The sequence below is a fragment of the Pristis pectinata genome, chromosome 20 (assembly GCF_009764475.1).
Source record: "Pristis pectinata isolate sPriPec2 chromosome 20, sPriPec2.1.pri, whole genome shotgun sequence".
NCBI classification, from domain to species: Eukaryota; Metazoa; Chordata; class Chondrichthyes; order Rhinopristiformes; family Pristidae; genus Pristis; species Pristis pectinata.
Window position 1 is genome coordinate 38,740,868 of NC_067424.1, and position 72,089 is coordinate 38,812,956.

The following is a 72,089-nucleotide window of genomic DNA, read 5'->3' on the forward strand; positions in this document are numbered from 1 at the left end:
TTGGAGTAGGGCTAATTATGAAGGCATAAGGCAGGAACTAAGTAGAGTAAACTTGGACCACCTTTTTGCTGGCAAGTCCACATCAAGCATGTCGAAAGCGTTCAAGGATCAAGCACATAGGGTACAGGATATTCATGTCCTTATCAGGACATGCCTGGCAAAATAAGGGAACCTTGGATGTCCAGAGAAGTGATGAACTTAGTCAAGAAGAAAAAGGACAAGTATGTTGAGCTTCAGAAGTTAGGATCAGAGAGCATGTGAGGAACATAAAGCAGCTAGAAATGAACTCAAAGGAATTAGGGAAGTCAGGAGGGGCCATGAAAAGTCCTTAGGATTAAGCAAGTAGGATTGAGGAGAATCCAAGGGCATTCTATACCCATGTAAGGAATAAGAGGATATCAAGAAAAAGAGTAGGACCACTTAAGAATAAAGGAGTGAATCTTATGTCTGGATGCAGAGGACGTGGGCAAGGTTGTGAATGAGTATTTCTCTTCTGTATTTACCCAGGAAAGGGACATGCAGGATGCAGAAATTGGAACTGAGGGCATAAACATGTCAGGGCATTTAATGAAGCAAGATGGGATCATCAAGCAAGATGGCACTGGAGCATGGCAACTTGTTGCAAGCTGCTTTCTACAGATCTAATTACCCTTACTATAATTGTTCTACACTTAACTTTAAACTCTGTCACTATTACCAATAATAGTCTTTTAAATCTTCTTATAGGGCTGGCAATCTTCCAACCTCCAGGAACAACTACAAAGTGGACCCTATTCCCGGATCCTGAGGGAAATGACCAGCATGGCCCAGGACAGGCCCGTCCACATGGAAGTCTCTGCAGGGCGAGGTGACGTCTGGAGCCCCCCACTGCCAAGACCCGACTCCCGGACCCCACCAGAGCACCCAATGCCGAGACCAGACTTACCGGAGCTCCCGACGCTGTGGCCCGACTCATGGGCCCCAATGGAGCACTCGACGCCGAGAACCAACCTGTGGAAGACGAGTCCCGAGGCCTAACCCGATGAGATCGACTCCTGAGGCCCAACCCGACTTGGGTCAGAGTCCTGATCAGACACGAGGCCAAGGCCCAACCTGACTGGGCACAACACCAGGGCCCCTCTGGATCAGACGCCTGACCCTACGGAGCACCCGGGGCCAAGTCCCAACAGCCCCCGAGACAACTCCACTTACCTGCTGAGGTAGGTCACTCCTCTTCAGGACTCTTAAACCTGTGTGGAAGCAACAACTTGCCTCAAGACAGTAGCATCCACTCCAGGTGCTCCAAGCTTAACTCACAGTCGAGATGGATCCACTCCATGTCTTCCAAATCTGTTCGCTGGCAGTCACTTACCTTCCAGTCCAGGTGAACCTGCTCCAGGTCTTCAAGGTCTGACCCTAAACAATACCTTAACTGGTCATCGCCATGTATCTCCGAAAAGTGGAGAGAGGGCTGGGCTGCAGGTGAGGCTGAAACAATGTGCATCAACACCAGCCTCCCAGACAATCTTGACCCACTGCAGTTCGCCTATCACTGAAACAGGTCTACAGCAGCTGCCATCTTCCTGGCCCTACACTCAGCTATGGAGCATCTGGACAGCAAAGACACCTACATTAGACTATAGTTTATTGACTACAGCTCTGCCTTCAATACAATAATCCCAAGCAAACTTGTCACCAAACTCCAAGACCTAGGACTCAACACCTCCTTCTGTAACTGGATCATTGACTTCTTAACCAACAGACCACAATAACTCCAGCACGATTATTCTCAACACTGGTGCCCCAAAAGGCTGCATCCTCAGCCCTCTACTCCCTATACACTCATGACTGTGGCCAGATTCTACCCTAACTCCACCTACAGGTTTCCAGATGGAACCACTGTTGTAGACCATATCTCAAAGAGCAATAAGTCAGAGTGCAGGAAGGAGATGGAGAGCTTAGTGGAATGGTGTCATGACAACAACCTTTCCCACAATATCAACAAAAGAGCTGGTCATTGACTTCAGGATAGAGGACAGTGTACATGCAGCTGTTTACATCAACAGTGCTTCGGTTGAGAAGGCTGAGCGCTTCAAGATCCTGGGGTAAACATCAACAACCTGTCCTGGTCAAATTACATAGATGCCACAGCCAAGAAAGCTCACCAGCACCTCTACTTCAGGAGGCTAAAGAAATTCAGTTTGTCCCCTTTGACACTCACCAACTTTTATCAATGCACCATAGAAAGCATCCTATCTGGATGCATCACAGCTTGGTACAGCAACTGCTCTGCCCAGGACAACAGGAAACTGCAGAGTTGTGGACACAGCCCAGCCCAGCACATCACAGACACCAGCCTCCCCTCCTTGGACTGTCTTTGCCGCTCACCGACTTCAGGAAGTAGCCAGTATAATCAAAGACCCCACCCACTCAGGTCATTCTCTGTTCTGCCATCAGGTAGAAGACACAGGAGTCTGAGGGCACATAGCACCAGATTTAAGGACAGTTTCTACCCCACTGTGATAAGACTATTGAATAGTTCCCTTATACAATGAGATGTACTCTGACCTCACAGTCTACCTTGCTGTGACCTTGCATCTTATTGCACCGCACCTTCTCTATAGCTGTGACACTTTACTCTGTGCTACCCCAACGCACTCAGTACTAACTCAATATGATTGCACTAATAAATTGACCGGTATGATTGGTATGCAAGACAAGTTTTTCACTGCACTTCGGTACAAGTGACAATAGTAAATCAAAAAAGTAATTCAGTTTCTGCACCCATAGGTGCCTCCCGACCCCTAACAGCTCCTGCACTTTATTTATTTATTTATTTGTTTGTTTGTTTATTTATCACTCACTCACTCACTCACTCCGCAAACTTACACTCGGGCAATTTAACAGCCACACGTGATCCAGCGGGTGTCAGGTGACCGTCACTTGTCACCCAATCCAACCCGAGTCCCACCTCCCGGCTGTGGAACGTTCTGGCTTGCGGTTGGTCAGAAAGAGTGCCAATTTGCTTCATTCAACCAATGGAAAGTGCGGACTCGCCGACGACGCTTCAGATAAATGCGCCGCATCCGTAGTGCGCATGTTCGCTTGTGTTGAGGACGTGGAGGGGACTTGTTTTTTCCATTGGAAGGGGAAGGAGTGTCGTTGGTGGGTGATGTGAGTGTTCGGGGGCCTGGGCCTGGTGACGGGCCTGGGGCTCCCCTGGAAGTTGGGTAGTCGCTTAACGTCCGTCTGTCGTGTGGTGAGTGGCGGTTGGCCAGTGAGGCCTGTGGGTACGGAGCGAGAATGGTGGGTAGGGGTTTAGGCTAAGAGCCGCCCGGTGTCTTTCCTCTGCCAGAGCTCGGCAGGATGTGAAGCAGTTGAGCCCAATGAAGCTATCTGAAATACTATTTACATTAGCTTGCAAACTTGTTTCTATTAGGTAGAAAATTAGACTCTAGCCTTGTAACCGTGTTCCTTTTCATGGAAATTCGGTATACGTTGTAATGGTAAGACTTAAAAGTACATCTTAGGATCTGACGGTTGTCAGCATTTTTACCATGCTTAATGGGATAATTCTATCGCAAAGAGTAGCATGATTATCACCTAAGAACAGCTAATGCAATTTGGACAGGAGGTGAGGAGAGAATTGGAGTATGTTTTTTATGTTATTGCTACTAAGTAAACTTCGTAAAGAATTGCTTAATTTGCAAAAGTTGCTATCTTAAAGTCTGCTGTAGAATCTGGTTATGTGGGGCAAAAAAATCAATCTGTTACGCTTCTTCAGAACTAGTAATAGATTTGAAAATGATCTCGCACAAATTTTGCTTTCAGGCACAATTACTTGTCATAGTTTATTTAATTTCTAGAGAAAATAATGCCATTGGTATGTTTGTGTTCACAATCTGAATATGAATTACGTATAAATTTCTCTCCTCCTCACTGATCATTACAGGTGCACCTCAAGGCTGTATGCTTAGCCCCTTCTCTACTCTCTTTGCTCCAATACCATCTATAAATTTGCTGACAACACAGTTTTAAGCCAAATAACGGGTGGTGATGAGTCAGTGTACAGAAATGGGATAGGAAATCTGATTGAGTGGTTCTGCAATAAGAGCCTCACGCTTAATGTCAACAAAACCAAATAACTAACCCTTGAGTTTAGAAAAGGGAAGTTGGGAGACTGAGTGCCGGTTCTCGTTGCTGATTCATATGTAGGGAAAATAAGCAGCTTCAAATTCCTGGGCATTAAGATCTCGGGTGCCCTCTCCTAGGGCCAGCACGTAGATGCATCAGGAAGGTGGGCCACCTCATCTACTTAGAAGTTTCAGGAGATTTGGCATGTCACCAAATATTCTCTCAAACTTCTGTAGATGCACCACTGAAAGTATGACTGCTTGCGTCGTGGTCTAGTACGCCAATTCCAATGCACAGGAATGCAAGAGGCTGCAGAGAGTAGTGAACACAGCCTGGTACATCACAGGCACAGTTCTCCTCGCTACTGATAGCATCTATAGGAGGCACTACCTCAAGAAGGTGGGATCTATCATTAAGTAGCCCCCACCTTCCAAGTCATGTCCTCTTCTCGCTGCTTTGTCAGGAGTACAGAAGACTGAAGTCCCACACCACTGGGTTCAGGAAAAGCTACTTTTCTACAATCAGGGTTTTGAACTGGCCTGCACAACACTAACCTTGCAATGGAACACTCTGGGCCACCTCTTGCACCACCATGGACTTGTCTCTGATTGTGTCTTGCTTTTGCACTGTATTGTGTTCTCTCTCACTCCCTTATAATATTTGCATAAATTGTATTCTGTGTACCTGTGTGTGTGATGCTGCTGAAAGCAAGTTTTTCATTGCACCTGGATCTCTCCATACTTATGCGCGTGACAATAAACTTGTCTAGACTTGAATTTGAATGACAATCTGGATTGATGATCTTGCTCTTCCTATGAAATAAATTGTGCACCTCATTGGGTATTTTTTCCACAGAATAGTGAATAATAACTTTCTTTGTGGTAAATCAGGCTCACTAAGTGTAATGTTAAATGAAATGAACTTGCTACAATGGTCACATTTCACCACTGTAAAATGCAGTTTAAGACCATAATGTTGCATGTAGAAACGAGTTGCTACAAACGACGCAAGGGGGTACAGATGCGGGAAACTGCAGTGAAAAAAGTAAACTGCTGCAAATGTCATTTATTAACTCATTATTTTTTCAAGAATAAACAAGAAAATATGGAAGCATACTATCTGCTCTTGAAATGATTGGCCAGAACACAAAAATCAGTGTTTTTTTTCCATTTTCTTAATAAAGTAAGTCTGGTCTTAAAACAGGAACATGATACGGAGTCTGAATTGCCACAAACTGAATGAAACTGTGATATTTTACTTTGCTCTGTAAAATAAATCTTTAACACTTTATCTTGCAGGAAACTCTATTTGTGGGTAATGGACTGACTGAGAGAAATCCACAGAAGGAAGTGAAGAAATACTGCAGATTGGATGAGTGGTGCATCAGCAAAGCGTTGTGTGAGCACCAAATACAAAGAACTTTTTGAAAAGCTTCCATTGATTGACAGCAAGAAAGGTGAGATAGTCCTGTTACTACAGATAAAGACCGATCAGGAAGAAAAAAACCACCCTTGCAGCATTAAGCCAGGATAGTGTACAATGAAATTACTGAATCAAGCTGTGTGTGTGTTTGCATTATACTGCTTTTACATACATTTCTGTGCAACTTTTGAAGTGTCATGCCTGGTGGGTGTGAGAGAACTGCTTGAATTTGTCCAACAGAGGCAGCAACTCCAGAATAATGCCAGCAATTCTGTTTTGTCAGTGTTCATAAAGTTAATAGAGCTATTTTAACTCTGATGTAAATTCTTATCTTGATTCTTGGACACAGCTGAGTGGCACAATAATGCATCAGTTGGTACAGACATTGCGCAGCTTCAGTGACCTGGCTGGATGCTGAATTTGGCTGTTGATTGCGTAGAGTTTGCATGTTGTCCCTGTGACGTTAGTGTTTCCCAGTTTCCTTAACGTCCCAAAGGTGTGCTTCAAGGTTATTGGGTACATAAGTTATCTGTAATGCAGCCAGGTGACAGGAGAATGTATGGGAAATTGATTGGCATGTGAGGGAATATAGGTATGGGGAAATGTGAGGGAATAGTATTGATGGGAATGTTGTGAGAGCTGGTATAGACTGAATGGCCTTCTGCATTTTAAAGAATTGTAGGAAATAAGAAATGAGAAATGTCAAAAAAAAAATCAGCAATTTCAGCACCTGATCTGAAGACCGAATCTTTTGTATCAGACTCCTATTCATGTATTTTGCAGAACATGAACTTTGGGCATCATTCTGCATAGAACAGCTGGTGTGCTTTTTCTCTAACCAAACTATATTATGGAGACTGGTCTCTATTCTTTCGTCTACGTGTCAGCTGATATTACTGGTCTGAAATTCTGTGAAATTCACAATAGATAGAGCTTGAACTATGTCTAATTCATTGCTAGGTATTTACAGTACCTTTTTATTTTTGTTCAGCTTGTTATCCTATATTTGCTGCTTATGATGTGCTCTCCCCCCACTATGGGGAAACTAAACATAGACTAGGTGACTGAGAGGCCACTGGAAATTCTCTGGTTCTCCATCCCACTTTTCCTCTAGTCTGTCTTTAGTCTCATACCTGTTTCACTGAAGCAAATTGCAAGCTGGAAAAGCAACACCTTCTGATTTGGCATATTTTATGGTCTTTAGGAATGAATACCGAATTTAACAAAAAGCCATTTCAGTCGTGTACCTCACAGTAAGTAGCATTGTACTTTTATTTCCTTTCCTGTTTTTTGGCAATTCAGATGTAATTTTATCTCCTTTCTACACCACCTTAAAACATGCCTTCTTGTTGTTCACTATCATTCTCTTTCAGCCAGAGGCACAATTGCTCATTCTCTCCTGGTCCCTTCTCTATCACAGATTTTACCTTTGTGTTCTCTCTGCACTTTTGCATCTATGCCCACCCTTTCTCTGCAATTTTTGTTGTCTCACTTCTGACTTTTTTTCCCAGTTCTGATGAAAGGCCATCAAGGTGAAATGTTAAGTGTTTCTTTCTCCACGTGTTAAGACTGATCTGCTGAGTTTGTGGCATTCTGTTTTTATTTCAAATTTCTTGCATCTGCGGCATTTGGTTTTGGAATACATTTGCTGAATACATGAACCAGCAACAAAAGAAACACACTGAGCATGATTCAGTGTTAAAAACTATTTTATTAATCACTACTTATGATAATACATAAAATAAAAGTAAAAATGTTAGTATGTTAGAATTCAAAAATGTTAAACCTCGAACGTTAACCCCAAAACTAAACTCTGTGTGTGTGTGACAAAGTCCCAAACTCCAAGTTCCTGAATGGTTCTTAAAGTTCAGTTCCGCAAGCCATAAGGTGAAACATGAGCAAGGGCTTCTTCAACAACCACCGTTGTCTGAAGATAAGACGTAGATGTAGAAAAACATAGAGAGAGTACATACGAAATCCAAATGTTCCACGATGGAACCCAAACGACACTTCAGTGTTTACTCGGTAGTGACTTCCTCACCCCGAAAAGCATCCGAACCGTGGTCGTCCACACACAAATACCTGTTTCCTTCTACAGGTCAGCAACAAAGTGAACTCCACCGGATTACTTCCAACTTCCATACATGGATTTCAGTGGCAAACACAGTTATTGTTTCTCATCCATCGATAGAGAAAACAAGCAGGCTGGTGTCTCTCTCCCTTCTCTCTCGCTCTCCTTCTTCTTCTTACTTCTTCAACAACGTCATTACGTCCTTTATCTTCTATTGACGTAAGCACGCCCCACACACACATACACACACACTCTCTATCTTAAAGGGACTTTCACTGAGTCCGTAACACCTCCCACCTAAAAAAAATTTTCCCCAAGAAAATTTTAACCGCGCATACAGTTAGTAATGTTAATGATTATCATGCGACACAACTACAGACTATCAGATTAGTACAGACATGTTTCCCATTTAACGTCGGGAAAGACAATCAGCAATCACATTATCCTTGCCTTTAATGTGAGTTATCATGAGATCAAACTCTTGCAAAATTAAACTCCAGTTTAACAGCCTTCTGTTCTTGTTTTTGACTCGGCTCAGAAACACCAGTGGGTTATGATCTGTATACACAGTCAATGGTTTCTCAGCGGTGCAAACATATACACTGAAATGTTGCAAGGCTAAAACAAGCGACAGTAATTCTTTCTCTATGGTGGAATAATTCTTTTGATGCTCATTAAATTTCTTTGAAAAGTAAGCTACCGGATGGTCAATATCATCAAGGTCACCCTTCTGCAACAACACAGCTCCTGCAGCTTCATCACTGGCATCTACTGCTAATGAAAATGGCTTTTCAAAGTCAGGTGTTTTGAGCACAGGATGGTAGCATAAAATGGCTTTCAGCTTCTCAAATGCTTCTTGACAAGAATCTGTCCAAACAAACTTTACTCCCTTCTTCAGAAGATTAGTTAGGGGAAGAGCAATATCAGCAGTTTTTACAAAATTTTCGATAATATCCAACCATTCCCAAAAATCTTCTAACAGTCCTCGTACCTGTGGGAATAGGGAACTCAGATATTGCTTGAACTTCTGCCTGAACAGGAGCTTGCTTGCCTTGACCTACAACATAACCAAGATATGTCACAGTGGCATGGCCAAATTCACTTTTAGCCAAGTTAACTGTAAGGTTAGCCTCAGAAAGTCTTTCAAACAACCTTTCTAACGCAGAGATGTGATCTTCCCAAGTATCATTCCCAGTCACTAAGTCGTCAATGTAGGCATCTGTATGTTTTAACCCATGAATCACTGAATTAATCATTCTTTGAAATGTTGCCGGAGCATTTTTCATTCCAAATGGCAAAACATTGTATTCATACAATCCAGAAGGGGTTACAAAGGCTGAAATCTCTCTTCCTCTATCTGTTAATGGGACACACCAGTACCCTTTTAATAGGTCAATCTTTGTAAGAAATTTTGCCTTTCCCACTCTATCTATGCAATCATCCACCCTAGGAATAGGGTAAGCATCTGACTTTGTTACAGCATTCACTTTCCTGTAATCTGTGCAAAATCTAACAGTTCCATCAGGTTTAGGTACAATAACACAGGGCGAACTCCAATTTGAAGTAGAATGTCTAATAATATCATTTTCCAACATGTACTTTAGTTCCTGATCAACAAGTTTACTTTTTTCCACATTCATTCGATATGGGTGTTGTTTGATTGGTTTTGCATCCCCAACATCATGGGTAATTATCGATGTTCTGTTTGGAACATCTGGGAACAGATTTTTAAATTTTAAAATTAATTCTCTCATCTGTTGTTTTTGTGAAACTTGTAAATGGTCCAACTTCGTTTCAAGGTTCTCCAGGATATTTTGGTTTTTTAGTTTCGATGGAACAATATTTGGTCTAAATTGGCCTTCCTCAACATCCACATCAGGCATTCTAGAAACAACCTTTACACCATCCACCAAGGCCACAACTGAATCCCTCTCATAATAAGGTTTTAGCATGTTTACATGACAGAGTTGTGTTTTTTGCGTCTATCTGGTGTTTTGATTATATATGTTAGATCAGTCACTCGAGATTCAATAACATAGGGTCCAGAAAAACGAGATTGCAAGGGATTATTTTGGCTAGGGAAAAATACCAACACCTTTTGCCCCACTGTGAATGTCCTAGGCCGAGCACATCGATCAAAATATGTCTTCATTCTTATCTGGCTTGTTTTCAAATTCTCTCTCGCTAGCTGGCAGACTCTCTCCAACCGAGTTTTAAATTTTTGGACATAGTCCAACATTCTCAAGTGCCCTTCCTCATTAACCCATTGCTCTCTTAACAACTCCAAAGGTCCTCTCACCCTATGTCCAAATACAAGCTCAAACGGACTAAATCCTATTGACTCCTGGATCGATTCTCTAACGGCAAACAAAAGTAAATGGATACCTTCGTCCCAATCCTTGGTGTTTTCAAAGCAATAAGTCTTCAGCATATTTTTGAGAGTAGAATGAAATCTCTCCAGAGCTCCTTGAGATTCTGGGTGATATGCAGATGATACAATCTGCTTTGCTCCCAGCTCATAGACTATTTGTTGAAAAATTTTTGACATAAAATTACTACCTTGATCAGATTGGATTTCTTTTGGCAAACCAAACAAGGTAAAAAATTTTACAAGAGCCTTTGACACCGTCTTGGCCTTAATATTTCTAAGGGGTATTGCCTCTGGAAATCTAGAAGTGGCACACATGATGGTTAACAGATACTGATTTCCAGTCTCAGACTTTGGTAAGGGGCCAACACAGTCCACAATCACCTTCGAAAAGGGTTCACCAAAAGCAGGAATTGGCTTCAAAGGAGCCACAGGGGGTTTTTGATTTGGTTTACCTACCATCTGACATGTGTGGCAGGTTCGACAAAACATCACCACATCTTTTCTCAAACCAGGCCAATAGAATTGTTTCAAGATCTTCCCTACAGTTTTATTCACCCCAAAATGACCACCCAAAGGCATACTATGGGCCAGGTTTAAAATCTCATCCCTATAAACTTTTGGAACAACAACCTGATGAATAACTTCCCATTCCTCAGTAACAGGAACATGAGGAGGTCTCCACTTCCTCATTAACACTCCATTTTTGACATAGTATCCAGTTGGCACTTTTTCAATCTCCTCACATGAGAGTGCTTTTTCTTTCAATTCTGTCAACTCAGGGTCCTTTGTCTGTTCCACCATAAAATCCTTCCTCGACAAAGACAAATCTTTAAATTCAGGCTCACTATAAGGATGTTGATCCTCCAGTGAAGACAGAAAAAGTCTCAGATAAGGCATCATAATTTTCTTCCTGTTTAGGACTGTCACAAGGAACCACATCAGACTGCACCGGACTGTCTGTCTTGGCTAATTCTCTAGCTCTAGCTCGAGTCACCGCACATGATGGGTAAACATCTGGATCATTCTCAGACTCATCAATCCTTGGTTTGGTTGTTAACCGTACCACAGGAACAATTTCTCCATCTGCAAGGTCATTTCCCAATAACAAAAACTCCTTCCACTGGCAACCTAGGTCTTATCCCTATCTCGACTGGTCCTTCTACGAACTTTGACTTTAAAATCACCCTGTGTAAAGGGACAGACATGGTGTCATCTGTAACGCCTCGTACTAGATTTACTTCACCGGTGTCACTTTCTTCACCAAAATTTAAAACATTGCCCAGCAAGAGAGATTGACTAGCCCCAGTATCTCTAAGAATTTTCACTGGCACCTGGGGTGACTCATCATTCAGTGAAACAAAACCCTCTGATACATAAGAACGGAATTCCTTTCTCACCTCCTCCAACTTTTCCGCTTTTACCTCTTGCAAGGACTGATCTTTAACAGCATCTCCTAAACCTTTTTGATTTTTAATTGCCTGAAAGCAAGCATTGGGCCCAGCTTCCTTCTTTTTCTTCAAAAGGGCACAATTAGATATCACGTGGCCAGGTTTCCTACAAGTAATAACAAGTACGCTCAACAGGTTTCTCCAGCCCTGGCTTCTTTTCATCTTTTCCTTTTTGATTACCTCCCAATTTAATCTCCGGTTTACCTGGATTGTCTTTGTAACTCTTTTGAAAGGTTTTAGGTTGTCCCCATTTTGATTTATGGGTTAAAGCATAATCATCTGCCAACCTAGCAGTTTCTTGTAAAGTTTCCACTGCCTTTTCATTTAAATATGTTGTTAACTCAGCTGGAACACATCTTTTAAAGTCTTCCACCAGTATCAATTCTGTCAATTTATCATAATCCCCATCTACATTTTTAGCCAGGCACCATCGTTCAAAACATATTCTCTTTCCATTGGCAAATTCCATATAAGTCTGATCTGCAGATTTCCTCAAGTCTCTGAATTTTTGTCTATAAGCCTCAGGTACCAATTCATAGGCCTTCAACACAGCTTGTTTTACCTTGGTATAATCAGCTGCATCCTCAGCAGACAAAGCAGAATAAGCTTTTTGAGCTTTACCTTTAATCACACTCTGTACCATAAGAGCCCATCCTTTCCTTGGCCAGTTTGAACTCTCAGCAACCTTTTCAAAATGTTGGAAATACTGATCAACCTGATCTTCCTCAAACGGAGGGACTAATCGAACCTCCCTGCTGGCTGAAAAACCATCATCAGAATCAGATTCCAAACTCCTACGCTTCATTTGTAACTCATGCTGCCTCTGTTTTTCCTTCTCCTCTGCCTCAAACTTTAACCGAACTAGTTCCCGTTCCCGTTCAGCCTCTAACTTCATCTGAGTTAGCTTTTGTTCGGCCTCTAATTTTAACTGGGTTTGATCTCGTTCAGCGTCTAATCTCTTTTGTTCTCGTTCAGCTTCTAATTTATTTTGCTCTCGTTCAGCCTCTATCTTTGCCAGCTGCACCTGTGCCTCAGAAATTGCTATTTCACTGCCAGGAAACTGTTTTAACAATTCCTTCTCAAACACCTTCTTTTCCACATAATGGCCAGCTATCAGTCTCTGAATATCTGCCTTTCTCATAGACTTTACTTCTGTAAGGTTTAGCCTTGTAGCAATCTTTGTCAAATCATCCTTTTTCGCCACCTCCAATCCCTTTTGGGTTGGTGACTCCAAAAATGCCTTAATATCCATTGCTGCTGGTTTCCACACACACAAGCCAATTAAAAAGAATTTATCAGACCTCCCTCAAAAATCTTTGGATTGAATCCCGAACAAATCTTGTCAATCTGGGGAACAATCCCAGACAACACTCGTTAATCTTTGGATTGGATCCCAGACGAATCTCGTTAACCTTGGGAACTATCCCGGACGAACCCCCAATTTTGTCACGAACCAGCAACAAAAGAAACACACTGAGCATGATTCAGTGTTAAAAACTATTTTATTAATCACTACTTATGATAATAGGTAAAATAAAAGTAAAAATGTTAGTATGTTAGAATTCAAAAATGTTAAACCTCGAACGTTAACCCCAAAACTAAACTCTTTGTGTGTGTGTGTGAGACAAAGTCCCAAACTCCAAGTTCCGGAATGGTTCTTAAAGTTCAGTTCCGCAAGCCATAAGGTGAAACATGAGCAAGGGCTTCTTCAACGACCACCGTTGTCTGAAGATAAGATGTAGATGTAGAAAAACATAGAGAGAGTACATACGAAATCCAAATGTTCCACGATGGAACCCAAACGACACTTCAGTGTTTACTCGGTAGTGACTTCCTCACCCCGAAAAGCATCCGAACCGTGGTCGTCCACACACAAATACCTGTTTCCTTCTACAGGTCAGCAACAAAGTGAACTCCACCGGATTACTTCCAACTTCCATACATGGATTTCAGTGGCAAACACAGTTATTGTTTCTCATCCATCGATAGAGAAAACAAGCAGGCTGGTGTCTCTCTCCCTTCTCTCTCTCTCTCCTCCTTCTTCTTCTTACTACTTCAACAACGTCATTACGTCCTTTATCTTCTATTGACGTAAGCACGCCCCACACACATACACACACACACTCTCTATCTTAAAGGGACTTTCACTGAGTCCGTAACAAGAGAAACTTAAGAAATATTAATACTGGAGCCCAATTTCAGTTCGGGTCAAAATTCAGCAGCTTTTTTGTAACTCCGTATTGGAATTATTGTATGTTTCTGGAACAGAAAGTGTTAGTAAGATTTATAATGGCCTGTTCTTGATTAAAATAGCAATGATTTGTTTTATTGATTTCAACAGAAAATTCGCTTCCTGCTATGAGGAATGTTTGCTTTAAGTCAAACCAAACAACTTCTATCTGCTGGTTTCCATTGAAATCACTTGTCAAATATACATAGGATTTTTTTGTTTTACTTTCTATGCAGTTAAAGTAATGTGAATGTTACTTCTAAAGTAGTTTTATTTTCAACATTCTCGCTGTTGCGCTCTTGTTCCTCAGCATTTTAGTTTACCATTTGCTCCTGCCATTAATGTGTGCTCAGGCTGTGACTGCACATTGTCCATTTTACCTAGGGATCTCCAGACTACAGTTATTCTTCACCAGTCTCAGCACAGTTTCATTTTAAGAATGGATGCCAACTAAAAGCAGGCATCTGTACTCAGGGTGGATTGTTTCATAGACCCAGAGATGCTTTCTTCCTTTGTTAGAATTGAGAGTACCAATAAGCAAGTGACCCCTTTTGATTTTGAATCTTTGTTTTGTCAGCGGTACTCTCAACTGGTTAGTCATAGATATTTAATCCTTCTGACTGCTACCCCAGCCCAAATCAGGTGAACAATGTCTTCATGGAATGTCAGCCTTTTCCTCACTTCCACTCAATTGCATCTGGTTCGGGTATTAACTCAAAGGTTGTTACTACTATGCTTCGGCTTTTTAATTTAGACTCTAGCAGTCATATTGTGTCAGCCAGACCTCTTTCTTATCATTAAGTATGTTTTCAGTATCTTTTAGGGGCCACAACAATAAGATATTTCCTGTCCAGTTCAGTCTTCTTCCAGCTCAAGGAGATATCCTTGATCCTGGCACCAAGGTGGCAGCAGTCTTCAGGATGGAATGAAGAACTTTTATTTATCTCCTAAGCTACATTTTCCCCTGTGCACCACTTGTTTCGCTTCTCAAACTGAAATAGACCATGGTACGAGCATGTTGTTGTCATTTGGCTTATCTTTCTGACAGACCCTGCTAGCATCCACACAGGCTGCAAGAACTTAATGCAAAACATGATGATGCTAGAGGAACTCAGCAGGCCACACAGCATCTGTGGAGAAAAGCAGGCAGTCAACATTTCAGATCAGGACCCTTCAGGACTGTATGTAGAAAAAGGGGAAGCCCAATATATAGGAGGGAAAAGCAGAGGGGAGGTGGAGTGGGCATAAGATGGTGATAAGTAGATGCAGGTAAGAGATAGTGAACAGCAGGTGTGGGGGAGGAGGGGAGAGCAGCTTCACTGGGGGGATGGGTCAAAGGTCAGCAGGAAAAAGGGGTAGGAAAAAGAGATGGGGAAGAAAAGAAGTGGGGGTGGGGATTACCTAGTGTGAGAATTTAATATTGATGCCATTAGGCTGCAAGGTTCCAAGATGGAAAATGAGGTGTTGTTCCTCCAGTTTGTGCTTGGAATTCTTCTGGCAGTGGAGGAGGCCGAGGACTGGTATATCTGTGATGGAGTGGGAGGTGGAGTTGAAGTGATTGGCAACGGGCAGATACAGATCACGGTCACGGACAGAGTGCAGGTGTTCTGCGAAACAGTCACCTGGTCTGCGTTTGGTCTTGCCAATGAAGAGGCCATACTTGGAGTACCGAATGGAGTAGATGATATCAAGGGAAGTGCAGGTCAATCTCTGTCTCACCTGAAAGGACTGTTTGGGTTCCTGGATGGTGGTGGTGTAGGGGCAGGTGTTGCACCTATAGCCAGGCCAGTGGAAAGTTCCCAGGGTGGGGGAGTGAACAGGAGTTGTGGAGAGCGCGGTCCCTGCGAAAGGCAGAAAGTGATGGGGAGGGGAAGATGTGCTTGGTGGTGGGGTCCAGTTGGAAGTGGCGGAGAATGAGGTGTTGGATACGTAGGTGGTAGAATGAAATGTGAGGACAAGTGGGACCCTATCCCTGTTGGGTCTGGGAGGACAGTCACCTGAAAGGACAGTTTGGGTCTGTGGATGCAGGTAATGCAGAACACCTGAGATCTGTCCGTAACTGCGGTCTGCATCTCCCCATTGCCAATCACTTCAACTCCCCCTCCCACTCCACCATAGATATGTCAGTCCTTGGCATCCTCCACTGCCAGAAGAATTACAAGTGTAAACAGGAGGAACAGCACCTCGTTTTCTGTCTGGGAACCTTGCAGCCTCGCGGCGTGAACATTGAATTTGCCCACTTTAAGTAATCCCCACATTCCCACCCCCCCCCCCCACCCACCACAACCATGCCTCTTCTTCCCTTTCCTAGCCTCTTGTCTTTTTTCTACCCCCTTTTTATCCTCTTGATCTTTGACCCATTCCCCAGTGGATCTGATCTCTGCTCCTCCCCCACACCTGCCTCTCACTATCACTTACCTGCATCTTCCTATCACCACCTTGTGCCCATTCTGCCTCCACTCTTTTGTCCACCTATCACTACTGCACTTTTCCCTCCTATATGTTGGGCTTCCCCCTTTCTTATCTCCAGTCCTAAAGAAGGGTCCTGACCCAAAACGTTGACTGCCTGCTTTTCTCCGTGGATGCTGTCTGGCCTGCTGTTGTGTTCCTCCAGCATCGTAGTGTTTTTCATCTAGGTTCCAGCATCTGCAGTCCTTTGGTCCTTAACAGGTATTAAGTTCTTGCAAGAGAAACAAAGCTCTCATCAATGTTACCTCCTGCATCCTTGCAACTGCCTTCCTCATCATCCTAACACCCTGCCTTAACCACTGACCTGATCTAAAATAGTTAAAGGTTATACTAGTCTCTTGATCATAGTGTACAAATAATGCATCAGTAGCTTAGATCAGGCTCAACTCGAAGCTAAAGTTCCTCAAGCTGCTGGTGGTGGGGTTGCTGTGGATCCTGGTGGTCTCCCCTATTTGACATGTGCTCTAACCACTAAATGTCATCTGCCCTGCTGTTAATTACTAATTAAGTAAGATAAATAATTATTTTAGTCAGCAGTTTACGTAGTCCAGATAATTTTGTTTTTTTGCTATAGATTTTACTTTAGAGTTGATCACTTTCTGACGGGGCCACAAGAGAAAAGCTAAAATACCTAGTCTTTTAAGTCCATTTAACTTACTACTTGTTTTCTGATGATGCAGAATTGGGTGGTAGTTTTGATTGTGAGGATATCTCGAGAGGCTTGGGATATAAAAAGACTAAGAAAATGAGTGAGGACTGGCTGGTGGAAAAATGAGCTCATATATTCTGGTGGAAAAGTTGAGAATTTCTTTAAATGGTGAGAAAACTGCACAAACAACTACAGATGATCTCACCAAAGCCCTATTCAGCTGTGACTTCCTCCTGTATTTCAGTCCTCTTGCAACGAAGGTCAGCATCTTATCTGCTTGCCCCTAAATGCCTACTGCACCTGAACACTTGCTTTCAGCACCTGGTACACAAGGACACCTAGCTCTCTTTGCAACATCCCTTTTCCCAATCTATCATTATTCAGATAATAATTGTCTTTGTTTCTACAACCAAAGTGGATAACTTCACATAACCATGTTAAGCTGCGTCTGCCAAGCATTTTTGTACTCACTCAACTTGTCTAAATCACAATAAAACCTCTGCATCCTACTCACAGCTCACTTTGCCCTCACCCAGCCCCATGTTTGTCATCAGAAAAGTTGAAAATGTAGCATTGAGATCCCATATCCAAATTATTGATATATATTGTGAATAGCTGGGGCAAACACTGATCCCTGCAACATCTCACTGGTCACTGCCTGCCATCTGGAGAAAGAACTGCTTATTCCTACTCTGTTTCCTGTCTGTTAACCAATTCTAATCTGCTTCAATCTTCATGGTTCTGCTTTTCCTATCAATTTTATGTCTCCTTGTTGGACCTATTACAATTTGTATCTTCCTTTGGAAATCATGATTGAGGCATCTCTACTTATTGAATGGCTGATTTTGTACCAGTTGAGAAGTAATTGTTGAAAATCAAAAGGAAACTAAGTTGTAGGAAATTGGAAACAAAAACAAACTGCTAGAAACATTCAGATAAGGCTACATCTGTGGAAACAGAAACAGTTAACGTTTCATGTTTGAGACCTTTTGTCAGTGTGCTTCCATCATTTTCTGTAGGAATTGTCAAAATAAGGGGTCGGCCTATCAGGGCAGAGATGAGAAGAAATTTATTCACCCAGGCTGGAGTGAATCTTTGGAATTGCCCACCTTAGAGGGTTCACTGAGTGTACTGAAAAGAAATTGATATTTCTGGGGGGGGGATTTTCGAGTTCACGTGGGAAAGTGGTGCTGAGGTGAAAGGTCAGTCATAATTTTATTGAATGGAAGGGCAGGAATTAGGGCTAAATGACCTACCCTTGCTTCTGTTTTAAAAATGTCAGAAACTACCTCTCTTCCCCTGCTTCACCAAATTCCCACACTTATCTGTTTTTAACTTTTGCCCTCTTTTGAAATTGTGCGTGCTGTCCCAGAGCTAGCATCTCTTATAGTGGTTGGGAGGTTAGATTTGATGCCCTGTTTAGTGCAGTGAGTATGTCTTTTTCATCTTAATATCTTTGTCTAATTCTCAGTTCATTATTGCATTTACTACAGAGCATCATAACCTCCTATCAGATGCAACATTCATTCATCACTATGGCTGAAGGTTCAAATGAAGATCAAGATCCAAGATCTGAGATGGATACAGGTATGTTCACACTTATTTTACTTTGAGCCATAATGTCTGTCCTGTCAAATGGTGTAAATGTTATGCACAAGTAATTCCAGATGCAGAAAGAGGAAACAATGAGAACTGGAGGTATTTTAAGTGGAGGTAGATAATTTTTCTGAAAGATAAGGGAATGAGGGCTACAGGAAACTGGTACAGAAGAGGCCAGCGTCAAAGAGATTTGGTAGATTGTAACAGGATATAAACAGGCTGGTGGACAAACGCATGGTAGATGAAGTTTCATGTGGAGGAGTGTGAGGTGATGTATTTTGGTAGGCAATATAGAATAAAGCATGTTGTTCTGAAAGGGGCACAGGAGCAAAGAGTCCTGGGCGTATGTTTGGTCAATGTGGCTGGGGATGTTGAAAATGGTTAATGACATGCACAACTTTGGGTTTTATCAATAAAGGCACAAAGTATAAAAACAGAAATCATGTTGAAATGTTTTATATATTTTTAAAAAAAACTGTGCCAACCACAAATGGAGAATTGTGTTCAATTGTTTCTGTCAGGAGGGAAGTGAGAACATTAGATAGTGGCCAGAAAAGATTTGAGGATGGCTCTTGAGATGTGGGATAATAGTTAGAAGGATACATCAGAGAGGGATTGTCGTCTTAAGAGGTTTGAGTGAAAAATTAATACAAGCAATTAAAGTAATGAGGTATCTTGGCAGAGTGGATTGTGGAAGACTTTGGTAAAGGGTAAAGGTTGCAAACATACTTCAAAAAATCAAAAGGTGGAAGCAAGTTAAGAGTGACATGAAAAGAGTGACATTCTTGTGTTAATCCTACCCTAACCAATTTTTTGGAGTCGGAATCTGGAATGCCTTCACTACAGATGTTCTGGAGGCAGGTTCCATTGTGGCCTTTGGGAAGGAATTGGATAAATGCATGATAAAGAAAATATTGTAAGGTGATGGAGTAAGAGCTGGTGGTAGAACTCATGATTTGCTCTAGTAGAGAGCTTGTGTGGATGTGATGGGCCAGGCTGCCTCAGTCAGTGATATCATTGTTCTACAATTGTATGATAAATATAGAATATGGTGTTCCATGGAGCAGTAAAGGATGCATCACTACTGAAATAGGAAGGGAAGGCATTTTGCAGGCTAGGACCCTGTGAAGGTGACAGGATGAAATCTAGGCCAACCCCATTATTGAGGTGATGTTTTGTGATTAAAAAATATATTTCCTTCAGTTTCTGAATTCTGTAAGTGAAGTTGGTGGTAAGAGGAGGATGGGAATTAAAAAGCAACTGAACTGAAAAATATATGACAATATTACTGAGTTCGGATAATATACAATAAATATATTCCAGGCTATAAAAGAATGTAGCAGAAGATTGTCTACCCTGCCTCTACTTCTTGAATCTGATTTTAATATTTGAAATATCTATTTGGTTTAAAGTGGCCCATGTACTGGAGGAGGAACGACTGGGTGGTGTCATAGTTAGTCTGATGTATGTGCCCTTCACCTGATTGAATCCAGACTAGCTCTCTGGAGAGCCATCTAGTCATTCCCGTTCCTTTCAGAATCAGGTTTATTATCAGTGATGTATGTCATGAAGTTTGTTGTTTTGTGGTAGCACTACAGTTGAAGACATAAAGATGTAAAAATTACTATAAGTCACAAAAATAGTGCAAAAGAGGAATAATGAGGTGGTGTTCACAGGCATAGTCCTGCAAATCTTCACTTGAATCCTTATCAAATCTGCTTTTGAAATTATTGAACGTTTTTGCTTCCATCATCTTTGTGAGTAAACAGTTCCAGATCATTACCACTAACTAAAATATTTTTTTTTTTCCCCCTTGTGTTTTGCCTGTATCTTTCCCATGTCTGCTCGTTCTTATACCAGCATCTAATGGGTTCAGCTTTATTTGACTACCCTATCTAAAACTGTCATGATGTTGTGCACCCCTATCAAAACTCCCCTTGATCTCCTTCTCTCCAAGGAGAATATTCCTAGTTTTTTTTAAATTTCCAATCTGATCTCGTTCTGACTGCAACCACTGTGTCAATGGAAAGCAATTACTCTTTAGTTTATTGCAGCAAGTGTTTTGAAACCTTAATTTCAATTCACATCAACAAACATAAGAGAAAGTATGATAGGGGTGAACAAGAATGGATTAGTTGCACAGGACATGAATTTGACATGATTTAATTTGCTAAGACATGCAAATTAAATCATGTCTTGATAAAATGCAGAACATGCATAGTGTGTGGTTTTTCAGGTGTTTGAAGTGATTCTCAGGAGGCTTCAGCCAGTTGGTAAAAGGAAATGTGGCATCTTGGAAAGACGATTGTTAATGTTTCATTTGCTTCCATTTTATATACAGATCTGAGGTGTGCCTTTGAGGAACTTTTGGCAAATGGCGACGATTATGGACTGTTCAGATTGACGCGGTTCTACCGGGACAAGTTAGAAGAGGCAATTGAAGAAGAGGTGGAATCAATCAGCTGGCAATTAAAAGAGCAGAAGCTTTTCAGTGAACAAGAACATGTGGTAAGTGGCATAGAGATCGAATGAATTTGGGTTGTACCATCTTCACAAAACAAAGTACATCAGGTCTGAGAACCACAAAAATATGCTGAAGAGAAACAGGTGAAAAGAAACTGATGAATTTGAAATAGGAAAAGGTGACCTTTCTCAGCTGCTTTTGTTTTTAACCATAGAACAATACAGGCCCTTCGGCCCACCGTGTTGTGCCGCCCTTCAAACCACACCTAAGACTGTCTAACCCCTTCCTCCCACATATCCCTCTAACTGAAATTTCTCCATATGCTTATCTAACAATCTCTTGAACTTGTCCAACGTATCAGCCTCCCACCACCCCAGGCAGCACATTCCATGCACCAACCACTCTCTGGGTGAAAAACCTCCCTCTGACATCTCCCTTGAACTTCCCACCCAATACCTTAAAGCATTGGTGCCCTGGGAAAGAGGCACTGGCTGTCCACTCTATGTATTCCTCTTAATATCTTGTATACCTCTATCATGTCTCCCCTCATCCTCCTCCTCCTCCAATGAGAACAGCCCTAGCTCCTTTAGTCTCTCCTCATAATCCATACTGTAATCCAGGCACCATCCTGGTAAATCTCTGCACCCTTTCCAACACCTCCACATCCTTCCTATAATGAGGTGACCAGAACTGGACACAGTACTCCAAGTGTGGTCTAACCAGAGTTTTGTAAAGCTGCGTCATCACTTTGCGGCTCTTAAACTTGATCCCCCGATTTATGAAAGCTAACATCTCATAAGCTTTCTTAACTACCCTATCCACCTGCAAGGCAACTTTGTGATCTGTGGATATGAACCTCCAGATCCCTCTGCTCCTCCACACTGCCCAGAATCCTGCCATTTACCTTGTACTCCACCTTCCAAAGTGTACTGCTTCACACTTCTCTGGATTGGACTCCATCTACCACTTGTCAGCCCAGCTCTGCATCCTATCAATATCCCTCTGTAAGCTTCGACAGCCCTCCACACTATCCACAACACCACTGATCTTTGTGTCATCTGCAAACTTGCTAACTCAGCCTTCCACCCCCTCACCTAAGTCATTAATAAATATCACAAAGTAGAGGTCCCAGAACTGATCCCTGCGGGCCACCACTAGTCACAGCCCTCCAATCCGAATGCACTCTGTCCACCACAACCCTCTGCTTTCTACAGGCAAGCCAATTTTGAATCCACGTGGCCAAGCTTCCCTGGATTCCTTGGCCTCTAACCTTCTGCAGAAGCCTACCATGTGGAACCTTGTCAAACGCCTTACTAAAATCCATGTAGACCACATCCACTGCACTACCCTCATCAATCTTCCTGGCCACCATCTCAAAGAACCCTATCAGGCTTGTGAGACAAGATCTTCCCTTCACAAAGCCATGCTGGCTGTCCCTAATCAGTCCATGTTTCTCCAACTGCTCATAGATCCTATCTCTTAGAATCCTTTCCAAAGCTTACCCACCGCAGACGTAAGGCTTACCGGTCTGTAATTCCCTGGACTATTCCTACTACCTTTTTTTGAATAAAGAGACAACATTGCCACCCTCCAATCCTCCGGTACAATCCCCATTGACATCGACGACTCAAAGATCCTAACCAACGGTTCAGCAATCTCCTCCCTCACCTCACGGAGCAGCCTGGGGAATATTCAGTTAGGCCCTGGGGACTTATCTGTCCTAATATTTTCTAACACATCCTCTCTTAATATCTACATACTCTAGAACATTATCCTCACCTACACTGTTCTCAACATCATCAAGACCCCTCTCCTTGGTGAATACTGAAGAGAAGTATTCATTGAGAACCTCACCCACTTCCACAGCTTCCAGGCACATCCTCCCACCTTTGTCTTTAATCAGACCTACCTTTACCCTAGCCATCCTTCTGCTCTTTACATATGAGAAAAAAGCCTTGGGATTCTCCTTAACCCTGCTCGCCAAAACCTTTTCATGTCCCCTTCTTGCTCTCCTCAGCCCTTTAAGTTCCTTCCTTGCTACTCTATATTCCTCAAGAGCCCTGTCTGATCCTTGCTGCTTACACCTTGTGTATGCTGCCCTCTTCTTCCTAACTAGTTGTTCCACCTCTCTCATCACCCACGGTTCCTTCACCCTGCCATTCCTTCTCTGCCTCACCGGGACAAATTTATCCCTAACATCCTGCAAAAGATCCCTGAACATCGACCACATCGCCATAGTACATTTCCCTTCAAAAATGTCATTCCAATTTACACTCCCAAGCTCTCGCCTTATAGCCTCATAATTCGCCTTTCCCCAATTAAATATCTTCCTGTCCTCTTTGCTCCTATCCCTGTCCATGACAATTCTAAAGGTTATGGAGCAATGGTCACTGTCCCCCAAATGCTCACCCACTGATAGATCTGTCACCTGACCCGGTTCATTACCTAAGACTAGATCTAATATGGCATTCCCTCTAGTTGGCCTGTCAACATACTGTGTCAGGAATCCGTCCTGGACACGCTTAACAAACTGCGCCCCATCTAAACCTTTGGCACTAAGTAGGTGCCAATCAATATTTGGATAGTTGAAGTCTCCCATTATAATAACCCTGTTATTTTCGCGTCTCTCCAAAAACTGCCTCCCAATCTGCTCCTCAGTATCCCTACTGCTACCGGGAGGCCTACAGAATACTCCCAGGAGGGTAACTGCCCCTTTCTTATTCCTAACTTCCACCCATATTGACTCTAGAGAGGATCCTTCTACATTATCTACCCTTTCTGCAGCTGTGTACAGTGTCCCTGACCAGTATCGCCACCCCTCCTCCTCTTCTGCCCCCCCCCACCCTACTATCCCTTTTAAAACACTGAAAGCCAGGAATATTCAATATCCATTCCTGCCCCAATGTCAGCCATGTCTCTAATAGCCACAATGTCATAGTCCCATGTACTTATCCAAGCTCTGTTCATCTCCCTTATTCCTGATGCTTCTCACATTCAAGTAAATGCACCTTAGCCCATCCACCTTGCTACTTTTATAGCCTGTACTCTGCTGCTCCTTCCTCAATGCCTCTCTACCTGTCAGATCTGCCTTTTCCCCATCCCCTTCTTCCTCTGACCTACTCCTCTGGTTCCCTTCCCCCTCACAATCTAGTTTAAACCCACCTGAACCACCCTAGCAGACCTGGCCACAAGGATATTGGCCCCCCTCAGGTTCGGGTGTAAACCGTCCTCTCTGTACAGGTCCCACCTTCCCCAGAAGAGATCCCAATCATCTAAAAATCTAAAACCCTCCCTCCCTCCTGCACCAACTTCTCAGCCATGCATTTATCTGCCATCTCCTCCTATTCCTACCTTCACTATCACTTGGCACTGGTAGCAATCCCAAGATCGCTTCCCTTGAGGTCCTGTCTTCAGCCTTCTTCCTAGCTTGCTAAACTCACTTTTCAGGACCTCATCCCTCTTCCCACGTATGTCATTGGTACCAACATGAACCACGACTTCTGGCTGTTCTCCCTCCTGCTCTAGAATCCTGTGGACCCGATCAGTGACATCCTGGACCCTGGCACCTGGGAGGCAACATACCATCCGGGATTCATGCTCACTGCCACAGAACCTCCTATCTGTTTCCCTGACTATCGAGTCCCCTGTCACTACTGCCTTCCTCTTCTCCTCCCTTCCCTTCTGAGCAGCTGGGAATGATTTTACTCCTTCATGTAAAGAATGGCATGAAGGGAAGATCAAATTTGGAAAGAAAGGTTCAAGTAAAGTGCCTGTGAATTTGTTCCAAATTGAGGAACTTGGAGATGACAATAATGTGCATAAAAAATGAGAAGCATTTTTGAGGCAAAAATATGAAAGACTTGCAGATGGAGCACAGAAACACGGCCTTCAGCTCACTGTCCACGTTGTCCATCAACCAACTATGTACACTAATCTAACATTAATCCTATATTTTATTCCTAGCCCCCCTGCCCCATTCTCATCAACACCACTTGCTCCACTCTCACTTGCTACTACACTTGGATACCAGGGACAATTTACAGTGCCCAATTAATCTTCCAACCCCCCATTCCTTTGGGATCTGGGAGGAAACTGGAGCAACTGGAGGAAACTCACGTCATCAGAGAGAACATGCAAATTCCATACAAACAGATCAGGATTGAGCCCAGGTCGCCGGCACAATGAAGCAGCAACTCTGCTGGCTGTGCCATTGCAGGTGGCCCAAAGAAGGAAATTCATCCAAAAATGATAAGAGCTTAAAAATCTGATGCTATTCAACAGTGACTGTTTCAGCAATCTTATTCATGTATAATGGATTGTGACTTCAATTGCACATTTGAGGTTAAATGTGGAAATCAGCAAGTCACTTTCCAAGGTGCTCCTCTGTGACTGAAGTGGTGCCAGATTGGTGTCTTACTGAGATTCTTCACTAAATGGCATTGAGCTATGTTTAATATTTACAAATTAAGCATGGCAGAAGAAAAGTTGATTTAGTTTATTCTATTGTAAGTACATATTTCAGTGTGAACAGTAATTATATGAAGTAGGTAGTGTCACTATTTACATTTGAGGAGTTTCATTCCCTCGCACCTTAACTACTTCTCCCATCCTGCATGCACTATTTCTCAACTGCACCATTTGTAATTAGCTGTTCTCATGTTTATCAGTCTGATGTTTTGATACTGCATCTTAGACAAGATATATAAGATTTATTTATTAGTCACATGTACATCGAAACACAGTGAAATGCATCTTTATGCATTACTGAGAACGTGCTGGGGGCAGCCCACAAATGTCGCCACTCTTCCGGCACCAACATAGCATGCCCACAGCTTCCTAACCTGTACGTCTTTGGAATGTGGGAGGAAACCGGAGCACCCAGAGAAAACCCACACAGACACGGGGAGAACGTACAAACTCCATACAGGCAGCAGTGGGAATTGAACCCAGGTCGCTGGCACTGTAATAGCATAACGCTAACCACTAAAGAACCGTGCTGCCCCCAACATCACAAATACAACATGCAGCTGAAACAATTTGTCCTTCATTTCATGTTCCACTCTCCATCTTGTGGAGGCCAGCAACATCAAACATAATATCAAACAGCATTCCCCTCTCCTGCAGCAACAATCTGCTGGAGGAACTGGGTCAACAGCATCTGTGGGTATAATTCTATATATGTGCATGCTCATTGATACTGTTGTTTTAATCCTTATTGAATTAATTTTAAAATTTTGTTCAGGTGGCTTAAATCTTTCCATTGCATTCACCATTTCCTTTAATTGCCTCCAGCCATATAATCTTCATAATGCTGTAAACATATTTTCTTAATTCTGAAGTGTGTACATTTTGCACCCAGTCCTCAACCTTTTGTTGTAGCTAGGTTGAATTAGACAAATTAGCTTGTGTAGCTGCTCTCAATTTAAGAAAAACTAGACAATTTGCCCTGCCATGGCACTGGATTCAACAAAAATGCACCTGTCAACCCTGAAAAGTCATCCTCACTAAAACCAGGGAATCAGCACAAAAAATGACAGCAGCAGAGGAAGTTAATACGAGACTTGATTGATGTATAGTATATAAAATTGTAAGGAGTGTAGTGCAGAAATTATGCAGGGATCTTTTCCCCTTATCAAAAGTGAATAAAACTAGATTTGGAATAAGGGGTAAGAGATTTAGAGGGGATCTGAGGGGGACCTTTTTTCACCCAGAGACTGGTGAGGACCTGGAATGCACTGCCTAAGAGTGGTGGAAGAAAAGTCATTAACAGCATTGAAAAGCTGCACAGGTAAGCACTTGAATTACGAGGCATTGAAGGTTATAGGTCAAGTGCTGGAAGGTGAAATTAGTAATTGGTGCCCATTGGTCTGTATGGACACGGTGGGCCAAATGGCCTGTTTTCTATGCTGTATGAATCTATGTTCGATGAAACTTGGAAGTCTAATGAATGTTTAGTTTATTTTCCCTTTCAGCTAAATATTTCTCTTGTAGTCTGAAGATTCTTTTAAATGCTTCCCTTTCTATGTAATTGCTTATATTGGTGGTTATTTTATCTTCCCTTCCTCTATTCTCAGCCTCTGACATTAGTGGTGTGAAAGTTACTGGAGGGACATAGCATCTGCCTGCATTTGGAAAGGCAAGGACTGATGAGGGATAGTCAGTATGGCATTGTGTGGGAAGTTAAGTCTCATGAATTTGATTGAGATTTTTGAAGAGCTGACCAAGAGGATTGAGGAGGATAGGGCCAGTAGATGGTGTTTACATGGACTTTAGCAAGGCCTTTAATGAGGTACAATATGGTATGGTGGTCCAGGACGTTAAATCACATCGTAACCAGCATGAGCTAGCCAATTGAATACAAAATTGGCTCGGTGGCAGGAGTCAGAGGGTGGACATGGAGAGCTATTTTTCTTCCAGATATGAGGCCTGTGACCAGCAGTGTCCCTTGGGGGTCAGTGCTGGGCCCACTGTTTATCAGCAGTTTTAATTATTTGGTTGAGAATGTGGTTGGCATGGTTAGTAAGTTTGCAGATGACACAAAGATTAGTGGTATAGTGGACAGTGTGTAAAAAAAAAAAAAAAAAAAAAAAAAAAAAAAAAAAAAAAAAAAAAAGTTATTTAAGATTACAACAGGATCCAGAACAACTGGGAAAGTGGGCCAAGGAATAGCAGATGGAATTTGCCTCGGACAAGTATGAAGAGCTACATTTTGGGAAGTTGAACCAGGTTGAGACTTGCACAGAAAATGGCAGGGCTCTGTTGTGGTGTTGAACAAAGAGAGCTAGGGGTACACATATAATGCCCTGAAAGTAGCAACACAGGTAGACAGTGTTGAAGAAGGTGTTTGATGCACTTCATCAGTCAGGGCATCGAGTGGGAGAGTTGGGACGTCATCTTAGAATTGTACAAGGTGTACGATATAGGAAAGATGTCATTAATCTGGAAGGAGTGCAGAAAAAAAACTCACGAGCATGTTACTGGGACTGGAGGGCTTTGAGTTTAAGGAAAGGCTGGGATTTTTTCCCCTGTGGTCCAGGAGGCTGAGGGTTGACCTTTTGGCTATATAAAATCACGAGAGGTATAGATAGGTTGAATGGTTAGGGGAGTCTAAAACTAGGGCGTAGATTTAAGGTGAGAAGGGAAAAGTTTAAAGGGGTTGTAACTGCTGACTACTTCGCACAGGTTGGTGGGTATGAGGACTGAGCTTCCAGAGGAAGTGGCTGAGGAGGGTACAATCACAGCATTTACATGGGTACATAGACTGGGAAGATTTAGAGGGATATGGACTAAATGCAGGTGAATAGGACTAGCTGAAATAGGCAATGCAGCTAACGTGGATGAGTTGGGCTGAAAGCATTTTTCATTACTATGACTATGAAATCTGCTTTTGCACAGGTTATTAATCTGTGTTTCATTGTATTTATTTCCCCCACTGTCATTGTAAAACATAGATATTCTCCTACTACTTGTTTGCTCTGGTTCATTTTCCACTGAGTAACCCCTGCTTGTCTGTTTCCTCCAAATGTACTGTTGCCTCCAGCCACAGTGTTGGTATGGACAGGTATGTTACTCTATAGACAGGTGAATTTATTATTAAAATATCCTCCCACTCTGGTTAGCCATCTAATTAGTATCCTGTTCTACATGTTTATTTATTCCTTTTCAGTATATCATCCCACCCCTTTTTATTCAGTATGTTCTCTTTAGCTATGCTACCTTGTGTTCTCCTTTTATATTTGGACTACTCATACTTTAATTCTTATCCCTTCTCGCTCTTCTAAAATGTTTGCCACATCCCAATTGGCCCTTTTTCTAAGACGTGGGTAAGATCTGTGTTGGATATATTTTTAAAGTCTTAGAGGGATTAATATAAGTAAAACCAAGGCATGGAGTCAATATCAGTTAATATCTCACTGAATGGCTGAATAGGCTTGAAGCTGATTGTGCTGAGTCAGTATTTCTTATTGGAGAATATTCAGCCTATCTTTGGATAATTTCTTCTTCTGGATACATTGTGGGAGATTCTGCCTCCGAACAGGTCCATTCCCTGTGTTTATCTTTCACTCTGATCCACAATATCTGGCTTGTTTTTATTTACAGAAAGTGGTGGAGAAAGGGAACCAGGTCCACAGTTCCAAACTTCTTCTAACTCTCGTGATGGAAAAAGGCTCATCTGCCCGAAGGGTAATGTGGGAATCATTTCTGAAAACAAACCTTAGATTACCAAAGTTGGAGAAAGTGCTGAAAGAAATACAAGAATTACGTAAGAGAAAATCACATGCTAAATACAAACCTACCACATGTTACCACTGTATTACACAGATCACAATTCATAAAATGTCAATGATTCAAAACAGGTACTGATCCTGAGGATTACATGAAAATTATCCATGGCTTTACTGGGGCTCCCAGTGAACTAAAAGGTAAGTGACAAATTAGATTTTTATTTTTTAATTATTCACTTTTAACAATGTGGGAACCGCAAGCATGGGAACCGCAAGCATGGTAAGTTTTTCTGGTCCATCCTGAAATGCACTTGAAGTGATGGCAGTGAGCCCCTTCTTGTATTGATGCAGTCAAGCTAGTAAATGTATTTGCACAATGCATTTGGGCCTGGAAATCCAGGATCTGGTCATAGCAACAATGATGGAATGGCAATATTTCCAGGTCAGGGGGGTGTGGGACTTTGAGGAGAGTTTGCAGATGGTGCTGCTCCAATATGCCTGATCCTGCCTTGCCTGTGGCACAGATATGGGAGCTGTTGGAGTAGTGTAGGTTGGGTAATTGCAGTGTAGTCAGTTTGTTAGAATTGGTCATAACACTTCATCCACCCTGACCCTCAACACTGGTGCTCTCCAGGGTTGTGTGCTCACTTGCCTGCTCTGCTCCCTATATACCCTTAACTGTGTGGTCAAATATGGTGCCAACTCAGTCTTTAAGTTTACCCAACAATATCACTGTAGTCAATTGGATCAACAGCCATGATGAGACAAGAGTACAGGAGAGAGATCACAAATCTTATATGTCATGGTGTCTGACAACAACCTTGCCCTTAGCGCCAACAAGACCAAAGAGTTGGTTGTTGATCTAAGGAAGTGGAGGGGTGAACACAACTCTATCCTCATCAACAGAGCTACTGTAGGGATGGTCGACAGCTTCAAGTTCCTTGAGATCCATATTACTAGCAACCTCACTTGGTCCCATCTCTCTGATGTGGAGATCAAGAAAGCACATCAGCATATTTACTATTTTAGGGGTCTGAGAAGATTCGGCATGACCACAACAGATACAGTCTAAAAGGTATCTTAATGGGTTATAAGTCAGTCTGGTATGACAACTGCTCTACTCTGTACTGACACAACTTGCAGAGTGATAAACACAGCTCAGTCCATCACAGGCTTCTCCGTTCCTTCCATCCAGTACATCTCCATCATGCATTACTTCAAGAAGGCTAATAGTGTTAAGGATGTCTGCCCCACCCTGCCCATTCCCTTTTTTTTCTCTTCTACTTTCTGGGAGAAGGTGCAGGAGCTTGAAAGCCTGGATGTCCAGACTTAACTATGGGGAAGAAGCTATTCTTATCAAATTCCTGAACAAGTCACCTCTTTCAAGCCCTCTTTCTAGTGGTGTTACCACATTCTAGTACTCTTAATTCTCTCTCTCTCTCAATTATGTTATTGTCACATTATCATTTCTTTTTGCACTACATTCTTTGCACCATTCTGCTGTTTTGCGCTCGTCATTGTATTTATTATTACCATGCATACTGTTTACCACACCAGCTTCATGGTATTGGTTTATCATTGTCACTTGTACCGAGGTACAGTGAAAAACTGGTCTTGCATACCGATCGTACAGGTCAATTCATTACACAGTGCAGTTACATTGAGTTAGTACAGAATGCATTGATGTAGTACAGGTAAAAACAATAACAGTACAGTGTAAAGTGTAACGGCTACAGAGAAAGTGCAGTAAGGTGCAAGGTCACAACAAAGTAGACCGTGAAGTCAGTCCATCTCATTGTATAAGGGAACCGTTCAATAGTCTTATCACAGTGGGGTAGAAGCTGCCCTTAAGTCTGGTGGTCCGTGCCCTCAGGCTCCTGTATCTGCTACCCGATGGAAGAGGAGAGAAGAGAGAATGTCCTGGGTGTGTGGGGTCTTTGATTATGCTGACTGCTTCGCCAAGACAACAAGAGGTAAAGACACAGTCCAAGGAGGGGAGGCTGGTGTCTGTGATGTGCTGGGCTGTGTCCATAACTCTCTGCTGTTTCTTGTGGTCCTGGGCAGAGCAGTTGCTGTACCAAGCCATGATACATCCAGATAGGATGCTTTCTATGGTGCATCGGTAAAAGTTGGTGAGAGTCAAAGGGGACAAACTGAATTTCTTTAGCCTCCTGAGGAAGCAGAGGTGCTGCTGAGGTCTCTTGGCTGTGGCATCTACATGATTTGACCAGGACAGGCTGTTGGTGATGTTCACTCCCAGGAACTTGAAGCTCTGAACCCTCTTGACCTCAGCACCATTGATGTAGACAGGTGCATGTACACCACCCCCTTTCCTGAAGTCATGCAAGCACTGAGTTTCGTTGCACACTCGTGTACATGACAATAAACTAATCTTACATATTGTGCTAGTGGTGAAGGAAATGAATGCTTAGGGTGATGATTGGCTTTGCTGGTCACGTGGGTTGCTGTTCTGACCTGGAGCTTCTTGAGCATGGTCAAAGTTCACTCATCCACGCGAGTAGGGGATCTTGCAACGTGCATTACTGATTTATCTTTTTCAGTCTACATGCTGTCAGGAGGTGAGCTCTAGTCTCTGACCTCTTATAGCCACCTTATTTGTGCAGCTAGTTCAACTGAGCAGAACCCTTCAGTGCTGTGAAATCCTATAGACACCTGCAAGGGACATGAGAAACAGAACTTTCAAGCACACTGTGAAACCTCACATACCTCACAATACACTGTAGCATTGTGGAATACTTTCAGCAGAAGGACTGCTGCAGTCTAAGGTGATGGCTGTTGATCGTCTTTTCAAGGACAGTGAGGGATGGGCAATAAGTGCTTCTCTTGGCACTGACTCCTGCATCCTGAAAACTAACTTTAAAACGAGTCATAACTGTGAACCTAATATATTTGGCTTTGTCTTGCTAACTGAAGATCCTTATTTGATTTTTGTTTTATTCAGTTGCCAGATGTGATCACTGCTATTAGGTGCTCCATCCTTTCGCATACAGAATTGTCTTTGAGTAGATAGTGATATTATGTATGGATGTTCCGTGAAATCCCATGATGAATTGAGGATAGGCAGCAACTCTTAATACAAACAGGGGAGACGAGAGAAGCTGATGCAGGAAATCTGGAGAAATTGCTCAGCAGGTCAGGCAGCAAATAGAGGGAAATGAACAGTTGACGTTTCGAGCTGAGACCCTTCATCAGGACTGGAAAGGGGGCAGAAGCCAGAATAAAGGGATGGGGGGAGTGGGAGGAGCATGAGCTGGCGGGTGATAGATGAATCCAGGTGGGGGGGGGGGGGGAGAAGATAGGTAGGTGGGGTAGGCGTAGGGAGATAGTGGGAATGATGTGAGAAGCTAGGAGACAGGTGGGAGGCAAAGGGCTGAACAAGGTGGAATCAGACTGAGGATAGTAGATCATGGAATAAAGGAAAGGTGGTGGAGAACCAGAGGGAAGAAGGTGTGGGTGATGGGCAGGGGAGGGGACAGAGAAGGAAGGGGTATAGGGGTCAGAGGGATAAGGGAAAACAAAAGGGGTGGGGGGTGTAACGAAAATATTTTAAGATTTGTTCCTTGTTCTTTCCTGATTCAGCAGCAAAGGTATTTGCAAACAAAGGAAGCACTGTACACACGTTAAAGGTTGTAGAAACTACCTTATTAGAATTGTATGAAGACTAAAATAGAAAAGTAGAATACTTAAAATACAGAAGGAAGCAAGATAATACTTAACCAATCAATGAACTGATATATATAATGCCGGAGGGAACCTTGGGTGTCCTACAGCCTTTCAGGCAGCCTTCTGTCTGTGTCTTAGCACCGGTTACGACCCAGCCTAAGGGAAGGTGCCGATTTGTACAAAGAAGCTGCCCGCTTTTATACACCTCAAACATAACTTTTGTACAAAGAAGCTGCCCGCTTTTATACACCTCAAACATAACTTTTATCTCAGTACTTTTCCATTCCTTAGTGGTACCAGCTTGTACCACCTTATCACTCGTGACCTTCGGCCTAAACACTTAACTTGGAAACAGAGACAACAGGTCTGTAAAGAAGAAAACATTCTTCACCAGTATCTGATCTCAAGGATGTACATCTGTACTCCCATAAGTTCTCAAAATGTTCCCACAGTCTGAGCTGACACCATTTTGTGTTGCACACTACTGCACATACTAAGGAGAAATCAGAAATGACTTTTGGTAAATTTAACTCTTTCCTTATGTGGGGGGGGAGGGGGCAGTAGGTGGAGGCGCTGGTGGTGAGAGATGGGGTAGTGGCTACTGGAAGTCAGAAATCAATGTTACTACAAGCCCTCTACATGTACTGTGCTTCCCAGATTCATGCTTTGAGTCAAGAAGCATAATTGACCCATTCAAGCAGAAAATCCATGTGCCCCAACAAGCATTTTCCTCTCCACTGTGTCCATGGAAGTGTATTCTTTCCCGTCCCTTGATTTTAAAGATTTGCTCCTTTATTGCCTTTTCTAAATCTCTGCTTGATCACATTTTTGCTTAAAAAAAATAGTTGATTTTTTTTTTGCCCCCCCCCACGATTTAGATATTGTTACAAAAGCAGAAAATGCTGGAAACACTCATTACATCAGGCAGCGATTGTGGAAGGAGAAATAGTTAAAGTTGTGGGGGTGAAGACCTTGCATCAGAATGGGAAGATAATTATGTCCAGATTTGTGAGGTGGTTTCTTGGAGTTATGTTGGTAATTTGATTAACATTTCAATGCAGGTTTTTCATGTTCATAAAGGTAGGTAAAACCTATTCAGCTTTATTCTCAGTTTAGTAGCTTAAAATGCAATTCTGGTACCATTCTGTACCTGAAGAATGCCAGTAATCTTTAACCATAATCTGGATTTGCAAGGTGTTGCACATTAAACCAGAATCCTGAAATGAGGGGGAAAAACATTAACAATATACTCTATGCATACACTATCTCAAAGAATCAGTTCAAGTTCCTGATGCAAAAAAAGTGAAAGAATATAAGATTTAGTGTAGTGCAGAGAGTTATTGGTGGTGGGGAGGGAATAACAAAGAAATGAAAATTTGAGAAGGCACAAAATGCCTGAATTTGAGGAGAATAGAGGCCATGAGGGTTGTAGGACGATGAAGGAACACAGATACTTTTGAGTCGGGTTCGGAGGGAAAGCTGCTGATGTTGGTGTTCCTATTGCCTTCCCCCTTAGTGATGGGGATTGCAGGCAAGGAAGCTGCTGTTTGCAATTGTCTAAATGAGTAGCTGCAGTTTGTAGATGGTACACATTGCAGAGACTGTGCACTGGTAGAGGGAATGAAGGTTTAGGTTAGTGATGAGATATCAATTAAGCAGAGTGCATTGTCCTAGATGGTCAAGCTGCTTGAGTTTTGTTAGAGATGTAGTCATCCAGGCAAGTGGCAAATATACCATCGTACTCCTGATACTCCTTGTCGGAGTAGTGTCGTGGAGTTGTACAGCACAGAAACGTACTCTTTGGCCTACCACATCCAGGTCAACCTTTTTACCCATCTATACTAATTCCATTATGCCACTTTATGTCAATATCTTTGTCTTGCCTACTTTAAGTGCCTGTCTAAATGTCTCTTAGACCTAGTGACTGTATTTGATTCAATCACCAATGGCGCTGTGTTCAAGGCATCAACTATGCTGTTCTTCAAAAATAAAACAACTTTCCCTTCAAATCCCCTCTAATTCCTCCCTCTCACTTTTGTGGAAAGGCTTTGGTTTGAGTTCAGACATGGACTTTGGAATTATAGGCGAGCTCAAGTTTATGAAAATTCTTGGGGGAGAGGCTGATCAGAAGCTGAGCAGAACATTCAAGCCCGGAAGGAACCAAAGGAATGTGGTTTAATCATCAGGGGGAAGGACAGGAAAAGGATGATATTACGCCGTGGATGTAGATGTTTCTTCTATGGGAAACAGTACTGGGTATACCAAGTCCTATTTGTTGGTTTTTGGTTTTCAGTATGCTAAATACTAATATAACCAAAACAGGCAGTGAATATGGCACTAGTGGGCAATCTGTCCATTCTCAGACAGCCACTCTCCTAATGCACAGAGTACACCAAATAACCTGCCTGAATGTCTGAAACAATGGTGGGAAAGTTACTGGAATCTATCCTCAAGGATGGGGTTACGGAATACCTGAGGTGCAAGGCAAGATAGGTCCTAGCCAACATGGTTTTGTGAAAGGAAGATCGTGCCTGACCAACCTATTGGAGTTTTTTTTGAAGAAATCACAGGTAGGGTAGATAAGGGAGAGGCGGTAGATGTTGTGTATTTAGACTTTCAAAAGGCCTTTGACAAGGTGCCTCATAAGAGACTGATTAATAAGATGAGAGGTCATGGAATTACAGGTAGGATAACAGAATGGGTGGAGCGTTGGCAGGAAGCAAAGGGTGGGAATAAAAGTATCTTGTTCTGGTTGGCTACCGGTTACTAGTGGTGTTCCGCAGGGGTCGGTGTTGGGGCCACTCCTTTTTACCTTGTACATTAACGATTTGGATGATGGAGTAAATGGTTTTGTGGCTAAGTTGCAGATGACACCAAGATAGGTGGAGGAGTAGGGAGTATTGAGGAGACAGGAAGTTTGCAGAGAGACCTAGATAGTTTAGGAGAATGGGCAAGGAAATGGCAGATGAGATTTAATGTTGAGAAATGTGCAGTTGTACACTTTGGAAACACATAAATGGGCAGATTATTATCTAGAAGGAGAGAAAATTCAAAGTACAGAAGTACAAAGGGACTTGGGGTTACTCGTGCAGGATACCTTAAAGGTTAACCACCAGGTCGGATCAGTGGTAAAGAAAGCGAATGCTGTGTTGGCATTCATCTTGAGAGGTATAGTGTATAAAAGTAAGGAAGTGTTGATGAGGCTCTACAGGGCACTAGTGAGGCCTCATTTGGAATACTGCGTGCAGTTTTGGGCCCCATATCTTAGGATGTGCTGATGTTGGAGAGGGTTCAGAGGAGATTTACGAGGATAATTCCTGGAATGAAAGGGCTTACGTATGATGAGCATTTGTTGGCTCTTGGACTGTACTCACTGGAGTACAGAAGAATGAGAGGGGACCTCATAGAAACATTTAAAATGCTGAAAGGAATGGACAGAGTAGATGTGGCTAGGCTGTTTCCCTTGGCGGGTGAGTCCAGGACCAGAAGGCACAATCTTAGAATTAGAGGGTACAGGTTTAAAACAGATGAGAAATTTCTTTAGCCAGAGGGTGGTTAAATTGTGGAATTCCTTGCCAGGTACAGCAGTGGAGGCCAGATCATTGGGGACGTTCAAGGAAGAGATAGATGATATCTAAATAGTTGGGATATCAAGGGATATGGGGATAAGGCTGGAAATTGGAATTAGAATAGTTTTTTTCTTCTTCTTCCTCTTTCTCTCCTCCCCCCCCCCCCCCCCCCCATTTCTCATTTCTCATCTTTTCCCTTTTCCTTGGAGCAGACTCAATGGGCCGAATGGCCTGCTACTGCTCCCTTGTATTGTGATCTTGTGAATAGAACATGGTTACATCTAAATTCACTGACTGTGTCTTTCCCATGACATCGACGGAATTATTTCTTCTTTCTGCAAAGGCTAAGTAATCCAGCTATCAGAAATTGTTTATCTGCCATGTAAACAGGATTATGGAAGGATTCATCATAATAACCAAATAGTTTTAAATATCACTAGCAAGGTACTACCTTCATGGAAATCCCCATGTATTAAAATCAAATGAGGACTTAAAAAGTTGTTTCAATTGTTGGTCATTTTCGAACAAGTTACTTATTAACCGACATTTAATTCCTGCAATCCCATGAAGTTGTCAATTAACTTCTTGCAACCTTCTTAATGAACAGGATTTCTCAGTTAAAGCTAATATTGTGAACTGTTTTGTTCCGATGAAGATATTCAACAAAAACACAAGGAAGCACTCCGGAAGGAAACAGAAGAACTGAAAATGAACATGATTCAGGCCAAGGAGGCAGTGAAGATTTTCCAGCTGGTTGATCGATACGCTAAGCTTACAGTCATTTCAAGCATTCGAGATTGGAAACTTGTAGAGCATGAACTGCTGGCAAGAGGTCAGGAGCACGAGGAGTGGCGAGAGAAGCAGCTCCAGACAGATGTGGATATAATACAGACAGATAAATTGTTCTGTAGCAGTTTTTGCCAGAGTGAACACAGATCTGGGAGTTCAGCTGCTGTGAGTGGAGTTCCAGGGATTGGTAAAACAACAATGGTGCAAAAGATTGTTCATGACTGGGCCACTGACAAAATATATCATCAGTTCCAATTTGTGTTCAGTTTTAAATTCCGTGAGTTGAATGATATTAATTGTAGAGTAAACCTGCGTGAATTGATTCTGATTCACTATCCCTACTTTGGAACCTTGCTGAAGGAAGTCTGGAAAAATCCTGAGCAAATATTATTTATATTTGATGGCTTGGATGAATACAAGTTCAAAATTAATTTTGCAGACAATCGCAGAAACACAGAGCCTAAGCACATGTGCACAGATCCCGAGTGTTGGTGTGAAGTGTCCGACATTGTGTATGCTTTAATACAACGCAAGCTGCTCCCAGGATGTTCGGTGCTGCTGACCAGTCGCCCCACTGCGTTACATTTATTGGAAAGTGCTGAGATTAGTATCTGGGCTGAAATCCTGGGATTTGCTCATGAAGAACGGAGGGAATATTTTAACAGGTTTTTTAAAGATCAGACAGTGGCAGCAGCTGTTTTCAAACACGTGGAAGAGAACCAGATCCTATACACTATGAGCTTTAACCCTTCTTACTGCTGGATACTTGGTCAGACCCTGGGCCCTTTCTTCATAAAAAAAGGCAGAAATCTGCAGCGAATTCCCAAAACCATTACTGAATTGTATTCCTACTATATTTACAATATCCTGAAAAACCACACTTGTAAGCTCGAAGAGCCCCGTGATATTTTGCTGAGGATTGGTGAAATGGCCTTTGCAGGAGTTTCTGAGAAGAACATTATGTTTAGAAATGGAGATTTGATCAAGTACGATCTGAAACCTTCCCATTTCTTATCTGGGTTTGTGATGGAACTTTTGGAGAAAGATGATTCTGTTCAGAATGTGGTGTACGCATTCACGCACCTCACCATCCAAGAATTTGTAGCCGCACTAGCACGATTCTTAACTGCAGATCGTGGGGACATCTGGAAGCTCCTCAAGGAAGCCCACAAGGAGGAAGATGGGCGATATGAGTTGTTTCTCAGATTTGTTGTTGGTCTCTCTTCACGGTCATGTCAGCCCCTGGAAGAGTTTTTGGGGCCATTTCCTGTTGAAACATCCCATGAAGTGATTGATTGGATAAAGCGGGAAGTTGACAAACGGTTTGAAAACACAGGGAGCAGAGCAGCTAAAAGGAGCCTCCTGAACATGTTCCACTATCTGTTTGAGTCTCAAAATCTACCACTGGCTCAGTCCACAGTAGGATCAGTGAAAATGCTTAAACTTGGTGGATTGCAAATGAATCCAATTGACTGTGCTGTCCTGGCTAATGTTGTTGGCTTGTGTGAAACAATAAATGACCTTGATCTGCAGAATTGCTCCATTCAGAGTGATGGACTCTGGTGGCTGAGACCTGGACTGCACAAATGCGTGGTGTTAAGGTAATTTGTTGATTTGTCTCCACCTACAAATTGGGGAATAAAAAACACAATCTCAATGTGCAGTTGCTTCACAATGAAAGGAAACAATTCAGTTGAAAGGGAGAAAAGCAAAATATGGCATGTAACCAGAAGATCGTTGAGTGGTTCCCAAATGATTAGAGTGCTTAAAATTGACCCTTGAGAGGATGTGGCACATCTATATTTTTAACAAATGACAAGAATTGATTTAATTGTAATGTGTTCCTGCAGTGTGTATTGACAAGGTCCCCTTTCACTGCTATGTGCATCTATGCCAGGATACTAACTGCAGTAATCAGTATGCCACAGCATTCCAGTCTGTCCCAGGAAGTAGGAACAAACAACAGCCACTGTATTGGCAATGTGAGGAAGAGAGCAAAATATAAATGTTAAATACCAAGTAACTAGGAGCAAATCACAGCTTTGGAAAGTCATTGAATTCTAGTTTATGCAACCTCCTTGTATCTTGTACCCCCAAGTACAGGCAACAGCCTGGTAAATCTCTTCTGCACTCTTTCTCATTTAATAACATCTTTCCTATAACAGGATGACAAAAACTGTACACAGTACTCCAAGTGCGGCCTCACTAACATCTTGTATAACTGCAACATAACTTCTCAACTCCTATACTCGGTGTCCTGACTGATCACCACCCTATCTACCTGTGATACTGCTTTCATTGAACTGTGTACTTGCTCTCCTGGGTCCTTCTGTTCCATAACACACCCCAGGGCCCTATCTGTACAAGTCCTATCCTGGTTTGATCTCCCAAAATGCAATACCTCACATTATATTAATTGAAAACCATTTTCGAATCCTCGGCCCACATTCCAAGCTGATTAAGATCCCCCCCTGTAATTTTCCATAACCTTCTGCACTGTCTGCAACACAAGCTATTTTGGTATCATTCACAAACTTGCAAACCATGCCCTGTACATTCATGTCCAATAGTTTATATAAATTAAAAACAACAAAGGTCCCAGCACTGACCCCTGTGGCACACGATGAAACACAGCCTCCAGTCCAAGAAACAACCCTCAACCTTCTTAGCACTGAGCCAATTATGAATCCAATTCACTACCTGCCCATGGATGCCATGCGATCTAACCTTCCAGACTAGTCTGCCATGAGAGACCTTGTCAGAGACCTTGTCAAAGACCTTGCTAAAGTCCATAAAGACAACATCCACTGTCCTACCCTCGTCTACCCTCTTGATTAGCTCCTCAAAGAATTCGGATTTTTCAGACACAACTTCCCTTGCACAAAACTGTGCTGACTATCCTGAATCAGACCCCATCCTCTCCAAACGTTGGTAGATCCTGTTCCTCAGAATCCACTCCAGCAATTTATCCACCACTGATGTCAGACTCACCAGCCTGTAGCCTCCACAATTTCTTTAGATTCCCACAAGGTCTGAGAATGTACTCAGTCAGGCCTTGGGGTTTCATCCACATTAATGCACTTCAAGGCCTCCAATAACTCCTCCCTGCTAATCCATACGTGGTCTAAGACAATGCCACTCATTTTCCCCCATTTCCTTAGCTTCCATTTTCTTCACAGTAGAAACTGGAAAAAAAATCATTAAAATATCTCACCCATTTCCTTTGTTTCCGCGCACGGCCATGCTGATCTTTAAGGGGACCTATTCTTTCCTGAGCCGCCCTTTTACTCTTAATATACCCATAGAATCTCTTGGAATTTTGCCTCATCTTGCTTGCCAGATCCTTCTCATATCCTCTTCCTGCCCTCCTAATTTCTGTCTTAAGTGTACTCCTACGCTTGTCACCAAGAGATTCACTAGCTCCCAATTGCTTATGAGCAGTGTATGTCTTCCTGTTTTTCTTAACCAGGGCCTCAATATCTCTTTGTCAACCAGGGTTCCAGAAACCTGCCAGCCTTGCCCTTCAGCCTAACAGGAACATGCAGGCCCTAAACTCTTGACTTCACACTTTTAAAGACCTCCACTTGGCTGGCGCTCCTTACCCTGCAAAGAATCTTGCCCGATCAACCACTGCAAGATCGTGCTGAATGGCTGCAAAATTTGCTCTGCCCCAGTTCAGGACCTTAACTTGTGAACCGGTCTAATCCTTCTCCAGAACTATTTTAAAACTGATAGAATTATGGTCACTGAACCCAAAGTGCTTGTCAACAGCCTCTTCTGCCACTTGCTCTACACATTCACCAGGAGGAGGTCCAGTGTTGCAAAGTCTCTAGTAGTTCCATCTATATATTGATATAGGAGGCTATCTTGGACACATTTCACAAATTCTGCTCTATCCAAGCCTTTTACACTAGCGTTGCCCCAGTCAATTTCAGGAAAGTTAAAATCTCCTACTCATACTACCCTATTATGTTTACAACTAGCTGCAATCTCTCTACATATCTGCTCCTCCAATTACTGCTGACGTTGGTGAGCCTATAATTACCATTAGAATTACCATCCCCTTGTTTCTAAGTTCTAACCGTGTGGCCTCACTGGATGATCCCCCAAGAACATCCTCTAATGATTGTTAATATGGCCTCTTTCATCAAGAGGTAACTCCCCCTCCTCTCTTACCTGGACCTGTGTCACACCTGTAGCATCTGTAGCCCAGAACATTGAGCTTCCAGTCCTGCCCTTCCCTCAGCCATGTTTCTGTTATGGCCATGATAGTCCAGTTCCCAGAGCCAATCCGTGCCCTTGACTTCATTCATCTTACCTGTCAAGCCTCTTGCATTGAAATAAATGCAGTTTAAACACATGGTCTTTCCTGTCCCTTTACTGTGCTCCTGTCTATCCTGATGCCTACATTTGTTCTCATTGGTGACAGGTATTATCCCCTGATTTCTCATCACTGACTCCATTCCTCAGGGCCCTACTCCCCTGCCACTGTAGTGTAAACCCTCCTGAATAGCACCAGCAAATCTCCCAGCCAGGATATTGGTTCCCCCTCCAGTTCAGGTGCAACCTGTCTCTCTTGTACAGGTCACCCCAACCCCAGAAGTGATCCCAATGACCCAAGAACTTGAATCACTGCCCCCTACACCAGCTCCTCAACTGAGTTATCTTTCTATTTCTACCCTCGCTAGCATGTGGCACTGGGAGTAGTCCAGAGATTACTACCCTTGAGGTCCTTTGGATAAAGTGGGGCAGCTAACCCATAAATTTGTTGCAGTGGGCTGTTCTTGGGCACAAAATTCTAGAAATTCCCCTTGCACTGTTGGATCTGTTTGATGGAAATAAGGTAAAAGGCTGCACGCTCCCACAGACCAGCAGTTTGGGCATTGAAAACTTGTGGTGAGGCAGAATGAACTCTTTACAAAGATCCAAAGCAGATGTAACAGCGACATTTAGCACCTTTTCACAATGTGCCACTCGTATAATTTGCCCTGAAATATTATACAATTAAATGTGCATGGTGAAAATTGCAGATATAATCATCCTCTCATCTAATTCATGCAAAGTCCTCTATTTCCTCCAGAAAATCCAAGTTTTAAGAAGCAAATGAACAAGAGGGTTTTCCCAGACATAATTAGTCATTGAGCTCCGGGAAGATAAATCCAATCATCTTGTAATCAGGTTAGATTGAAGGATTTGTAGTAAGTTCATACAGCACTTTTAGTAATCATAAGTACTGATAATCCCTGAATATCCATGAAGTCAGACAGAATGACTGAAAAATCTGATGTAAATACCCTTGCCTGTTTTCTGTAACCTGTGATATCCAATGAGAGGAAATTGTAGCAGATCTAGGATTCCATTCAATTTCCTTCTCAATGTCTGTGTTTAGACTGTGGAACAATAAACTGGGAGATTCAGGAGTGAAACTGCTGTCTGCTGCTCTGAAGGAACGTACATGTAAAATACAGGAACTGCAGTAAGTAACAGATTGAGGGATGTACTTGTAATAATTGGAGATATAATTAGTACCAGTTATAATGTGATTAAGTCCTTATTAATTATTAATATAGTTATTAGTTAACCCTATGAATTTATGCAGAATCCTTTGTTTCTATCTCCCTTTTTATCTTTGCCACTGATCCTTCAGTCTAGGTGCTAACGATCTCACAGTTTCTTGTACTGAGGATCTCGCCTCTGCTCTCAGTGAAAATCGGTCACTGTTGGTACTGGAACTGAATAATAACAAACTGGGAGATTCTGGGATGAAAAATCTGTCTGTGGTTTTGAGGAAGCCAGGCTGTAAAATACGGAAACTGAGGTGTGTGTCAGATTCTGTGAAATGGTGTTTATGTTAACTGGGCATTTGACACTGCACGTTGTATACTACATAATCTGTTGTTGTCGGTTTTCATCTTTCTCATTTCTGATTCTCAGTCTGAAAGCTAATGGTCTCTCAGCTTCTTGTGTCGAGGATCTTTCCTCAGCTCTCTGTATAAACCAGTCACTGACAGCTCTGTCTCTGGGAAGTAATAAGTTGGGTGATGCAGGAGTAAAACAACTGCCCAAGGATCTGTGGAATATGGAGGAATTGGAGTGAGTACCAGGCACAGTCGTCTTGTGTCTTTTTATAATTCATTGGCTGTCCATTATCGAACATCTATTATTAACTCTCAACTCTCTTTTCTACCCCTGTTTTCTACCCCTCCCGCCTACCACTCTGCACCCTCTTGCTGCTCTGTATTCACTGTACACTCTTTTCTGGCTTCTCCTTCCCTCGTGACCCCTGATGGACAGGCTGGATGATAACAATCTCTCGGATTGCTGCACCAAGGATCTTGCTTCCACTGTCAGTACGTACCAGTCACTGAGAGCTCTGAACCTGAGCCGTAATGAGCTGGGAGATTCAGGAATGAAAACACTGTCTGCAGCTCTGAGGAAACCTGGCCAAAATCTGGAGGAACTGCGGTAAGTACCAGTCTATGTGAAATGGTCTTCATGAGTACAGGAGTGGGGGTGCTAAACATTTTTCAATTGTATGGGTAAATATTAATGCTAGTAATTTATTATCACTAATTCTTTTAATGAACTCTGGGAAATGGCACTAAGATATCTTTCTCTTCATTGTCATTTATTTCTCTGATCCCCAGACTTTGGACTGTTGGGCTCTCAGCCTCTTGTGCCCATGATGTTGCCTCTGTGCTCAGTAAAAGCTGCTCACTGACACTTCTGGACATCGGTGGTAATGAACTAGGTGATGTGGGCATGAAATTGTTGTGTGAGGGTCTGAGAAACTCTAAAATACGAAAGCTACAGTAAGTGCATGTCATATGAAGTTGTTTATACTGTGTCCGACAATGAGCATTAGTGATGTTGTAAATGAACGCTGGATGATGCCTCATCTCCTGGTATTTCTTTGATCCACAGGCTCTGGAAGAATGATCTCTCTGATTCATGCACTGACGATCTTTTCGATGCTCTCTGTGTAGTCCAATCACTGCAGATCCTGAACCTTAAATCTAACAACTTTACAGACCAATCTGTTTCGACATTCCGCAAACTCATACAGCACTGCAGAAATTTGAAGAGGATTGAGTGAGTATTTGAGTTAATATTTAATGTAACAAAATATCAATAGATCCACACATTTTTAAGGATGACATTTCTCTGTAATTACTGTTGCACTATTAAGCCTATCTTTTCCTAATCGACTTTGATGTAATCTGTTAAATTTAATGTGTATTCGTAAATTTGTTTCAGCCTCAGTGAGAATAAGTTCAGTTCAGCGGGGCAGGATCAGCTGCTGTCACTACGAAGATGCAGAAGTGGAATGAACGTGATTGTGTGAATGTTTCAATTTCCACACATCAAAGTGATTTTTCAAGTGAGATTTGTATCACTCCTTATGATATTCTCTACTACTTGGGATTCTTGAGGATGGTGCAGGGAGTCACTTGGACATCATTTATGTCTTTTTTTTCTGAAAAGATATCTTTATTTAAAGCAGAACATTCCTTCAAGCAAATGGCAACTAAGCAGGAGTGAATTGCATCCAGTGGAACAAATTGCGCTCAAAAATAAATACATGAACGTTCAATGAGCCACTGGAAACTGCAGAGCAGACTTAACAGAACCCATGTGTGGAGTGAATCTGGGTAAATGTTCCTGATCATGTTACTTGTGTAATTTTGTAATAGAACTTTTTAGGTACTGATGGGTCTGTATCACATTTTTGTTTTTCCATTTTTAAACACTGTTTTGACTCTTCCCATACCAACCTGGAACTGGCAATTCAGAATTTCATGTTGTTCATCTTGCTGAGAAATACAACTAGATAAGTGGACTCAGTGTTCCACTATAATGACCAGACTAGAGCTGACAGCATGTGCAAAGCAGCTGGACCAATGTCGGCTTTTAACTGTGTGCACAGTTTAAAAGAGCCTCTGCTAAGTTGGTATTGCTTTAAGAAAATCTAAAGTTGTACATCAGTCATGTGTGATTTGATAAGATGAGCCTATATACTGAAATGAAAATAATGAACCAGATGTCTTGTATAATTTTGAGAATAATAATATTGGAAAATTGGCTCATGTACAGCAAATGGCACAGTAACAATTATTGTTTAAGCAGGGGAGATTTGAGTTGCAACATTTGAGTAGTGGAGATGGTCTAATATCCAACATGAAATTCTGAATTGCCAATTCCAGGTTGGTATGGGAAGAGTCAAAAGGGTGTTTAAAAATGGGAAAACAAAAAAAAAATGTGATACAAACCCACCAGTACCTAAAAAGTTCTATTACAAAATTACACAAGTAACATGATCAGGCCAGCACAGTCAAGCAACGGTTAGTGCCATTGCCTTGCAGCTTCAGCAACCTGGAGCTGATGTAGAGTGTGCATGTACTCCCTGTGACTGTATGGATTTCCATTGGGTGCTCTGGTTTCCTCCATAACTGATGTTATTGGGCTGCACCAAATTATCCGTAGTGGAATAAGTAGCAGAAGAGACTCAAAGGGGAGTGGGTGGTCAAGTGGGAATGTAAGTGGCGGGATTAAAGGAGAGTCAGAGAGAGAATGGGCCTGATGGGAGTCCACTGCAGGGAGTCCCCTTGGAGTAGATGAACCACATGGTTACCTCCTGTGTTGTAATAAGTAATCATCTAAAGAACTTGTGTTCAAATAGCACTGACATTTTGAATTCAGTTTCCAAGAGGTTATCACAGTGAGTTTTTTATCCAACCATGTTTCACTTAATAGAATTACTAACCACTTTTGGAAGAGAGCTTGCTGTTCTTCCTTGGTATGGCCTGTATGCAACCCCAGTCCCTTGCTATTTTCCTCAGTAATATGTCAGTGCTCTCTGCAGTGCCCCAGCAAGCTACTCATTTGTATCAACCAATATCATCCATGGTCGGGGAAGATGGATAAAAGCATTTTCTCAAGGGTTTGGGGGTTTGCCAAATGAAGCAGCCTGAGCAGTGCTGCCCAGGGCACACGGATGATCGGTGGCGTAGGGCACACTGAAGCTTCAGAGCATTGTTCAGTTCTTGGCAGGGCTGCAAATATCCAATGCTAATTTTGCAACTGTAAACCAAGTTGCAGGGGAATTCCCTGTTTATTATATCTGTTTAGTTTACTCCAGTGAATAGTCATTAAGATCAGTTCTGTTTCTGACATTTCCTCACGTGCGTTCTGCTCAAAACTGCATTTGTTTCCTGAATTATTCATTTTAGAAGAATGTATATATACTTATTTGTAAATTGCTGAATGTAAAGTCTGACATGGAGTACTACAAGCAAAACGGTGTTCCTGGACTGGATTGTTTCTTGCGAGGGCAATTTCATTAAATGGTATTTGATTTAAAACGTTTTGCAAATTGGCTATATAATTCAGTGAGGATTGACTTTGGGCCTTCTGATATTTGCCTGAATTAATGGAGAAGGTAGTGACTGTTGGAAGGATGAAGGGAACTGGGCAATTCTGGCCTCGGGGCTTGTTTTAAGGTGTGTGTTCACTCCTGTGAAAATCTGTTCCTACTGGAAACGGTCTGTGACCAAATGTAGGCAAGTACCTTCAGGAGAATATATATTTAATTACTGATTGACCAAATATTGACCAAAAGCTTTACAAAGGTCCAAAAAAAATTCATAGTATGATTTTGTTCAGAATTTTATAAAGCAACCTAATATCAAAATCCAGTTCTAGATTGTAGAGTCTGCAAGAAAAGTCACTGAGGATTTTTTAAAAAAAAAACAAAAAGCAGATACTGGAAATCTTTGAAATACAACAACATGCTCAAACTTCTGCAGGACTTCGCTCTTAAATATGAGTTTTATTTCTCCCACAGATGTTGCTCGATCTGCTGATTGTTTCCAGCATTTTTAGTTTTGATACAAGTGCAAATGTTCTCCATGTTAAAGTTGATGGCACAAGACTAATTTAAGTTAATAAAAATATAAAATGCTGCAAACATTTTCAGCAGGCCAGGTCGTATCTGTAGAAAGAGAAATAGTTTGCATTTTGGGTCAAACACCCATGATCAGATTTGTGGACCATTATATGATCATGTTCCAGTGATGGCAGTTTTTCTTTTGATTTCTACTTGAGTTAAGAATGGACCTTCTAGGGATAAATGGGGCATGGAAGGGCCAATTGCAAAGGAAGGAGTTTGTATCAGTTGTCACAGGTGTGGCTCCTCTATTGGATGGATGGTTTTGGAGGGCAATGAAATTAACTGGTGCATAAGGACCAACTATGTTTGACTGCACTGACTCACATCTGGAGTTAGAAGTACTTACATAAAGTTATAATTAAGATGCAAGTTGTATCAGTTCATTAGAGTAGAAAAACATAGTACTTTTGTTCAAGTCTGTAGCATTTCCTTTCAATATCCTGTATCATGTAATTTTTTATTTCTTATGATCTTGTTCCATTATTTGCAGTTTTGCATTATATTACCTTTTATGTTCTAATAAACACTTTTTCTTTGAAGAGTTGAGTTGTGCTTCTGTGAGTCTTAGCTAATTTTACGCTGATCACAAGTTAACAGGGAAGAGTGCATCATAGGAAGCAGGGAGCGACCTCTTCTAATCCAGTCACCCCAGTGTCAGGGAAATACAGAAGCTTGAATTCTGCAAAGAAATGAACCCTTGTTTGCTGGCTGTGCTATTATAACATCGCACAAAGTTGGCTGATCATTTTACATAGAATGCCAATCAAAAGTTGCACAAAGCTGGAATGTGCTGTACACAACGTATTGCTCATAATCTCTCAGACTGCGTAATTTATACATTTGGTGTGAGGCAGCAGGCTCGGAAGCACTGATCCTCTTCTTTGCTGAGTTCCAGGCTTCCTGAAACTACGTGAAAATTAGGACCTAGCATTTCACTAGTGAGTAGCTGCAATCAACTGAAATTCCATGAGATGTGTGGTCATTAGCACCCTGAAGCAGAAACCTGGCACAGCATAGAGCAATACAGCATATGGAGACAGACCCTTCGGCCCAACCAGTTCACATGACTATGGTGCCCACCCAGCTTGTCCCAATTTCCTGCATTTAGCCTGTAACACTAAGCCTTGCCCCTCCATGTACCTACTGTATTTATGTGCTTCTTAAATGATATTATTGTACCTACCTCAACTGCTTTCTCTGGCAGCTCATTCCATATACTCACCACCCTCTGCATGAAAAAGCTGCTTCTCGGGTCCCTTTTAAATCTCTCCCCTTCCACCCCAAACCTATGCACCCTACTTTTGGAACCCCTTATCCTGGGAAAATGATTACCATTCACCTGTCATAGGCCTGTCATAGTTTTAAACACTTCTCTAAGGTCACCCTTCATTCTACATTCCAAGTAGTAAAGACCTAGTCCGGCCAACCTCTTCCTGTCACTCAGGCTCTCTAGTCCTGGCACCATCCTTGTAAATCTTCTCTGAACTCTTGAGTTTAACCACATCAAACCTGTAACGGGGTGACCAAAACTGTACATGGTACTCCAAGTAAGGCCTCACCAAAGACTATACAACTGCAATATAATGTCCTAACTCCTGTGTTCAGTGCCCTGACCAATGAAGGCCAGTGTGCTAAATGCTTTTTTTTCCATCAACCTGTGATGCTGCTTCCAATGAACTATGCACTTTTACTCTTTGGGCCCTCTGTTCTACTGCACTCCCTTGTGCTGTACCATTTCATACCGTAAGTCCTACACTGGTTTCACCTTCCAAAGTGAATCACCTCATACTTGTCTGTATTGAAATCCATTTGCCAAGATCCCCCTACAATTAACCTTCGTCAATATCAATAACAGCTAATTTTATGTCATCCACAAACTTACTGATCAAGCCTTGTGCATTCACATCCAAATAATGTATGTAAATAATGAATAACAAGGGTCCCAAAACTTCCTGTGGCACACCACTACTCACTGGCCTCCATTCTGAGGAACAACCTTCAACCACCACACTCTGCTTCCAAACTCCCGAGACAATTTTGAATCCACCTAACTTGCCCTCCCCGGATTCCGTGGGACCTAACTTTCTGGACCAGCCTACCAAGTGAAAACTTGCTGAAGGCCTTGCTAAAGTTGATATAGACACTTCCACTGCCCTACCCTCATCCACCCTTTTGGTTAGCTCTTAAAAAAAATCTAAAGTGTTCATCAAACACAGCTTCCCACTCACAAAGTAATGCTGACTCCTAATCAGACTCTGTCCATCCAAATGCTGGTAGATCCTGTCCCTCAGAATTCCCTCCAGTAACTTCCCTGCCATTGATATCAGGCTGACCAGCCTGTAGTTCCTGGGCTTGTCCTTGCTACACTTCGTAAACAATGAAACAATATTAGCAACCTTTCAGTCCTTTGGAACTTCACCAGTGGCTAACGATGAAGCAATTATCTCAGCAAGGACCACTGCAGTTCTGTCTCTAGCCTCCCACAAAGTCGAAGGATGCATTTGGTCAGGCCCTGGGGATTTATCCAGGCTACCAGTACTGCCCCCCGCCCCACCCCAGCAATATTATGTTCTCCAAAACATCTCCACTTGTTTCCCTTAGCTCTTGAACAACCTTGATTTTCTCCTCAGTGAACACCGAGGGGAGGTATTTGTTAAAATTCCACCCATCTCCTGTCCGTCCGTCTCTGTCTGTCTGTCCGTCTGTCTGTCTAGCCACCCTTTTACTCTTCATACAACCATAAAACCCCTTGGGATTTAACTTAACCTTAGCTGCTAGATCCATCTGATACCCTCTCTTTGCCCTCCTGATGTCTGTCTTAAGTGTATTCTTAATCTTTTTTGCAACCGTCGAGGGATTCACTAATCCACAACCTCCTAAACCCAATATACAGTATGCTTCCTTCATTTTCATGGCCAGAACCTCAATATCTCTTTTCATCCAGGGTTCCCTTAAAGTAGCCAGGTTAACCCTTCACCCTAATAGGGATATTCTGCCCATGGATACTTGATATCACACACTTAAAAGCCCCCCACTTGCCATTTGTTCCTTTCCCTTCCAACTGGCTCTCAATCAATCTCTGCTAGATCCTGCCCGGATTAGCCCTGCTCCATTTAAGGACACTAACCTGTGGACCAGTCGTATCCTTTTCCACACTATCTTAAAACTAATAGAATTATGATCACTAGAGCCAAAGTGCTTCCTGACTGCCACTTCAGTTACTTACCCTGCCTTGTTCGCTAAGTGGAGGTCCAGTATCGCACCTTCCTGAGTAGGGCGCTCTGAATATCGACTCAAGAAACTTTCCTGGACACATTTCACAAATCTACCCTGTCCAGACCCTTAACAGTCTGGGTAGTCCCGTCAATAACAGGGAAATTAAAATCTCGCACTGATACAAACCTATTATTATTATTTCTCTACAAACATGCTCCTCAAGTTCCCGCTGATTATTGGGGGGTCTATATTACGGCCCCATGAGTGACCCACCCCCTTTCTACGTTCTACCCATATGGCCTCACTGGACAACCCCCAAGAATGTTGTTTCTAAGCACTGTTGTTGCATCCTCTCTCATAAAAAAAAGGCAACAACCCCTCCTCACTTACCTGCACCTCTGTCTCGTCTGTAGCATCTGTATCCTGGAATATTGATCTCTTAATTCATGCGCCTTACCTGCTGAGCCTCGTGCATTGAAATGAATGCAGCTTAACAGTATTATTTTCCCTTCCTTTACTGTGCCCTAGCAATCCTGATTACTAATCTTGCTCTCGCTATCTATTGTGTTTCCCATGATTTGCTCCTGCTCAGAGTCCCACCCTCCTGCCAATGTGGTTTAAACACTTCGTGCAGCACCAGTAAATTACCCTGCAAGGATATTTGTCCCTCTCTGGGTCAGTGCAGCGCGTCGCTCTTCTACAGGTCGCCTCCACCTGAGAAGAGATGGCAATGATCCAAGAACCTGAATCCCCTGCCCCCTGCACCAGCTCCTCAGAGACTTGGTGGTAATTGAAACCCTCTAACAGCCCAAAGAACTGCTTCGTTGATTTCGAAGATCCTTACTACCGGGTGGTATTCGGACCACGCCGCTTACCATTTCGTGTAATTGGAACTCATTATTCCAGCCGACTGAATGGACATTCTCTGCCAGTCCACCAGGGGTTGGTGTGACCACGCGGTTCACGTCACAAATTGAACACAAGGGCCCTGCAGCCACGCTAACCAGCTGTGACGTGGGCTCGTGGATCCATTCGCTCGGTGAATGTTAGGTCCTGGTACCTGCCCAGCCAGCAAATCGTTGACGTCATAGGTCTAGTCTTACAGACTTGCACGCCAGCTAGGTCCGTGCAGACAGCTCCTGGTTCCGGGGCACTGGTTTGACACGTGGGCGTTTCCATCCGCAAAGTGAACATTACAACCGATCAAAATACGTTAAAACAATGCGGACACCATCGTGAGCACATGATTCCAGACTGAAGAGCAGTTGGACCCATCTACGGGAGTGCACGTTGGGACACTGCATGATGCTTTGGGAGCTCATTATTTGCGATGCCAGATAAAACATTAGACCTATGTTGAGTAAGGGAAACTTAGGAACCGTTCGGCAGCTCACCTGATGGTGCTGAGAACTCACGGTTCAGGGGCACTAAGTCAACATAAAGACCGTGTAGCCGGCCATCTAGCGATGGTCCTGTGTGGAAATAAGTACACTGCGGCTTCTCAGTTGCCGGTGCTATGAGCTCAAGGGTCCAGCCCGTTGAGTGGACATAAGGATCTCGCGACAGAGAACCTGGTGGTGCTGAAAGCGGTGAGTGTTTGAACAATAGCAGCAATTGGCAGCGACATGGTAGTTCTGTGGCCAGTTTGTTCCAGGCAACAGGACCATGCGGAGTCACAGCCTGCAGGTCACAGGGCAGACAGTGGATCACGATGGCATGACCCAATTTCGTCCATTCATTCTCTGATTGCATATTAGGGCATTGCAGCTTCCTACCTGGTAGTTCTGTAAGCTCATTGACTTAAGCCACTCGATTGGCATTCAGACTGAGGCCACAGTCCACTCATTCTGTTTGCTGACTTTCTAACTGCTAGGTGGAGATTGGGGCTATGTGGCTGTGAAGTGTTCGGGTATATCCTTCGATATACTGTGATATGCAATATTATAAAAAAAAACTTGATTCGAACAGTAGTAAGGTGGACATTTTTTATTGCAGCATTCAACTTTAGATTGAAATATGGAACTAACAACGCAGTAATAATCTACCTTATCATGCAGTTCTTCAAACAGGAAAAAAATCCAATTATTTTTTACGAAACAATTACACTTGTTCAACCAATATTCAAATCAACGTAGACATGCCACACTCTATTGTCTTTTTTAAAAAAAATAGTCAAACCATAGGTCAACATATATCTACGACACAATTGTATATATGATAGATGTTCATTCACTTCGAAATAGACAAAGGCAAAATACCTTCTGGTTGTGGGAGTTATCTGCTAGTCCATCCTGGTGCAGCACCGAACATCCGAGGAGCTTGCGTTAATTTAAGGTATTTTGTAGGCCTGATTTGTTGATCCGGTTGGAAGCGCTTTAGAGATATGATTCGCTGAATTGGTGTGCTGGTGCGTTATATTGAGGTACTATAGGAGTGATGAATTCTGTGCTGTTTTGAAGTGCTTAATATATTTGAAGCACAATATTATTTGCAGGTTCTGTCTGAGATTGACATGGTCTATTCTTTTGAGATGCTTAATGCGATTGCTGGACTTAAGCAAATGTTCCGTTGGACCGCCATTCGTTATTTTCTACATGAATAGATGCATTATTTTGCAGTATTGCAAAGAGTTGATGACCGTTACCAATTTAGCCGAATTTCGGCGTCGCACCAGCCATATTATTTCCAGTTCCTTTACCACTTTCAGGTGATTGTCGGAGGGGTTAATGTGTCTGTTGTGTTAAATTAGAGAAGCTATATTCATAATTGTAGCTCGATTAGTTTGAGCTACCTTTGAATCTCAGAGATTCATTTATTGAACATTAATTCCAAGATCGTTATTAATTGGAAAGCCTGCTTCACGGTTATGGCAATACTTCTTTCTGTCCGAGGCTGATATTTATTTGATCATTCCTCATTGTCCATTTATTTATATTGATTCGGGCACAAACGTCAATTAACCTGCGGGAAGGACATGCTTTTACAGGGGCTTTGGTTGGGTGGATTCTGTCAACTGCTATTTATGGTCCGGGGAAGGCGGGATCAGGTCACGTGCTATGAATTCTACTGCTCTTCTCGTTATTTATTACATTTCACAATTAGAGAGAAGGGATATTTCACCACTCCCTTCAGCTGCTCCCTGAACTTAGCCTGGATAATAGCGTAAAGACAAGTGTTTGTGCAGCAGCTCAGAAGCTGGAGCATGAAACCCAGGTCTTGTAGAAAATAAAGTGGAATTGTAAGCACAATTCCCACATAGTACAGCTGGACCCAGATGAAATACACCGTGAACAGACCCCAAAACAGGATGAAATTCCCCGATATCGCTAACAATAAAGTAATGGATTTCTTGCGGCTCTCCATCTCTGGGTCTCTGGGACTCTCCCTATTGCTGACACCTCGCAATCTCCTGCGCGCTTGGCTGGTCATTAAAATATGTCTAACAGTTAAAACATTAAGGAACAAAATCAGGACAAAGGGAACACCCGGAGTGAGGAGATAATGAAGGAATTTGACTGTTGCCCAGAGCGGTGATTCCAGAACACCGTCTCTTGTAAAACAAAACCAAGGGATATTATCAATAAGATATCCACCTGCCAACATAAAATACCAGAAAATGTTCTTCAAACAACCTAGCACAGTCACAGTTCCAAGAACAAAAGCCGCTGTCTTTTCTGTGCAATATTTAGTTTTCATCTTCTGGCAACAAATGGCTACAAACCGATCAAAGGTGAAAGTAACGGTGAACCACACAGAACAGTCCGTGACTGCGTAAAGCAGAACGGCGTGGATATTGCACACGGATATGGACTTGAGGAAACCGAACTGGTACCTGTAGGCAATTGGAATCTGCCTCAATATGAGATCGAATATAACGACCAGTAGATCCGCCGTTGCCATGGCCACCAAATAGTGAGTGGCACCTTTGGAGAGACCACACTTTCCCCGGGACAGGATCAAAATCGTCACTAAGTTCACTGTGGGGAACGGAAAAGAAACAGCGGAATTAGATGCCTGACTGGGAACAAAGTTAAAAAGCAATTAGTAAACGTCGGGTTACTTCTCTGCAAACCACCACCCCCCCCCCCCCCCCCCCCCCCCCCGAAAACAGAAGGAGGAAGAAAAGGAATATTGAGCAATGGTACTGCGGGGATGACTGATTTTGGCTGAAAATATGATCTGTTGCAAACAGGAAGGTCCGTTCTAGAAGAAATTTCTGAGCACCTATAATGCCGAAAATGATACCTGATGCTTCCATTTCTATTTCTTCCCCGTTAGGTTCACGTTTTTTCAAGGTACCAGGAACATGTACTGTAGAGCGGTTCTGGCCAATATCCGCAACACCACTGATGTTAACTTGGTCGCCATAACTGAAGGCAGGACAAGCATGTTTCACAGTGGGCCAAGAATGATCGATGATAAAATTTTCCGAATAATTACCATGAGTTTCTGTTCATCTTCATCCCTTTTTAGCAATCGATTGAGAGCTGAAAACATGACAATAATGTGTGACAGGATCTGGCAGATTATATAGTTAAGAAGTGTTTGAGCTCTCTGCTGTTTTCCGGGCTACAGACATTTGCCATCGCTGCTATCAATCCTCTGATGGGAGGCAGTCCATTCCGGTCCACCTTTAGGCATAGTACATGATCTCTTTATAAGGAAAGCACACGTGTTGCATTTCAATGTGACATTATGTCAATGGAGCCAATGGAAAACATCTTCCGCAGACACAATTGCTTTTCCTCACTCGCAAACGTAATGTTCATCTTGAATAGAAAACCAATGAACATCTCTCGACAGCATTAAGTTTCTGACAGTATGGAAGAACTTCTGGGTCTATTTTTAAACAATATGTTTATTTTTCCACATGCAAACAAAATTAGATGATTATCCCTCAACAAGAGTTTCTCTTCCCTTATCTCTCACATTGACCTGGATTTATACACGGAAGAAATAACGCTCGGTGAAAAAAAAACGCGATCCAGCAGATCTGCGTACAAATTCCAGGATAGGGTCAAGGGATCACTGTTTCGTACAGTGTGATATCCCGCTCCGCACAGAGATGGGCAACCTTGACACATGTTAGAACCACGTTTTGATCTCTTCAGGTCATTTCTCTAAATGCAAACCGCCAGTCTGTGCTGGCCAACTAACTAAGTGTTTCATCTTCTTTGGTTTGAAAAATATGTCGTTGCATGCGAATATGAGCCCGATGCCACATCGGAATCCTTGTGCGGGTCATGAGCATCTTGTTCAGATCAGGATGGGGTATATTGAGAAAATATATCAGCGTCCATTTATGGATGTATCTGCTACAATTATTAGAATTTTAATTCCATGATTCCTGTGAAGAACAGTACATACCATTTACTGTGGGTCTTCAGCGCCTCACTTGAATGTGCCAATGCAATGTTACTTCTGGCTAACGGAATCTTGCTGAACCTCTGGCAGTGTATATTGCTTTACAGTCAAGCAGTCTGCAGACACGTCAATATTTATTCTTAAATTTTGACCATTTACTTTGTTGAACCATTATTCAAATTATTATTAATATTTTCCTTGTTGCTATCTGCAGTGTACAAGCTGTTTTTTTACGTCTAAGCCTTATGATGTGCCATGTCCCTTTCTGTGATTTGTTCGCGTTTACTTTATTGCCCTTTGGATACGGCTGGACATTTTCTGGCAATATTCATTGGTTAGATTGCAGTGCACTCACCCTAGCAATGCACTAACTCTAGAGCTGCAGTAACTTCCGCTGCCTTCCCTCTCCAATTGTCTTCGACGCTTGGGCGCCATGTCCATTCTGGGAGCTTACGCTGTCAAAAAGGCCTTTTCACCATGTTTGATTATTAGGTTCATTCAACACCAGATTAAATGTATGTAATTTAAGTATGTAGAAAAAAAAGAATAATTACAAAATAGTAACACAATTAATGGATGGATTAATCTCAAATTGGGTTTACAAGAATCCAAATGCTCTGATTTACCTTTCCAATGAAGGCCAGCGGCCCTATTCAGTTGAACTGGTTTGTTCCAGATCTGCACGATCTGGCTGCTGATGATCATCTATGAAAATAACAATGCTTTTTGTCTTTCTAATCAATGCGGCTTGTCCCGATGAGAAAGATGCCGCCCTTACAAAGCCCGTAAGCTTGGGCAAAGCAGGTAAACACACGTTTCTCTACCCTGTGCTGAATGGAACGCTCAAATTCTTCCACATTATAAATGTCGAAGGGCCTTCTTCCTGACCCTTTAACTCTACTTCTCTTTCTACAGATGCCGCCTGACTCGCAAACGGCTGTGGTATTTTCTGTTTCTGTTTCATATTTCAAATATTTGCATTTTTCTCAGTCTTCCACGTTATTGCCTGAACAGACTGATCTATAAGTGCAGAAAACACGAACCCTCAACACGCGGAGCATCCCGTAGTTACAGTACAATGTCAAATTCCTCAGTTAATGAAGACAATCCTCAATTGCTTCTCCAGAGATTTGAGTATTAGTGTCAAATGTATGCCTATGGATAAAATTCTGACCTGTTTTGTTAATACGCTTCCGCTTTATTTCCATGAGTTCTTTGAGCGGGATATCGATTGACCTCTGAGGTGCTAACAAACTTTCGATAGATATCCAAACCTCTCTGTATTGAAGTAATAGTTTCGTCCATTCTTGAATGGCTTCGCCATGTTCGCCATCATTTCCAAAGTATTTTATTCCTATAAAATAATCAGCATGGGGAATTAGTTTCATTCCACCTAATATGTACCCAACCTTGTCGCAAACACCTTAACTTAGAGTATGTCCATTCTAAATCCGCAATGACGTTTTCCTCAGGCTCCGTTTCAACTTTCAAGTTCGCATGGCTTTAGGATGAGGTCGATCAGTAAAACTTGGAACACTTCTTCCTGCCATCCCAAAACTTACGCTTTCTGGGATTTTGCAGAACCTCATTCCTGTCAATGCAACGGCAGAACCGTCCCCTCCATGTAGTGTGAAATGTTGAAGCAAGGCGTTGGGATTTCACCAACATGACTGCTGAGCCAGACTAAACCTGGAAGCTGCTTGTACGTACTTTCACAAGCCCAGATAACAATCCGTCAAGTGAATATGCACTATTTTTAAACGTTGAGTCCATAATTTGACGCCGAGGGGAACTTAAAACAACATGCACTTCGGCAACCAATACAATTGTTCTGACCTCCAAACAGTAAACGGCATATTTGGGAAGATCTTGCTTTCCCGGGGTCAGGATCAAAATTTACTGTCATTGTTAACTGTGAAAACAAAATAACGAAGGGTTAAAGTTGCAGCAAATTTGCTAGTTAAACTGAGTTCCAAATCAGATTTGCAAATATGATCCAGCGACGTACTGAAATGGCTGCGTCTCTGCCGAGATAGGTACCGAGACTGGAGCTAAATTCAACAAGATCAATCAGTTAAAGGAAGACGAAATCTGGGATGAAATAACACATGGAACACAAATAAATAAAGATTATTGCTGACCGGATAGACTTTTGTGTTCCAACAACAGAAATTGAACGAGATTTGCAGAAAATAATAATAACACATTTGCTTCGTTTATTGTTTTGCGTAGCAGCCCTGCAGATGTCGTGTCGTTTACCCAAGGGGACGAAAGGCTGAATAGGCGTCAGCTTTCCAGAACATGTACATCCGCTCACAACAATCAGGCAAAATTTGTTTCCACTCCTGGCTTCAGGATCATTCTGATCTCGTAGCCCTACACTGTTTTACTGAAGCTTCGGGAAAGTTCGTAAATCAGTCATTTATCTTACGATCAGGCAAATTACTGTTTTCGGTCTAAGGAGCATTACATATCTTGTAAATCTCTCTCAAAGCTAAAGGTTGTTGCCGTTTCATTCATAACTGATTTGTACCTCAGCTCCTCTTCATTCATGTCATTTACATTTTCCTACTTGTCTCCTATTCCAGACCCTCGCTGCGTGTCCCTTCTTCACTCTCACTCTCTTTCACATTGTCTGTAGTTTTTCTGCATTTTCCAAGCTCTGATTTAAGGCCTGGGACGTGAAGTGCTTACTTTATTCTCTCTCCACCACCGCAGCATGACAGGCCGAGGACTTTTCGCATTTTCGATTTCACTTCATGGCTCCAGCTTCCACTGTGTTTCCTTTTAGTGCTTAATAATTTTCCTGGTCAGCGGTATACCTAAAGATCGCAGGCAACCAAAGCCAACTAAAGCCACTGAAACCCAACACTCTTATAACCCAATGGTGTATTGAGTTGAATTCGGACCGCTGCACCTTTGCAAGACTCTGAGGAGGCGTGGAAGAGATTTAGAACAACAAACAAGCTGCCGGAGCAACACAGCGATCCGGCAGCATCCGTGGGAGCAAGCGAATTGTCGACGTTTTGGGTCGAAACCTTGCATCAGGAAGAGGTTTAAATTTGTGACAACAGGGATAAGGAGTTTGGCATTTAAAAGGGCCGGAAATTAATATCTGTGTTTCGAACCGTGATGTGATTTGAAAGAGGAATTAAGACAATTCATGAATTAAACAATTGAGCATGACACGTGTCAGAAACCAAAGGCACAAATGGTTAGCAGGAAAAGCAACAGAGGTATGATGTTACGAAGTACAGCGAATTGTTATGATCGGTGCTAGACAGCTAGGACATGTACTAGAAATACATTCCTTTTTTTCTGAGGGAAATTGTGTAAATATTTGGAAAATACACCCCACATTTTGGTGATATGAAGCGCGTACGGTGTTAATGATGCAGCTCCTTCAAGCAATCACATGGACAGGATGCACTGAACCCTGATGTTCCAGTGTCACATCATTCTCTGATTCTACTTGTGATGCTACTGACGCTAATGTTGGTAGGCAGGATTAATAATGGAGAGAGTACAACCTTGTTCATAGAGAAAGACGAGGCTGTGATATCCCGGTTCAGTCTCGAACATTATTCAGAGAGGGGAAGGGGTCTGTAGTGGAACAATAAGATATATAGATTAAAGCCAACATGGAAATATCATCGCAATATTGAAATAAAACTGACTAACACCTAGATATAGCGACTTACTAAGGACACAGCAGCAGCAGGGTCCAAAGTGTAAGTGATAACAATAATAGAGTTAACAGTGTTTTATCTACCCAGAGTTGTGGACATTGCAGGAAAAACAACAACAGCAAATATGAGGGGGAATGTTAACAGGAAACGAGGTGGAAATAACCGTGGATTTAAAGTCAGTAGCTGTGCGGAAAAGCTTACCAGGAATAGCAACTATAGCAAAGATGGGATAGTACACAGGCTGAATCATCCGGAGCAAAAAGTAGAGTCGCCAGTGTAATGGTAATTCATCATTTCCAGAAAGATAGTCAAGCGCCCAGAAAACATTCCGCCCTATCGTTATCGCATTCGGATCCACGGTTCCTGCATTCCAACCCATTGCCATCTATACAAATCTCTTCTCAGATTTTAATCTCGCCCCCTTCTCGTACCTTTCGCAGGCGGAGTTGTGCTCTCACTTACAACAGACGACAACTGTGAAATAAATCCCGTATTAATAGAAAAGGGGAACTCTCCGGTGACATTTTCAGACTCCGTGGAGACTTATATTAATTACAACCAGTAAACAAATAGTTTCGGTTAACCCCTTCTATTTCAACATTAATACCGCAAAAAAGTAACATATTTAGCTAGTCTGGAAATGTGCAAGAAATATCAGATATTTTGGATGTGCCTCCCTCGATACGAGACCAGTGGACTGAGGGTAGTTGGGGTGGGTAGTAGGGGAGTAGAACGTTTTTTTAAAGATGAATAACCCATATAATGGGAGACAGACCGCAGTGGTGGGGAGACATCTCGATGCCATGAGGCAAAACAAAGTGAACTACGATTTAATAAAATACAATTGTTATTTGATATTGAGACTGATGAAGGTAGAGCTGTGGATGTCATCTGTATGGACTTCAGAAAGGCTTTTGACAAGGTTTCACATAATAGTCTAATCAAGAAAGTTCTGATGCATGGGGTCAGTGGGGAATTGGCCGTGTGGATCCAGAACTGGCTTACGCACAGAAGACAGGTTGAAGGGACTTAGTCGGGCTGGAGCCCTGTGAGCAGTGGTGTTCCGCAGGGATCTGTACTGGGACCACTGCTACTTGTGATGTACATAAATGACCTGCATGAGTATGTTGATGGGTGGGTTATTAAGTTTACAGAGGATACCAAGATTGGTGGAGTTGTGAATACTGTAGAAGACTGGCAACATATACAACGTGATGTAGATCAGTTGCAGATGTGGGCAGAGAAATGGCAGATAGTGTTTAACCCGGATAGATGTGAGGTTTGGATATTTAGCACGTCTTCAATGTTATATTTGACCGATATGTAGCCATTTATTGCCAGAAGTTGAAAGTAAACTTTGCAGCGAGAAAACTGCAGTTTTAGTTCTAGAAACAACCACGACAATTTTGTGCATAAAATATACCAGTCTACTTTATATTTTCACCCGGAGAGATAATCAACACTGTATTTTGGCTTTGTGATCCCAAGTCAACCATACAGTATATTCTGAGCCTGTTAGTTAAGATTTTAACGTCAATGCTCCCCTTTGTTTTAATTCTGTTGCTCAGTGCTCCAACGGTCAGCATATTTTGGTGGTTAATCGGGTACATAAGAATCTGATGGGTGAGGGTCATGGGAAGAATCACAGTGACCCAGAAAGATGTCCATGGCTTTGCTCTTTACTCTTTCTTGCAGCTTCATTCTTCTGTGGATGCCATTCGTTTTGCGGTTCTTGTATTATAATATCAGTGGAGCAAATCCGAATGATTACAACGCATCTGAATACATCTTTTCACAAGTAGGATATATGCTGCAGAATATGTACACAGACACATTTATTTATGGTGTTACGCAGTCCAAGGTCAGAGAACAGTTTATGAATGCAATCAAGTATCCGGTTACCACAATCAAGCAATTAACAGAGTGAATTGATAAAGAAACAGCTAATCAGAATCCCGAGGCGATTCCCAGTATTTTCAGACGGAGACTTCAATATTTATCCCAGACATTTATTTCTAGATTTACACGATGGAATGTGGGTCATCTGTAAGTACTTGCACATATGTATGACAAGCGGAGACATTGCTTATGACCCAATGGTGTTTGGGATTTAGTTATTTCACATGTCTTTCTGGATAGCAATGGAGATTTCGTACATAAGGTACCTGCAGATACATACATCATGAACAAAGGTATTGTTTACTTCGCAACCGTGTTTGGCATTGAGTTACTTCATGTTTATTTCGGGATAGCAACAGAGATTGAGTCCCTACAATAAAAAGATAAATTGCATATGTATCATTGAGCAAATAATTTGCGGCTTCTTTATCCAGCAACTCGCCAATAATTATGAAGACGGAATTGAACTGTAATTTAAGGGGCCGTATTATGTAGAATAACAATATAGAAGAAAAATAAACAGACGATTTCACCCACGTGCTGGTAATTTTCTTTTGCACGTGTCTTTTCTTCCATTTCATTTGGCTCTTCGTAACCTTTACAAACATATTACCATAAACTTTCCATCTCGTTATATATTGAATGTATTGAAGCAATTTTTTTAAAATTACGGCAGGAGGTTCTGCATTGTGCATTGAAGAAATGGGTCCCGGTCCACTTTACGTACATTGGGCTTCCTAACTATTAAAACTCCCATGGAAGCTTTCGGTGTCCCTTCCATTCAAACGTCATGCCCCATGCTGGTCAAACGACTGAAATTTCCATAATGCCTAGTTGGAATCGGTTTAATGATGGTGTCGAGAGATAACATGTTTTTAACATGCTGCGAGGTTTCAAACATTACCTCAACGTTCCTGCATTTAAAGTCGCATGTAGTTCACACAATGTCTCTTCATTTTCGTTAAGTTGTTCTGAGATGTCTTCGTCCATTTCATATATCTTTTCAGCTTCCTTTTGTCTTGAAATGTTAAAAATTACATTTTTGCCGTCAGGTTCAGTGCGTTAATCCCTACCAAAAATAAAGCACGGTTCCCGAATCGCGACCACTCTACGCGCGCAGTGGAAACATCGACCATAAAACAGTTCCCCATATATCCATTGTTTCTGTGCCATCGTGAATATTATGTACATTATGTTATATATAATATCAAATCTTATGAAGATTAATAGTTAGGTAATGGTTTTACTGGTAACTAGTATAATGGTAGTTTTTGAAGCGGGTGTTGATGACCTTACATAAGCGAATTTTTTCATATTAGATTGCGATAGAGAGGACACAGCAGCTCATTGACTATACGCAGGCACTGAGAAACCTCTTTCCCTCTACTACTTTTCTTCTGTTAAATTTTCTCATTGCATTATTGTCAACTGCACTGAGAATCCACAGTTCACCTACACTAGCACAATTTACAGTGGGCAATTAATTTACCAATCTCACGACTCTGAAACGTGGGCGTAAACAGCAGCACCCGAGGAAAACGCACATTGTCACGGGGAGAACGTGCAAAGTCCACACAGACAGCACCAGAGATCGGGATTGAGTTTGGGTCGCTCGATTCCGCGTCGACGAGGTGCTTTGATACCTTTGATATATTTTGCCCCTAGCTTCAGGGAACATATTTTTTGGGTCCATCCAGTCTCAGAGTTACATACGTGAAACAATAAAGCGATCTCGCGTAAGTTGAGGAACCAAGGTGTATGTGTTTCACCTGCACCCTGAATCTAGCTTTCACTTGGGGCCCAGTCACCTTCAACTAGGGCTCAGATCGCGACAGCGCACGAAGAAAATCTCATACTGCAGTACTCAGTTTCTCGAAGTAGTCGGTTTATTTAGACCCTGTTATACTGTAGGTGGGGAGAACTTCGAATGAGAGCTCAAAGGTACTCCACTGACACCAAAAGCTTCCAGTATTTGCGTAACAATATTTAATGCAGATTTTACAATTTCACAATAATTCATCAGTAACCCATTTTAATTGGTAGCATTTCATCTTTGCTTTATCTCTGAGGAATTGGCATCTGTCTACATGACAGATGGGACTTTGCCTTTATTTGCCAAGCAGCTATTTTCCCCATTGTCTCTACACCTAGGTGCTCAACTGTATGGAATTGTCTTTCTGTCGTCACTAAGTTTATCATACGATACGTTCTCCTGCACTTCACGTATATTCCAACCACCATGTGTTTAACTCTGCTCCAGCTAGCAACGTCTTACAACCTAAACAATTCCCTAACCTAATTACTGCACTGCATGTTCTGACGTGACGTTGAAACTACCTCCAGTATTGGTTCATTTTCCCACCATCCCTTTTCCAGATTCCATGGCAAATAAGTTGATCATGTTACTAACTTTCCCAATTTTCTTATGATTACCGGAGATACCCTCTTCACAAGGGATGGATAGCTTACCAGATACTGATTTGTTCGGTGTACCTCGACGTTTATAAACCGCGTTCTTAGGGCAAATGGCCTGATTTCTGGGGTGATCTATGCCGGATCTGAGACCACTAAGACTCATTATGTAGCAATAAGGGAGCTAGTTACTCTATTGTGTACCAGCTGAATTGGCTGTGATCAGGTGCGGGGAGATTTGTTCTGTACTTCATTAAAGATGATCCAACCGGGAGAACTTCTATCACTGAATCATAGAAATAAACGACAAGCAGAAGAGGATATTCTTCCCAATAAGTTCATTCCGCCAAAAAACAGGGAGAATTTTAAATTATTCTTCTGCCAGACCCATGGCTTATCACCCGCTCTTAGAGCTGTATTTTAAATATGAGTGCTTCTTTTGCAATAAATCATGCTTTAGTATTGAAAATATTGTTGTTTCCCAAATGAATCGATTCATAAATAGAAATACCGATGTATCACTATATATTGTTGATACTTTTGGTGAAAAAATCATCACTTAATATCTGAGTGCCTACGTTTACTGTCATTGTTAAGGTTCATATAGCCGAAAAAAAGGACCTTTTCTTCACCATCCCATAGCTGGAATCCAATATCCATCTCTACTAATCACAGTTACCAGTCCGTAGTCCATAGTCTTCTGAGCCTTGTCAATTCAAGTTCTCGTCCATATACTTTTTAAATGTTACGGCAGTACGTCCCCACAGCACTTGTTCAGGCAGTGATCTCCAGGTGATAAACTCTGGATGAAAATAATGTCCTTTTTAGATTCCCGCTAAAGCTCTTACCACTCAGCGTAAACCTATGATGCCTAGTTTTATAAGTCCAACCTACCCTCATAACATAAACACTCCAACCCAAGCAGCATCCGGGTGAATCGCCTCTACATCCTTTCCACTGAAATAAATTCCTTCTTCTTGTGTGGTGACCAGAACTGAACGTATTGCTCCAGCTGTGGATTAATAAATGTATCATAATTACTTGTCTACTATTATGTTCTAATAGCTGGCTATTGAATGCAAGTAAATTTACCCCCTTACAGTAGATCGAAACATTCATATATGTATATAGCAAACTGTAATGGTCCCAGAACCAATCACTGTAATGTACCATTGGTTGCAGGCTTCCATCCACACATACACACATAAATAACCATTCATCATTACCCCCTGCCTCCGACACTCAGGTCAGTTTTGGATGCAATCTGCCCACTTGCCGTAGGTCTCATGGGCTTTGAACTTTGAGACCAATTTCCCATGTGCCCCTTCGTCAAATGCATTACTAAAGTAAACAAAAATCAATGCTGGAGGAAATCAGCGGTCAATCAGCATCCAGAGGGGCAAAGTCATGGTCGATTTTTTGAGCCAAGGCATTTGACAAGTATATTAAGAGCAGATGATAAGGGGGGAGAGAATGGTCACGTTAGGATCTAAATGGGGAATCTGTACGGAGAGCGATAGGACATGAGTAAAGCGTTAAGTGAATGTTTTCCATATGTACCAACAAAGGATATAGACGGCGTTGCTGGAGATTGCGATCAGGATCTTGAATTTCTGGAGCATGTTAAGATTAAAATGGAAGAGGTATTGTACAACAGCGGACATAAAGGTGCGTAAATCCCCAGGGTCTGATGAGATCTGTCCCAGGCTGTTTGGATGACGCAAGAAAAAATTGCTGGGGCCCTGACGGAAATAATTAAATCCTCACTGGCAAAAAAGTGAGAAGCCATATTACTGCAAGCCAGGAAATGAGTTTTGTTTTAATTAATGTTACAAACCAGCAACAAAAGAAACACACTGAGCCATGATTGTGTTGAAAACTACTTTATTAATAACTACTTATGATAATAAGAAAAAAGTAAAAATATTAGAATGTTAGAAGTAAAAATGTTAAACCTTGAACATTGACCCCAAGACTAAACTCGTCGTGTGTGTGTGTGGCAAAGTCCCAAACTACAAGTCCAGGAATGGTTATTAAAGTTCAGTTCTGCAAGTCATAAGGTGAAACATGAACGAAGGCTTCTTCAACAACCACCGTTGTCTGAAGATAAAACGTAAATGTAGAGAGAATATAGAGAGTAATTACGAAATCCAAATACTCCACGACTGAACCCAAACGACACCTCAGTGTTTACTCGGTAGTGACTTCCTCACCCCGAACAGCATCCGAATCATGGCCTTCCACAGAAGTACCTGTTTCCCTCTACAGGTCAGCAACAAAGTGAACTCCACCGGATTACACCCAATTTCCATACGTGGATTGTAGTAACAGATACAGGTATTGTTTCTCATCCATCGATAGGGAAAACTAGCAGGCTGGTGTCTCTCTCTCTCTCGCTCTGTTTTCTCTCTCTCTCTCTCTCTGACTGACCACGACTGACTTCTTTAACAACGTTATTACGTCCTTTATCTTCTGTTGACGTAAGCACGCCACGCGCGCGCGCACTCACACACACACACACACACACACACACTACTATGCTCTATCTTAAAGGGCCATTCACCTTGTCCATAACATTAAAGAAGTGGAATTGTCGGTAATTACAAACCGATGAGTTTGTCATCAGTAGTAGAGACATTAATGGAAAAAATCACGGATATGATTAAGCAATTGAATTGAATTTCCTGAGAATATTGATGATAACACTACAGCTGCTGTTGTCTATGTGGAATTTAGTAAGATTTTTTAAAAGGTCCTGCATAGTAGAGTAGTCTAAAAGGTTAGAGCCCATAGGATCCAAAACCTGTTTGGCGGTAAGTGACAGAGGATGATGATGTGTTTGTGATTGGAAGCCCGTGGCAGGCAATGCACTGCAAGGACTTGATATGGGAACTTTGTTGTTTGTTCTACACATTAACGACTTAGATGTGAACGTGGGAGGTATGACTCGTAAGTCTGCAGATGATGCGAATATTGGCAGTGTTGCTGATGGCGCAGAGGATAGTATTATGTCACAGAATAATATCGGTGAGCTGATAGGTTGGGCGGAGCATGGCAGATGGAATATAAGGACCTTGGTGTTGTCTTACTTTCGCGAGATTTATGTATCTGGTTTGCTGTAATGCAAAAGGTGCCTATGAGTCTGAGATACTCTGTTATTACGAGGTTCTTTATGGGCCTGAAGTTTTGTATTGTATTGGGGTGTATTTGGAGTCTGAGCTGCAACACTATTTTCGGTTAATTTTTGGGCATGATGCATTATATTGTTTTCATTCTGTCCATGGACAGAATATATTGTATAATTTCAAACGTTTTATGGTTCTGATGACGTACTATGTCACTTTGCATCTTATGGTTCCAAGCTGTAACATTATTTTGAATTTTGAAGTTACTTACAAATCTAAAGCGCCTTTTATGTTAAGATGTTTTCCGAATTAGTTAATTTTTTTTTAGTTTTTGCCTTAATTTCACATGTTTATTTTTTTTCCAGTTTATAGATTGATATATTCGTCAGCGGAGATGTCTATAAATAAACTGCAGCTTACAAGTTGCAGAGCTCAGTTACTTTCAATTAATTTGTAGGTAATATATTCGGAATTATCTTGTGGCGTTTTCTGTATTTGAGTTGCTCTTTAAGTCTGGCTTGCTTTAGAGACCCGTGGAACCATCTAGTATTTCAGTTCCATTATAATTGTTGTTTAATGTTTTCAGGCTCGATGCTGATGTATATTTTGAGTATCTGAGATCCCAGATTAGCTTGAGATAATTCAAAGTCTGAGCTGCACACTTGTTTGGGATTGTTTTATTTGTCTGAGGTGCTTCAATGCGCTGATTGTTATAGGGGTCTGAAGAGCTCTGCTTTGCGAGCTGCCTTGGGAGCCTGTTGTGTCATAGAGTCATATATTTGTACAGCAGAGGAAAAACGGACTTTCGGCCATAGGTGTCCTTTCCTACCAAGATAATCCCAATTCCCAGCAATTGGTCCGTTTCCCTCTGAAATCTTCTAATCCTATCCCTGTCCACATGGTTCTTAAGGTTACTTAATGTACCTGCCTCAACCATTTCCCCTGGCAGCTGGCTCTATATAGCTTCCACACCTCAGTTTCTTATTAAACCTTTAACCTCTAACCTTAAAATGATGTCCTCCAGTTTTCGCTTCCCCACTGCTGGAAAAAGGACCGCTCACTCTTTCTGTGTCGCTCATGATCTTACGTTCCTCTATGATATCACCCCTCAGTCTCCTACACTCCAAGGGGTAAAGGCCCAGCTTGTCTGACCTCTCTCGATAACTCAGTCCCTCCAATCCTGATAATATCATTCTCAATCATTTATGCACTCTTTCTAGTTTAATAAAATCCTTCCTGTAACAGGGGGACCAAAACTGTACATAAGACTCCAAGTGCGGACTCACCAACGAAATTGTTTTTAAATGGTATGAATTACTTTATAGATTTGAGTTGTTCCGTCGTTTTGAGGATCTTCATCTTTACTAAATTCTTTCACTATTCAGATTTGCACATGGGTCTGAGGAGCTGCAATTGTTTGTGTAGCTCAGTATCATGAAACGGCGATTTGCATTAAGCTATTATTTTGCAGCTCTGTGTTGACAACTTACCAAGGTGATCTTTCCAGCCAAAGTCCGGCAGGTGAGAGATATCGGCCAAAATAACCGGAAAGGGATGGGGTAGAGGTGTTTTTGGGATCGTACAGAACCTCAGCTGGGCAGACTCTGTCCAAAGCTCGTTCAGGAAATGGGGCAGGTAAAGGTGCAGAGCTCGTATCAGCACTGAATGCATTTTACTGTTTAAGTGAAGGGATATTTCACCATATCCTTTAGCTGCTCCCTGAAATTAGTTTCGGTATCGGTGGAACGACCAGTGTTTGTGCAGCAGCTCAGCAGCTGAAGTCTGTAACCAGTTTCAGACTAAAATGGAAATAAAGCACAATGCAGTCGGTTTCACACACAATATGCTGTAAAGATTGACCATAAAATAATAAAATCCCCAAATATCGTCAGCAATAAAATCAGGGATGTACTGCTGCTCTCCCCCTCTGGGTATCTAGAACACCTGCGTCGCTGGGTTTTCCGGAGTCTTCTGCGGGCTCTGCTAGCCACTCAATAGTATCTGACAGTAAACTAATTGAGAAACAGAACCAAGAAAAATAGGATCAAATGGGTGATTAGATAATGAGTAGACTCGATTGAGCCCCAGACTGGTGAAAACAGAATACCGTCTGCTACCCAACTAATCCAGGCGATATTAAGATGGATATACACACCTGTCAGCATAAAGTACCAAAAACATTCTTCAAACAATTGATTAGAGCTACTGTCCCCAGAATCACAACCGCAATTTTCTTGATGCAATATGTAATTCTCAGCTTCTGGAAACAAATGGCTACAAATCGATCAAAGGCGAACCAGACAGAACAGTCAGTTGCTACACACGGAGTCATAACTGAGGAAATTAAAAGCATCCCGATAAGCAATCGGAATCTGTCTTAATATCAGGTTAAAGATAACGGCCAGTAGGTCCTCCGTTGCCGTGACCAGCAGGTAGCGAGTGGTACCTTTGGAGAGACCGCAATTGCCCCGGGATAGAATTACAATCGTCAGTACTTTCACTGTAGGAAGGAGAAATATACCGGGTAATGCTCAAGGTAGGAGAAAGTTAGCTGGTTGACTGAACAGTAAGTGAAATTTGCAAAGATGTTCCTGCATCCAGTGATTTAAAGAAAAGACGCTACTTGTGACAGGGTTATTTGGTGGGGAAAGGATGCAGCATCCAGGAAATTGACTAGTAATATTTTGGACTAAACAACAAGCGGGATTTTTAATATCAGCCAGACATCCGGTACAGGTCGCTGACTATTGGACAGAACTTTCCAGTCTCCAGTAAACGGAGAGCTGAGGGGAAACAGTGGATGTTATGAAATCATTATTTTATGGAACCAACTGCGATATGTTAGATTTAATGTTGTGCAATGGGAAACAGTTAATTAATTATATTTTAATTAAGGACTTTTAAGAGAACGGTGATCCTGATATGATACAATTTGAAACTAAGATCAGAGCGATTTAGTTCAATAAAAAAACAGGAAATTAAAAATATATGAAAGAAAATATGAACAAATGAGACGTGACATTGAGAACTACATCAAGCAACGCATCAGTAGGCAAACGATGGATAATATTCAACCTATTCTTTACAACAAATTACAATGTATTAAAACAGAGAAGAACAACAGGAAATTTCGTCTAGTCCTTGTTTACCTGACAAGGTACAAAAGGTGAAGCAGGCACAATGACGCACAGTGTGAAAAAAAAACTGTGATGAGAATATTTTATGAAATGGGTGGACGCAAAACTGTAAAATGTCGCCCAAAGAGATTACAGGCAAGTCGTATCTGAGGGGGCGATCGGAAAGACTTCATAAATCTCAAGTTATAACATTAAAGCGGGCGTAGAAGAGCAGTGAAACACGTTCCCTTGCTTCCAGAGAAGTTGAGATCTCTGCTAAAATATTTCTCATATGTCCGCATAAAAAATGACCGCATATGATGGTGTCTCGGGTGCTCAGGGGAGATAAAGGACCCATGTCATGAAGAGCAAATGTGCTCAAATTTCACGAGATGATACCTTAAAGAAGGGAATTACATAAGACGGAGAAACGTCAAACTCTGGATAATGAGATGGGAAGGGCGAGAACGAGCTAACTACGAGAATACACACAAGCACGGTGGCTGACAAGTCTCCTTCATTCTTCCATCATGGCAGGATACTCTGAGAGAAAGAGAGAGAGAGAGAGAGAGAGAGAGAGAGAGAGAGAGAGAGAGAGAGAGAGAGAGAGAGAGTGTGTGTGTGGGGGGGGATACAGGGATTTTTTTTGAGAGAAGCAGCGAGCAACGAGGAGAGAGGGACTGAAAGGATACGAGCTAGCCTGTGAGGAAATAAACAAATGAGTAATTCTTTACAAAAACTACCCTTGGTAAGAGTTGACGAATATCCGAGGGTAGGACTTACACAGTAAATGGTAGGGACCTGGAGACTGTCGTAGACTGACGGAACCTCGAGGTGCAGGTACATAGTACTGTCAAAGTGGAGACGGGAGGACAAGGTGGTTACGAAAGCATGCGGCGTGTTTGCCTTCATCGGCCAGGGTTCTGAGTACAAGATTTGGGAGGTCATGTTACAGCTGAACTGAAACGTTGCTGTGGCCACGCTTGGAATACTGTGTGCAGTTCTGGCCGCCTGGGTATTGAAAAGATGTCACAAAGTTGAACGGGAGCAGATGTCATAAATTTTTAAAGTGAGCATCAGGGCTGGAGAGCTTGGGATGTAGAGGAAGACGGGATAGGCCAGGACGCATTTCCCTGGATCGAAGGAGACTGAGAAGTGGCACAGCGGTATGGAAAATATATCCACACGCCTAATGGGAGCCGATAAGAAAATTTATCATGTTATCAAATGCCCAGAAGATATTAGTGCCCGTTGCACTGACGCTCTACTGAGGTTCCTTTTTCTCTCCTCTTTCTCTATGAATGATCTCTGAAGGTAAGCAAGGCTCAACGCTCACTGACGGTATGCAACAACTTTTTGAATGGAATCCTTTCTTGGTATAAACGGGAAACATCCAGCCCCACACTGGTGATAAGGAGACCCCATTGCGGGCTGGCATTATTTACAGATAATGAAAAAATAACATGCTCAGTTAACCCCAGTAAGGATAGGCAGCAGCACCTCTGACACGATTATTCTCAATACTGGTGCCCCACAAGGCTGTGTCCTCAACCCTACTCTGTTCCCTATACACTCGTGAATGCATGGCCATATTATTCTCTAACCGCAACTACAAATTTGCAGATGTTACCACCGTAGTGGGCCATATCCCAAATAGCGATATCGGAGTACAGGAAGGAGACAGAGAGATTAGTGACATGGTGTCATGACAACCTTTCCATCAATGTTAGCAAAACTAAAGAGCTGGTCACTGACTTCAGGAAGGGAACGGTGCACATACATCTGTCTACATCAAGGGTGCTGAGGTGGAGAGGGTTGAGAGCTTCGACTTCCAAGGAGCGAACATCCCAATAGCCTGTGCTGGTCCAACCACGTATAACCCACCAGTTCCTTTACTTCCTCAGGAGGCTAAATGAATTTGGCTTGCCCCCCTTGAGACTCACCAACTTATATCGATGCAGCGTGTGAAGCATCTTGATGAAAAACACTATGATGCTGTAGGAACTCAGCAGGATGCTGCCTGGCCTGCTGAGTTCCTCCAGCATTATAGTGTTTTTCATCTGGATTCCAGCATCTGTAGTCCTTTGTTTCTACAGAAAACATCCTATCTGGATGCATTAACGCTTGATGTGTCAACTGCTCAGCCCCGGACCGCAACGAATTGCAGAGAGTTGTGGACACAGCTCAGCACATCACGGAAACCATCTTCACCTAAA

The 72,089-nt window shown here is 42.2% G+C and overlaps 1 protein-coding gene across 2 annotated transcripts; it reads left to right on the forward strand.

Annotated features, from left to right (window-relative positions):
- The first annotated feature begins 3,067 nt into the window (after nucleotides 1–3,067).
- Nucleotides 3,068–45,320, forward strand: LOC127580692 (NACHT, LRR and PYD domains-containing protein 3-like). Of its 2 annotated transcripts, XM_052034450.1 has the most exons (15): nucleotides 3,068–3,238; nucleotides 5,412–5,569; nucleotides 6,740–6,788; nucleotides 18,267–18,360; nucleotides 20,714–20,880; nucleotides 28,937–29,099; nucleotides 29,194–29,259; nucleotides 36,970–38,704; nucleotides 42,493–42,579; nucleotides 42,751–42,921; nucleotides 43,038–43,196; nucleotides 43,398–43,568; nucleotides 43,751–43,915; nucleotides 44,028–44,195; nucleotides 44,361–45,320. In XM_052034450.1, exons 4-15 carry the CDS (start codon nucleotides 18,288–18,290, stop codon nucleotides 44,446–44,448), a joined length of 3,213 nt encoding a protein of 1,070 aa, XP_051890410.1. In that variant the 5' UTR covers nucleotides 3,068–3,238; nucleotides 5,412–5,569; nucleotides 6,740–6,788; nucleotides 18,267–18,287; the 3' UTR covers nucleotides 44,449–45,320. The 2 variants fall into 2 exon arrangements, with proteins under 2 accessions (XP_051890410.1, XP_051890411.1); XM_052034451.1 differs by lacking the exon at nucleotides 6,740–6,788.
- The last annotated feature ends 26,769 nt before the right edge of the window (nucleotides 45,321–72,089 follow it).

Coding starts and splice junctions, on each gene's coding strand:
- LOC127580692 (XM_052034450.1), top strand. CDS start 18,288: ATGCAACATTCATTCATCACTATGGCTGAAGGTTCAAATGAAGATCAA. Junction 38,705..42,492: donor CACAAATGCGTGGTGTTAAG/GTAATTTGTTGA, acceptor GTCTGTGTTTAG/ACTGTGGAACAATAAACTGG. Junction 42,580..42,750: donor TGTAAAATACAGGAACTGCA/GTAAGTAACAGA, acceptor CTGATCCTTCAG/TCTAGGTGCTAACGATCTCA.